Source organism: Jatropha curcas, chromosome 10 (genome assembly GCF_041381405.1).
Source record: "Jatropha curcas cultivar XTBG-Jc1 chromosome 10, XTBG_Jcur_1.0, whole genome shotgun sequence".
Lineage (NCBI taxonomy): Eukaryota > Viridiplantae > Streptophyta > Magnoliopsida > Malpighiales > Euphorbiaceae > Jatropha > Jatropha curcas.
This window is the reverse complement of record NC_143160.1, coordinates 25,086,306-25,158,394: the sequence shown is the minus strand read 5'-3', so window position 1 is coordinate 25,158,394 and position 72,089 is coordinate 25,086,306. Positions and strand designations below refer to the sequence as shown.

General features: G+C 34.2%; 2 protein-coding genes across 6 annotated transcripts; both read right to left on the bottom strand.

The window, feature by feature from the left end:
* Positions 1-6,478: 6,478 nt before the first annotated feature.
* CYCB3;1 (cyclin b3;1) lies at positions 6,479-24,876 on the bottom strand. Of its 3 annotated transcripts, none has more exons than XM_037640662.2 (24): positions 24,673-24,876; positions 24,345-24,434; positions 24,199-24,235; positions 24,026-24,086; positions 23,803-23,857; positions 23,630-23,726; positions 23,432-23,534; positions 22,770-22,833; positions 22,186-22,237; positions 22,019-22,103; positions 21,826-21,855; positions 21,679-21,724; positions 21,382-21,430; positions 21,180-21,273; positions 20,625-20,688; positions 12,937-13,230; positions 12,726-12,848; positions 10,027-10,116; positions 9,738-9,899; positions 9,572-9,631; positions 9,148-9,246; positions 8,704-8,882; positions 6,896-7,054; positions 6,479-6,805 (listed from the first exon to the last, which is right to left on the bottom strand). In XM_037640662.2, exons 2-23 carry the CDS (start codon positions 24,408-24,410, stop codon positions 6,919-6,921), a joined length of 2,046 nt encoding a protein of 681 aa, XP_037496590.1. In that variant the 5' UTR covers positions 24,411-24,434; positions 24,673-24,876; the 3' UTR covers positions 6,479-6,805; positions 6,896-6,918. The 3 variants fall into 3 exon arrangements, with proteins under 3 accessions (XP_037496590.1, XP_037496589.1, XP_012084322.1); XM_037640661.2 differs by having other exon boundaries at positions 21,679-21,733; positions 24,673-24,874; XM_012228932.4 differs by having other exon boundaries at positions 21,679-21,733; positions 23,630-23,678; positions 24,673-24,872.
* Positions 24,877-52,947: 28,071 nt separating this feature from the next.
* LOC149493333 (uncharacterized) lies at positions 52,948-63,296 on the bottom strand. Of its 3 annotated transcripts, none has more exons than XM_089726550.1 (6): positions 62,671-63,296; positions 62,471-62,540; positions 60,899-61,008; positions 58,889-60,216; positions 54,655-54,724; positions 52,948-53,146 (listed from the first exon to the last, which is right to left on the bottom strand). In XM_089726550.1, the coding sequence occupies exons 4-5, from the start codon at positions 60,204-60,206 to the stop codon at positions 54,678-54,680; spliced, it is 1,365 nt and encodes a 454-aa protein (XP_089582676.1). In that variant the 5' UTR covers positions 60,207-60,216; positions 60,899-61,008; positions 62,471-62,540; positions 62,671-63,296; the 3' UTR covers positions 52,948-53,146; positions 54,655-54,677. The 3 variants fall into 3 exon arrangements, 2 of the variants coding, with proteins under 2 accessions (XP_089582676.1, XP_089582675.1); XM_089726549.1 differs by having other exon boundaries at positions 60,899-60,962; positions 62,671-63,294; XR_016322802.1 differs by lacking the exons at positions 52,948-53,146; positions 54,655-54,724; positions 58,889-60,216 and having other exon boundaries at positions 60,764-60,962; positions 62,671-63,257.
* Between the last annotated feature and the right edge of the window lie 8,793 nt (positions 63,297-72,089).

Sequence of the window (72,089 nt, the reverse complement as noted above, 5' to 3'; positions counted from 1 at the left end):
AGAGATAGCACACCTTCACTCCAAAAAGCTTAAGCTCTTCTTTTTAGCTTCCTTTTTCTTCTACCTTTGAGCTCACCTCTCCTATACATAAGAACTCTTATGAATACTCTAAAAATATCACCAAATGATTCAAGTATGAAATTCAAGAAGGTTTACTTACTTGGATAGAAGAGGAGTTGAATATAAGGCTTGAATCCCATGAAAATTGATGGAGAAAGGAAGGTGAACTAAGGTAAAGGAAGTAGATGAAGGAGATGAAGAAGATAAAGATGAAAAAATGGGAAAGTGAAATGGAAGTCTCGGGTAGACTCCACAAATATCATGATTTTGTGTGAAAATTACCAAATGGTACCTCAAGTGTCAAAATGGTACAACTCAATACCTCAACTTTATACTTTAGTGCAAGCAAGTCCTAATCCTTATAATTTGATCTTTTTGTTTCCTTCAAGTAAGTCCACTTCTTCTCCTTATTTCAGTTACATGCCATTCTAGCCCACTCTAGACTCTAATGGCTCGAACCGGGTTTTGGATCAGCCTGACTCGACTCTAAGCAACGACTCGATTCAATAGAAAAATGGGACGTTACAAGATAGCTGCAAAAGCCGTCAACAACCATCATGACACGACTCATCCACCCTTCAAACATCGTAATGGTACCGTAAGTTCCCCGAGGCAGTTTTCAAAGTCCTCCTGGGCACCGTCCGAAGGACAACCTCTCGAAGTGGAGCATTCTCAAATCAAAGCTGCCAACTGGCGCAAGATAGCCGCAGAAGTCACCGACAATCACCATGGCGTAATCCGACCGCCTGTCAAATGCCGTAATTGTAATTCACATCAACAAAGCCGCCAAAATGATGCACTTCATCCATCAAAGTGGGGACAAACTGTAGACGCTTAAATTTTGCCCCTAAAAGGTCTAGTGATGATACACCTTTTTTTCACATAAATTCGAATTGGGATGCCCGATCTCCTTGGTTCTCGGGCCAATGGTCTGAGGCTGAAATTATCTATGTGTTTAACCATTTTTACTTTTTCGGATCACTCGACGTTCCGTGATGAAATTTGGCTCGGGAAGCACGTCAGGCCCACTCGGCACACTTTTCGGTGCATCACCTCATTTTGCGTGCCACCGATTAAAATTTGTAAGAGTGGGCCTTATCCCATTGTGGGGCCCAACAATGGCATTTTTGCATCCTAAATAGAGCCACCCACCCTCAAATGTCTATAAATAGACATTGGGGGTGAGCTCTAAGGAGGATTTTTTGGATTGGAGAGGAAACTATTGCTCTTTCAAAACTCAAGGAAAAGATTAAAGGCAACAAGTGTTACCCTTTGATTCTAAGTTGAGATTTTTATTTATTCAATCATTAAAACCCCAAAGATCCAGTAAAGAATCCAAAAAAACACATTTTTAATCTTCAATCTTGGATTATTGGATCAAAGATCAAAGACTCGGGTTTCTTCGTCCATTTCCGTCTAATCTTCAAAGGAATCTCTAGAATGTAGTTTCTGAGAACCTTAAACCTATTTCTCCAACTTTTTCTTTTATTTTTCGGTGTTTTAAATACCTATTCTGGGTCTGGTTGTGAGGAAAACCTATGATCGACGATTAAGAGGATTATGTGCCTCTATGGTGCACAGCCCAGGCTAGTGGAGCGAGGCACTACGCGTGGTGTGCACCATAAGCATGAAGCGCATGCCATAGTGCATTGTGGCACAAGGCCTTTCAATTTAGAGGCTTTGAATATATAAAAACCCAATAAATTCTCGATCCGGAGATCTAGTGACCAAGCTCTGACTTTAAACGGTTCATGATGCGTATTAAGTCACATATGGATTGAATAAACAACAAAAATAAGATTAAGAACAATGATTGATGTATTTGTTCACCTTTCAAAGATGAACATCAAGGTCATGAGTTTAAATCTCATATAATCATTTAAATTCTTGCACTTTAATTACTGTTGTTTAATTTACAAGCACTTTATTATTCTACTCTTTAATTTTATGTCTTTCAATGCCTAATGCTCATTATTATGCTAACTCTTTTATTCATTTATTTTTGTTATGAACATGCATCATATTTCCATTATGTGAATGAATGATTGATTGTTAGTTGGGTTGTATGATTCTATGATTCTGAGAAATAATATCCATTTTGTGTTTGTGTTGATTATGGATCTTTTACTCTTATTATGCTTTAATGTTGTATTATTGCAAAATGTAAAGGGTCCATAAGGATTCCTATTACTGCTTGTTTGTAACATTAAATTGGGTTTGGAAAATTTGGAGGAATGAGGGTAGATTGTATAATTAGGATGGTTTTATAACTCTTTTCTCCTCCCTCCTTCTTTATGTATGCTTTTATGTTTTATGTTTATTATGCTTACAATAATTTGTGTGAATGACATAGTTTTCTAAAGATTGCATCAAAATTGTTTTACATCTCAATTAAAAGTTAATCTCATTATTAATTGCTATAAATTAATGGACAACGAGGAGGTCAGTTTAACCAAACGAAATGGGTGCCTAACACCTTCCCATTTTGTATCTAACTCACGAACCCGTCTCTGGTTTAAAATCGAGTTAGTCGATTCCAAAGAATCGACTAATTCGAGAATTTTTCTTAAAAAAAGAGTGCTGACTCTAAAATAAAACTCTTACCAAAATAAGACAATCTTTTTTCGAGGATTAAACGGGTTTAATAAAAGAAAACTATTTTGATGAATAAAATCAATCAAGCTCGTTCAACTCGATTCTTTTCAAATAATTTTTGGGAAAAACCACTCGTTCTCACATCTCTTAAGAAAACCATTAAATTTGTCTAAGTTACAATAAATTATTGAATAAATTGACTATATTACCCTTAATTTAATACTAATTCTTTAAGAAAATCATTAAATTAAAGCAATAATTATTGATTTTATATAAAGGATAAATATGGAAAAAAAATATTTATTACTCCTTGAAACTATAAATGTGACAAGTATTTTGGAATAAACTATTTTCTCAAATGTGACAAGTATAATGGAATGGAAGTAGTATATAATTTTAAGGATATCAACATTTACTCCCTTTCTTTCACCAACCCCAACACTTGCATTAAATACTTGACCACATCTAACATTATTAGTATCACAAAGATACCCATCATTTACCAAGCCCTTATTTAATATTGGCAAATCAATATCATGCTCAATATAGAGTTGAAGAGTGTTACCACTGTTTATAAAACTACATTCATATAGCAAGTCTGCATCAATTTTATCCTACTAAAAAAACTTTTGTTTCATCTGTAATAACCACCTTTTGCATTTCTTACTATATTATCAATAATGAAATCATGATTCGTTCTTAAAAGACCAAATGTCTTTCCATGTCAAATGATGTAAAAAAACCCTAACTCATTACACAAATAATAAAAAAAAACATAGACATTGCCATTACATTTTGTAAATTTTGTAAACAGGACAAACATAACATTTTTGGAATCCAAATCACAAAAAGAACCTTACTAGCATACAAAAGTTTTCATATTTTTAGTAATAGATTTTGGGAAAAACTTCTCTTATTTTTATTTAATAGTGGAGTGTCTCTCAAGTGTCACCACTATTTCTTTCTTTAGTATTAAAAGGTCACATCATCTCTATTCTTTCTTTATAAATTGTGATTTCATCTTTTATAAAAACCCTCTATCTCTAATTATTCAAGTGAGATTTCGTTAATATTTTAGAGTAAAGCTAATATATTTTCAATGTATATGCATATGGAGGGAAAAATACCAATAAACCAATGCGTTCCATTAACACAATGAACATTCCACTAGTCAATTGTCTTTGACACGTCAACAAGATTGAATATCATGTACTTTTCTCAAAGTGCAAAGGTGCATTTAATTGCAAAACATCAAAGTTAAGGTGTGTTAATATTAAATATTTTAATATCTTAAAATCCCTAGTAAATCTCCATATTCCTAGAATCTCTCAAGACATCAAATTATTAACAGTTACCAGATGTGAAATGGTAGAGAGATTTTCTCCACTATCTCGCATAATCTTTTAATTCTAAGCAGTTATATTAATCTACTGTATATATACATATACCAGCCTACTTTGGATCCATCCTTTCTTTTAGACTATAACACAGAATACTATTAAGTCAAAATAAGAAAGTTGAAGGATGAAACTATGTATTTGGCTAGTAATATTTTAAAAGCACTTTATGGGTTGGCTTGATGTAAGGAAACACCTCGAGTACCTAGTATAGTAGACAAGTCTTATCCTCTTATGAGTATCATTTCTATTTATTTTTTATTTTTATTTTTATTTATTATAATTTTTACTTTGAAACAAAGACAAATTTTTTTTTACAAGTGAATGAAAAAATAAAATATATTTTAATAATAAATTTGAAATTCCACATCCAAAATAACAGCAGATAATAAGCAGAAGTAACTTGCAGTCTTACTTGGAAAATAAAGTTTTCCAATACTCAAAACATGCTAACCACATAGCATGTAAAAATGCCGAAAGAATCAATTACTACAATTTAGTCTTCAAATTAATATTTAAATAAGAAAACCCCTATTTTTATAATTTATAATTTAAGGAAAAGCTACTATTTCATCTTTGTATTTTGTCAAAATACATGATTTTGCCGTTATATTTTTAGAAATACATAGTGTTATCTCTGTCTTTTGCCTTTGTTGCACTGTTATACCATTCTGTTAATTTTTTGTACTTTTTCCGTTAAATACAAAGGACATATTACTTAAGTTTAGCAAAATACAAAGATAAAATAGTTAATGAATACATATTAGTTAATTTTGAGAAATTATTGGGACAATTAATAAATTTTTGACAAAAAAGTATAAAAAATTAACAAAATGATGTAACAGCATAACGGAGACGGAAAAAAATATGGATAAAACTATGTATTTTAAAAATGTAAGGGTAACATTGTTTATTAAGCAAAATATAGTGATAAAATCATAGTTATAACTAAATTTAATGAACAAATTTTTTTATTTACAAATAATAAATACATTTCAATTTGCCTTCCAAATTATTTTTTGGATTTGAGAAAAACATTTTGCTTTATCAATATCGTAAGAAAATGAGAAATTATATTTATTAACAATTAATCTTGAATGACTAAAAGGCCAAACCATTGAAAAAATCCACAACTTTATGGGTTGTTTTAATTTTACCCTAATTTTAAATTTTATCCTAATTTTAAGTTTCTTCTCCAGGTACCCTAAATTTGAACATTAATTATAATAATACTCAAATTCAAATTTTATTCGATTTAATGAAGAAAAAATTATTTTCACGAGACCAACAAATTTTTCTCGTGGTCAAGTTAATCCAAGGAATAGTTTAACCCAAAACACATTGTTTCAAACTTCTCTCAACCCCCATCGCATCGCTCCATCTCTTGCGTTATCAATCACATTTTCAATTATTGTCTGACAAAAATAAAGCAAAGATCATATTCTCATTCTCTCAAACCATAACCCTACATCAATTTTGCCATTTAACCAACTTTCCTCTAGGAAATGAAGAGAAGAAAATTCTTTATAAAATTTTACTTTTTCTTTCGAGCCAAAAAAACAGCGAGATAAGAACCGATTTCCTCTCGTTCCTCTCTAGCGTCGGTAAATCTTTAAATCATCCAAAAATGGTTTTCCTCTTGACTACTATAGAGGCAGCCAAGTATTTTGGTAAAGTCAAACCTTTTTTACAAAGACATTCGAGAGGTAAGTTTTAAAACGTTCCTTTCTTTTTCTAGAGCTTGTCTCCACTCATTTCGAGGTTTAATGGGTTGTTGATGAGATTGCATAAATTGAGGTTTTTAAAAATTGGAGATTTGTTAAAGTGCATTTTAGCTAAACAATTGTATTATAAAGTCAATTGATACTGGATTAGCATTAGTGTTAATTAGTATTAATAGATTGGTCTATTTTTATATCAAAATATTTGATCCTCTGCTACTTTCTGCTTATGAAGTTGTTTCTTTATCTTGCAAATTTCCAAGTGTTTATTGCTAATTTTAAATATAAATCAATGTTTGACTTTCATATAATTTGATTTAACAATTGAATTTATCTATTTTGCAATTGTCAATATTATACTCTCTAAACCAGTACTCATTTATTAATTTGTGTTTGAAATGATGTATTTTAAATTGATCCATTCCTGACTATGAAAGAAAGAATGCAAGTTCACAAAAAATGATTTTTAATATATAAAATAGATAAAATATAAATTTAAAGTGCTATTATAACTAAAATTCAAATTCAAAGTATTTAAAGAAGAAAGTTAAATTCAGCGTAGAATTTCGAATTTTTTTTTTTTTAATATTTTGGCCCATATTTTACAAAAAAAAAAATGAAAAAGACATGCAAATGTTGAGAATTTTTAGATCATTTATATCTTAATTATAATTAAATTCTGAGTAAAAGATTAAATAGTTACACTTGTGATTAATAAGCTTCTTATCCAAATTAGTAAAAACAAAGAGAAATATTTGTGTATAACCTCTCACACTAGTGATTAATAAGCTTTCCCACACTCTATCGAAACTTCAATTGAACTCGATATTCACAAGCACACACACCGAATAACGTGTCAATATCTATAAAGGATGGGTTCAGTACCCGCTGAGTTCCATCTTCTCAACAGAGTTAAGAAAATGAAAAGTTAACACCACTCCTCAGCTTCCATTAACAATCACTATACATATAACAACCATTAAGAAAAATCAAGGATTAGGATCACACAAGCCAAAGCTAGTATATTAGTTCCTGCAAAACATCAAGTAACAAAGAAAAACTAAGGACGTTCCTTTCGATGCGCCAAAATTATCAGAGAAATTTGTAAGAAAAATTATTTACCTCTTTCATTTTTTTGACAAATATCAAAATGGCAGCTTATCCAAGGGCTGTAATGCAGCAACACTGCTGAATTCAGGTTTCATGTACTTTCCATATGTTACTTTCAAATGTGATATCGAAGCAGCTTTGTGAAATCTTAATATCATTTCAGCGCAATCCCTAAAACAGTGAAGTCAAACGACAATATTCATCATCAAAAGAAGTAGAGATAATATATAATTCGCATAAAAGGTGGTTGAGTAAGATATTTTCTTCCAGCTTACTAGGAAAATTATTATTCTCCTAGTCTACGCCTGATTATGATAACCCTCTTTATGGAGGAAGGTGAACATTGACTGACAAACCAATCAACAGAAACCACCATTCAAACCGTTATGGCTTAAGTATGGCCTTGATACTAAATGTCCATGCTAGAGAACATAATGATGGTGTCTTCCAATTCTTTTTTAGCAATGAAGTCGACCCCTTAAAAGTTCTTAGAGGTACTCGGTCATAAAGTTCGCACTACTCCCAAGAAACATAATATGGATGACATGGTAACTTTTCTCCCTTATTATATTTGCGAGATTCATTTCAAGGATACTAGTTAAATTTCTTATTTTAAACCATTCCTTGTAACTTTGGAATGTATGTTTCAATAAATTTATTGCATCTAACTAGGGATTTCTTGCATTTCAAACAGGCATTTTATGTACTTACTGAAAGAAACAATTTCAGTAAAGTTTAGTTCTTTATTCTCTAGTGCAACTCCATACCTATTTTCATTGTGGACTAAGGATTTTTGGGACACGGACAAGCTTTTCTATTGCACTTTCATTCTGTGTCAGGCTCAATGCTACCATCATTGAGGAGTTTTGAATCATTGAGGTTCAAAATAAAGCCAACGATTTAGAGCCAGTTTAGTGTTCTTTGATGGAAGAGAGACAAGTTTTTGAGAGAAGAATCTCAAAGTCTCTTTGGGATAGATGATGCAAATGAGAAACAGTACCATGTTGTGAAATGGTAAGAGTAGGGGTGGGCATTCAGTTGGTTCAGTTCAAATTGAACTGGTATAAACCAAACAAACTGAATTTTTATACAGGAAATTCAAACAAAATCAAACCGATTCAATTCAATTTGGTTTGGTTTAAATTGTCAGTTTCACTTAATTTTAGGATTTTTTGGCTTTGGTCTTCTATGATAAAAATCAAGATGAACTGAAAAATTCAGTATTTTCTATTAAAAGAAAAAAGAAACAAACCAAATAGTTTCAAGAAAAAGACTAATCAGTTGGTTCGACGTGGTTTTCCAGTTTGACACGAATTATGTCCACTCCTAGGTAAGAGCATAAAGCTTACAAACGCAGAACAGACAACAAATGCAGGTTTTGTAATTCAAACTCATAGGAAGTAGTTTCATTGATCACACCTACTATATACTTGATATTTTACACAGAATAGGAGTAAAAAAAGGATGACCTTGAGACATAATCATATCTCAGCCATAACTTCTGCAGGCGTAAAAAAAGTAAGATGAAGATTACATATTGAGGCAAACATGAGGATGGGTTCCTTTCTAATCAAGGGATTGAAAATGACGTAGTGGTCCCATCTTGTTCATTATATGCATAATAAAATGGAGATTCAAGTGTGTTGAATTTGTTTCTTGCTTGAAGGTTTTGCAACATTCAAACTTCCTATCTCTGATAGAAGAAATCTAGATGTACATGTTATTGTTCAATTTTTGAAAGATGCATGCACAAGCTCTTTGGTCAAAAATAAATATATAAAAGGCTGTTACTGGAAATGAACCTTAATTAAATAAAATACCTGATTTGGGAGACTTCATAGCGTGCATGTTTGGCAAGCAGAGAAGTCCAAGCTGGAGCCTTTTGCAAGGTAGATCTAGCAACATAAATAGCTGCCGCACACAGCATAGAAGGCTTGAACTTCAAAGCTTCATATTCCACCAAGCACAGCTCAATCAGGTAGAATGCCAGATGTTTAAGCTGTCAGTGAAGAATTCAGAGAGTATTAGCAAACTTAGAATTGCCATTGGATGTGGTCCAGTAAAGATAGATGGTTTTATCTTTTGAGATTATTAATTATCTAATTTCGAAGTTCAACCTGAATCTGATTTTACCATCATTTTACTGGGATACAGAAATTCAGTTTGAATTCAGATATCTGAACTAGTATCGTTTGAGGGGCATTTATGAGCGTTATTCTTCTAAATAACCAAATTTAGAGTTTCTTTTGAAAGACACTGCATACCTCCACATCTGATTGAGCAGCCTTGAGAAATCTTAACATGAAGACATACGGAGTGGGCGTATTAAGACGGAACTTTAATTTCTTAAGAATATGCTTCTCCTGGAAAAACACAGCCAAAATCTTTTAAGGCCAACAGAGGCCAACTGTAACATGTGGTTGAAATTTAGGAATAGCACGGAAGTTTATTCAATAAATGGCTTTCACATAGGTCACTATGTAAAGATATTACTATGAACAGAACCTTTACAGGAAAAGATTTCCTCTAATCACCTACCAGGTTACCACCCATCCACCCAATAGATAAAATATACACGGAAAAACACAATCCTCAACCCCAGTTCTATGATGTCTCATAAATAAAATGCTATTAGTAAAATTTCAACTCTTGTTAAGAGAAAGCATTTAGCATTTAGTTAATAGATACCATGACAAGCATTTGCTTTCTCGTGTATGATTCAGCCGAGATGCTCAGTAAATCTTTGATCTGCATTGCAAATGTAAAAAGAATAGGTAAGAATTCACTTCAACAAAAATCAAATTTGACCAAAAAAAAAAAAATGAGAACTTGACAATTTGGCATTAATTTTTACCATAGGATGCCAGTAGTCCTCATATTTTGATGCCAACAGTAATGCTGTAAGACCAACCAACTGCATGTCATTCTTCTTAATTTGGACTTGAGATAGGTATTGATCTAACACTTTGACTAATAGATAAAGTGTTTCTTGCATTAGTTCAAATTTCAAATGTACCTGTAAACAGATTGCAAACAACTTGTCACAAAAGATGAGAACTGCAATATCTTGGTATATGTGATACGAAACATTGAGAAATGAAAGATATGGCGTTTGAATTAAATTCAAAAAGATGTTTTCATACTTCTATTAGCCAGTTAACCAATACACCCCGCATTTGAGGAGTAATTTCTGTCTGAATTGACTTATAATTTGCCAGAGAAAAGTCCTGTGTCTGCAATTACAAGGCATATTTACATAACAAAAAAAATCATCAAAAGCCAACTGTATTAATCGATTAATAAACGTAGAAATGAGAAAATATAACAAAACTGAACTTTCTTAAATTATTACTACGATCATGGGCATCATGCAGCAAAATTCTACAAAGATACTAATTGAACGGTTCTATACTTAGCATGCCTACAGCCATCAAAACCTAAACTGAGAGAAAATGGAGAAACTGTTCGAAAGAAAATCAAAGACAACACATACTATCTTCTTGAACAAAGGGTATACATCGACAAAATGAGTTTATTTGTATAATATCTATCATAGTTTATCATCTGGTCATCATACTGAAGGTTAAGATTCAAATGTCCAATTAAGATCAAACCACTGCCTATATAATATATGCAAGTACTACATACTACATGTTTTCAGAACATAGAAATAATGCAATAAATTAATTATTAATGCATGAAATTGTATGTGATACGCACTTGATAAAATATTTTCTAAAAGATAAATAGAAGAAATATTCAAGAGAGGGAGGGGGTGTTGAGGGGAAATATGGAATGAAATATAGGAAGGTTTTTATTCACTAACATATAATATTTCAAGCAATTTATTTGTGGATTCTATAGTTACTAAGCAAATGTTCTGTAAAATTAATACTAAACTCAACTAAGCCTTTATCTCAAACTAATAGGGATCAACTTTGTGGATCATTTTCTTCATGTAAATTTTCTTTTAAAAAAAAAATTATAACATAAACATCCAACTAAACTAGACATCCAAAAACCTAATAGTGTCTGTTGAAAAGAATAAACGATATTTAGTGATCCATAGCTCAATATCAGATGCTAACATTCAGTTCGAGCACAAGATGCATTAATCAATTCCTCTCTTTTAAAAGAAAAAAAAAATTAAAGCTATAGGAAACCTAACATGAGAATGACAAGGTTCTGAGTGACTGGATGGATAGTTGATCAACACAGTTCAACCTAGTTTGACCAATTTAGCTGGACAAGTTCTAGTGTAATAACCACAGAACCAACCCAAAAGTGATAGTCAATGTTGGTTTTGGGCCCAACCATTAAAAGTGGTTTTGGAATTGCTTTTGCAGTCATTAACCCTAACAAATATATCAAGATTGGTATACAACTAACATGGGATGCAAGTCATGGCACAATCAGACAGCTAATTCCAGAGTTACATCATCCAACATACTTTCCAGGAGATCTCCAAGAATCATTCACTACATATCAGACTACAATCTTGGATGGTACGAATAGGCCTGTTGTCCTATTTCTGCATATATAAACAATTACTGATACAGCCTGTCATAGTCATCTAGTACTGGTCATTATTCATATGAAAATGCTTGAAACAGGACCTTTTTTTTTTTTTTCTAAAAGAAAAACTATGCTAGAAGCAGCCATGAGCCCATGACCATTGATGTTCTGTTTTGATGCAACGGACAATACAAAACATTGCGCTGCTTGCATGAGCATGATCTCTAGTCAAATGACATTAGATTGCAGTCAAAGACAATTTGTCTACTAGCTGCAAACATAATTCACTTCCAGGAGACTTGCTATAGCATACATATTAACCCCGTTCAATAAATTTGCCAACTAACATTGACTAGGAAAGGATGAAATATATGATGCCATGGTAATCAATCAAATCTCTTATCAATCCAACTAATAGAATTAATGAGTCCAATCCCAAAGCAAATTCACATTGAAGAAAGAAATTGCATGTCCCTACAATTTTACTTACTAATGGCAATATTTCTCACATGTAATGTGTGTGCAGCATGCTTACTCGTGTTGAAGATTAAATTCACACTTCATCCACCTTACAACAAAAACTCTGAACAATCCATTCAAGTGAGTTTCTGAGATCCAAGGCATTAGATAGGATCCAAATCACTAATAAGTGGTTTAACTAATCCTCAAGAAGATGCATGGTAGAAATATACTGCATGTGGACATCAATGCCAGAGCTGGGCATTTACCTCTCAAGGGAGGGACCAAATGAAAAGTAAAAATCTATACAATCTGTAAATTTTTTCACATGTCGTATTACTATATAAATTCTTTATACCATTGCTTGACTATGAAAAATTAATGGTTTTTATAGAATCCAAATACATTAACCCTTTTTATTTCATTCCCCTTATTTCCTTTGTCATTTCTATCTGTCTTAGTTGTAAGGAAGAAGAAATTATATACAATAAAACTCTGATTTACTATATTCACTTATTTCAGAAAAATATAAAAAGCTCAAATACCACCAATTCCCCTGTATGAACAAAGGTAAAATTAAACTAGTTCTCCTCTTCATTTCTAACCATAATAAAGACCATAATCAAAATCTTATCATGCAGAATTCAAATGATAGGATCAAACTTCTTAGAATTATTTGCAAAAATATCAACAGAACCTATGAGCCTTAAAATTTAGGAATGTGTTGGGAGGGAGGCAATACCCTTCCAAAAGTTTGGAATCAGCAAATTGTTCTGTTCTGAGAGATTCTTAATACTAATCTAGCCAATATAGTAAACATGATCAGAAAGAAGTAGAGAGCAATTAGCGGTAGTAAATAAATAATCACCTCTGAAACCCAATAAAACTGATAGATCTCATCAACATATTCAGCAACTTCCAGTTGATTACAACTGTCATCTATACATGGCAGTCTCTCCTCCTTAATAACTTCACTTTGCTCTGCTAACAACTGCAAAATAATGCAGTAATCAAGTAATATACAATAATTAAGTTAGATACTAACATTACTGCATTGAAGTATGCCCTGATGGCCAAACCTTTGATCCTGCCATTAATGAAAATGTATAAGACTTCCTACGATCAGATTTTCTCCAGACAACACAATCTGATTTGTTTGTAGTTGACTTGTTGTTGCTGTCAGAGGGAGGTTCTTGAGTGGCTTCATGGGAAACAATTGTAGGAATCTGGCTTGACTGAGAAGATGTCACAGATTTCTCTTTTTTTCTAGATGAGACCCCAGCTATGGATATGGATTTGTTCACAGCTGATGTGCACTTGGATTTTGAAGTCCTATGAGCATTGGAAACACTGATTGCAGTCTTTAGTGTAGGCTGGATCATGGATTATAGTGAATGAGTAAATAGTTAACAATGAAAAGAACATAATGTCATCTAGTAGTAAGGTAATGATGTAATGTGGAAAAGATGGCAACAAAAAAATTAAGAAAGTAACATTTCTTTTTTCTTTTTTTTTTTTTATCTGCCATTCCTACGAACCAAGTATTTTAGCTAAGTGTAGATACTTCAAAATATCATGAGGATAAATGTTTATCATTATTATTAGTGATAGGTGTTATTTTTACAGTATTTTTAATATAGTTTTTATTTGAAATTTTAGTAATTTTAATCACTTTTGTTAAGGATTAGTTGTAAATAGAACTCTATTAGGAGTTAGATTCTAAATAGGTTTATAGTATCTTGTATGTGTATATATATGTGTCCCTATTGATGAATCAAATATAAGAAATACAACTACAATATTTTTCTATCAACATGGTATCAGAGCCTTTCATTCACAAAATGGTATTCTCCATCAAACGTCTTGTGTTGATACTCCTTCTCAAAATGGGGTTGCAGAAAGAAAGAATCGACATCTTCTTGAGGTTGCTAGGGCACTTTTATTCCAAATGAAGGTCCCTAAACATTTTTGGGCTGATGCTGTCTCTACTGCATGTTTTTTGATTAATCGCATGCCTTCTTCTGTGCTTAATGGTGCAATTCCTTATAATGTCTTGTTTCCTTCTAAACTTTTATTCCCCATTGAACCTCGTATTTTTGGTTGTACTTGTTTTGTTCGTGATGTTCGTCCACAGGTTTCCAAATTAGATCCAAAGTCCCTTCGTTGTGTTTTCCTTGGGTATTCTCGGCATCAAAAAGGGTATCGTTGTTTCTCTCCCGATCTTGACCGTTATCTTATTTCTGCAGATGTCACATTTTTTGAGAATACTCCATTTTTTCCTTCTTCTATACATAAGAGTGAGGGGGAGGATGATGACCTTTTAGTCTATGCTATCCAGCAAGTTCATAAATCTCCTGCTCCTGCTCGTATTCCTGACCTTGCTCCTGCTCCTACTCCAGTGTCTGCTGCTCCTATGCCCACTCCTGCACCAGCATCTACACGCCCTCGTTTTGAACAGGTTTATTCCAGGAGACTAGGGACTCTTGACTCACTTCCTCCACCTGCCGTTTCAACAGAAGATCCGGTTCTCTCCACTCAACCTGAGCCTGTGCCATCCACTCCCCAGTCAGACCTTGACCTTCCCATTGCTCTTCGAAAAGGTAAACGCCAGTGTACCTACCCTATTTCCTCTTTTGTTAGTTATGATCATCTTTCTTCTTCATCTCGTTGTTTTGTAAGTAACTTAGACTCTGTCTCTATTCCTAAAACTGTTGTCCAAGCTTTGTCTCATCCTGGTTGGTGTGCAGCAATGAAAGAGGAGATGGCTGCCTTAGATACTAATGGTACTTGGGATCTTGTGCCTCTCCCGGCAGGTAAGAAAGCTATTGGTTGTAAGTGGGTTTTCACCGTTAAAGTGAATCCTGATGGGACTGTTGCTCGTCTCAAGGCTCGATTAGTTGCAAAGGGCTATTCTCAGATCTATGGCCTTGATTATTCTGATACTTTTTCTCCTGTTGCCAAATTGTCTTCTGTTCGTTTATTTATTTCATTAGCAGCTACTTTTGACTGGCCTTTACATCAGCTGGACGTTAAAAATGCCTTTCTTCATGGGGATCTTCAGGAGGAAGTTTACATGGAGCAACCACCAGGCTTTGTTGCTCAGGGGGAGTCGGGTAAAGTGTGTAAACTTCGAAAATCTCTTTATGGCCTAAAACAGAGTCCTCGAGCTTGGTTTGGTAGATTTTGCAATGTGGTACATCAATTTGGCATGCAGAAGAGTACTTCTGATCATTCTGTATTTTTCAGAAGTACTAAGACTGGTTTGATTCTACTTGTGGTTTATGTTGATGACATTGTTATTACAGGGAGTGATTCAGCCGGCATTACATCACTCAAATCATTTCTCCAGACCCAGTTCCAGACAAAAGACTTAGGACTGTTGAAGTATTTTTTGGGTATTGAAGTATCTAGGTGTAAGAGAGGCATCTTCTTATCTCAAAGGAAGTATGTCCTTGACTTACTGAAGGAAACTGGAAAGTTGGGTGCCAAGCCATGCAGTGCTCCAATGACTCCAAATATGCAACTTTCAATTGGTGGTGAGCTATTTGATGATCCTGAGATGTATAGAAGGTTAGTGGGCAAATTGAATTATCTTACCGTAACACGTCCAGATATTGCTTACTCTGTGAGCGTCTTGAGCCAGTTTATGTCTTCTCCTACTGTTATCCATTGGGAAGCTTTAGGACAGATTTTGTGCTATTTGAAAGGTAATCCAGGTCGTGGCCTGCTTTACAGTAATCATAGGCATTTGAACATTGAATGTTTTTCAGATGCGGATTGGGCAGGTTCGAAGGTTGATAGAAGATCAACTTCAGGATATTGTGTCTTTGTAGGTGGAAACTTGATATCATGGAGGAGCAAGAAACAAAATGTAGTCTCACGATCGAGTGCTGAATCAGAATATCGAGCTATGGCACAATCTGCTTGTGAATTAATTTGGATTCGTCAGTTGTTAGAGGAAATTGGCTTCAAGTCATCCTTGCCTGCAAAGTTATGGTGTGATAATCAAGCTGCTCTTCACATTGCATCAAATCCAGTATTCCATGAACGAACAAAACATATCGAGATTGATTGTCATTTCATTCGTGAAAAGATACAACAAGGTGTTATCTCTACAGGACATGTTAAAACAAGTGAACAGTTAGGGGATATCTTTACAAAAGCTTTAAACGGACCCCGGGTTGACTATCTTTGTAACAAGTTAGGCATGATTAATATCTATGCTCCAACTTGAGGGGGAGTGTTAAGGATTAGTTGTAAATAGAACTCTATTAGGAGTTGTAAATAGAACTCTATTAGGAGTTAGATTCTAAATAGGTTTATAGTATCTTGTATGTGTATATATATGTGTCCCTATTGATGAATCAAATATAAGAAATACAACTACAATATTTTTCTATCAACAACTTTAACTAATTTTCACTTCGTTTTATTTATATTTTTGTTCAAAACTTCCTCGAATCATAATCCACTTTATCTTAAAGAAATTTGCAGGGTTTTGGCACAGAAAAGAGCATTATAAAGCTAAACACTCAGGTTCTGGCACGCCTAGCCCGTGCACATTAGCACGCCCGTGCTAAACTTAAGGAAAATCAAGTGGAGACTCAGACTCTAGCACAGCCAGCCCGTGCTATCTAGCACGCTCGTGCCTGAAAGGACATTAGGGCGTGCTTGCTTAAGCACGCCCGTGATGCATTTTATTCTGGAAAGTCAGAGCCTAGCATGCCCCAGCCGTGCTATCTAGCATGCCCGTGCCACAAATACTTCTCTCGACGTGTTGCAGAGCACGGCCCGTGCTGAATCACTCGTAGACTCAGACTCTGGCACGCCCAAGCCGTGTTATGGAGCACTCCCGTGCTACGAATTTAATGCTGTCTTGAATTAAAAACGCCAGCCAAGTCTCTATAACTTACATGGACCCACCTCAGATATTTTCCTGATGTGCAAATCAAAATCTAAACCTATTTAGGAATATGGAAGAGTCTTGATTGAGAAGAAATCTAAGCCTAAACAGTTTGTGATCTCCAAAAAGATTTCGTACTTAATAAGGATTCTATTTCCTAAACGGAGTCGCATTTTCTTCCAAGAGGCCTATATAAAGAGAGGAGCCATTCAGTGTAGAATCATCTCTTGTTCTATTTTTTTCTACATAGTTCTCTCTCTCTCATAGATTTCAACCATTCAAGATTCATGTCAAGATTCGCGCCAAGATTCAAGAAAGCCATCCACGTATCTGTTGTCTAATTTTTAATTCTAAACTCTTAATCTTATTTTACTTTTCATTATTCATATTGATTATGAAGTTTTATTCAAGTATTATTGAGTTTTATTTAATTACTATGTCGAACTAAATCCTCATACTAGGGATTTGATGTAGCTTGAATTCTTTTCCAATTTATAATATTAGATTTGTTTTTTTTTGTTCAAAGTATAATTTATTATTGCACTTAATGCTTCCAAGCAGAGTTTCTCCCCTGGATTGATTTATTTCATTAATCATTATCGGGAGAAGGATTTTTGATATGAATAGGGTAATAAATTACATGAGAATAATAACTTGATGCGGAAGCTATATGGTTTGACTCATGGGGGGTTTTCATAAGTTAATGACCTTAGGTTATGAATTCACAAAACAAACCACAAAACTTAATGATTTAATTCATATTTGATTGCACTATTGGAAGATAGGTAATTAGATCGGGTTAGAATAGCTAACAATATATCGAGAGAGCTTGTTAGTGATTTTAGGGTTGTTTCCCCTACTTGAACAATTAAAATTGATTAACAAACTAATAAAATAAATTGGATAGAGTTAAGTGAAATCAAAATCCCTAATAGTTTTAAAATCCTTGATTTCTTTTCATCTGAATATTGTTGCTTGATTTATTTCTGTTTTCTTTCTTAGAATTTACTTTTCTTACAATAAATCTCTCTTATTGCCGTTTAAATAATAATAGGTTAACAAAATTTTGGTACTTGATATACAATTCCTGAAGAGACAATACTCTACTTACTTTATATTACTTGCTACGATTTCGTATACTTGCAAAAAATCACTATCAATTAGTATTGTTATGTTTTCATTATTATTAACTTCATGTTGCTTGCTAATGTAATTTAACAAGGATCAATTGCAAGCTAGAGGCAATGACAAAGGTTATAACTAATTATTGGTTTCAGCGTGACACTCAAGAGATATTTGGCTTGGTGGCTTAAAATATGACCTGTTAAGGGAGAGGAAATCTATCCAAATCCTTAACCTGGCTAATAGACCAATGAAATCCAACCCAACATAAAAATGCCAAAATGAGCCCAAAACCCTTCCTCATAACAAGGCTGACTCATTCAACCCCTCAAGCTTGATGATTCCCATGCCACTAGGCTTCCATATAAGTACCTCAACAATTTCCCTTTAGTAAGGTGCTACGACCTCAAGAGAACCATACCTAAAAAGCCAGCCGTTGAGGTTGGAGAACCCAAGCTCATATAAACCCCACATTGAAATCTAGTGCTTCCAATGTGGGATCCAAGACAAGTCTCATACCTTGTCTTGCAACTGTAGCCCTGACATCCCACCATGCTCCGCAGTCTCAGCGCCCACATCAGGTTTGGTTTGTTCTAGCACCCACATCAGGTTGGCTTTATTCTAGGGTGGATGTGTGCTAGGTTTTTTCCTAGCCCCAAGCAAACACCGGCATCATCACCAAGCCCTGAGCGAACACTACAATTCCAACGCCTCCACCCACACCCCTTGATTGCAATTAGGAGAAGCAGTGGTTGGTTCTAATAACAATTGTCATGATCTTGAGAGAATCATACCTCAAAAGCTAGCCATTGAGATTGGAGAGCCCAAATTCATATAAACCCCACATTGAAATCCCATGCTTCCAATGTGGGATCCAAGAGAAGTCCCACACCTTTTCTTGCAACTAGGATCCTAACATAAGGATGGAACCTAGAACTTCACAACACCTCTGTCTCTCTAATTCTCATTCCTTCTCTCTCTAACATTCAAGAGACGTCACATCATCACGTTTCTTCCATTCACACTATTCACCCCCACCTATCCCATTAATCACCCTTTATTACATAAGTTGCTCGCATACACTCGCACATCATTCACCTACACTTTACAAGACGGCATTGATCCTTAGATTGCCTTGAGGTCCAACGTCGTCAACCTGCCAGCATGCACACGAATCCACTTGCCTTGTGTATTCTTCCTCCGATGCACAATCTCTCCACCGTGTCCCTTTCTTACTTACATAGGTTATTACTTGAGTTGACACTTACCCTCCTTATATTGATCGCTCTAACATTCCCAAACCCCCAAAGCACACTAAGCTAAATGTTGAAGCACACAAGATACAACAAAGAAAGGTAAGATTTATGAATATAGTACGTAAGTATCAATACAATATGCATTTACAGCTAAGAACATTATTTATAGTTAAGCTTTTGCTAAAGACTTAACTAGGAATTACCTGTGTATAGCTTTAACTACACTACTTTGGATGTAAAACTAATGGTCCTCTACACCACCCAATACCAAGAATCAAAGTCAATATTATACAATATAGTATAATTTGAAAGACATTACAAAAACACTCATCAAACCATGAAAAGGGGCTATCTCAAGATATTGCAAATAAATTGAAACAAATGAATTAAGGTTTGGTTACATATTACTTAGCTTAAAAATTAGTCTCAAAGTGGCCCCAAGTTCATAAACCAATTCTACCCAATACCAATGGTTATGTTATGCCTCACGCCCATCAAGTATCAACCATAGATTATCAACAATTGTATGTGTTGGAGTATGTGGGTAACCCCACATCGGATAAACACAACTAACTAAAAGAGCATATAATGCGAAAGGTGAACCAACCAAAATGGTTTAGGCCATTTTGTGTTAAAGGTAAACCAAGCTCATTATAAGCCCAATATTAAATACATAATTGAATTTGATTTGATTAATTTGCTCTTAGGGCCCCAATTCTCAACATGGTATCAGAGCCTGATTCCCGAACCTGCATGAGGGAAGTTCCATGTTGGGTCATACCCTGATGGACTTGTGTTGGGCCATCGTACGCTTGTCAATTGGGTAGTCCCACTTGAGGGCGAAGTGTTGGAGTATGTGGGTAATTCCACATTGGATAAATACAACTAACTAAAAGGGCATATAATGCAAAGGGTGAACCAACCAAAATGGCTTAAGCCATTTTGTGTTAAAGGTAAACCCAACTCATTATAAGCCTAATATTAAATACATGATTGAATTTAATTTGATTAATTTACTCCTAGGGCCAAGATTCTCAACAGTATGTATTGATAAATACCAAAGATTTCCTCCAATATTAGCACCAAGAAGTCTAATATGCTTTGCTAAACATTCCTAATCTCAAGGCGCTTGGTAACAAGAATTCATTGTTTGAGTACTCGTTACTGCATTATCATAGAATTGGACAACAGAGAAACCAATGTTACTTTTTTTATTTGAATTGTTCCATAACAATTTAAGATTTCCACTACAATTAATCCTGAGAATGTTCCTTCTACAATATGATGATTGAGTGAAATACATTCCAATTCACACTATGTATTGAAAAGTTTAAAGACATCAAGGGACCAGCAATAAATTGCTTTCAATGAAACCAATGACGAATAACAACAAACAACGTTGCTATTATGCTAATGTAGCAAACATGAATTAGAACTGGTTGAAAAGAAACAAGAGCAGAGAAGGGAAATAAGAAATGCCACATACCTTGATAAATTTTCTGGACCAACCATTAGTTTTCACGTCTGTTTGATCACTAGGAGCCCCAGTCCTAAATATGCAAGCTAATTATTCTCATTATTGTACAATCACAACTTGTAAAAACCGAGAAATCATCTTAATTTCGGATTCAACAAAGTAGAACTAATAAATTGCTTACAGTTTAAAGATAAAGTATGGCCAATGGTAATTTTTACATAATTGTCTTTATGATGTTATGCTATGGCTTGTTATCTTAAGATGTCATACAATGACATATGATGTACAAAAGGCAAAGAAAATTTTAATGACATATAAACTGTTCACAGAGGATAAAGCATGAGTCTTTGTATAAGTAACTGTGTTTGTGATACTATGCTTTGATTTTTAAGTAGGCTATTAGGTTTAATCTATAGAAACACAACAAACATTAAAATAAACTAAATGTCAAGAAATATTGCTGCAATTTTGTGCGTGTGAATACAAGCCATGGAACAAGTTGCAATATCTGCAACTGCAAGATAATAAATTACATCTAACATTTCACAAATCACTGTTCCTCACCTTGTCAAGAAGCCATCACTCACTCTGTTCCTCCGTAGATAACTTCTACGAATGCTTACTTGTGGCACTACGTCCTTACTCACTTTAACCTTACCTGAAGCCAAAAAAAGATAGAAAACAAATGTAAAAGGAAAAATACACACATCTCCTTCAGTTAACTGCCAGGTAATGCACTATAGAAAGATAGATCACTGCATCATACCGGAGAGCCCACTATTTCTCTTAGATTTCTCTGAACCTTCATCATTGTTCTACATGCAAAATAAAGATAGAAAAATAAAAGATGCTAATAATCAGAAAAACCCAAAATGAGAAATCAAGAAGTTATACACAATATTTGCAATCCATTATATAGTAGTTATGCAAAAAAATAAAAAATAAAAAACAAAAACCAAAAAAAAAAAAAAGAAAAAAAAAAGAGGAAGAAAGAAATAAAAGAAAAGAAAATACTTTTTTCTAGAGAATAAAAAAATGATGTAGATAATGAGATAATAACAACCTTTATATTACTTGTATCTCCTCGATTCGCTGCCACTAACATTGATCTAGACTTCCTTCAAGTAGAAATGGATAACAAAAACTCGCATCAAGCAGCAATGTTTCAGCATTGTAGTGCAAAATTAAAATCAAGTACAGATTCACAAACCTTGTCGACACAAGTGAATTCCTTGAACTCCTGACAGGTAAAAGAATATCAGTTAGAAACTTTTCACAAAGAAGTTCAGTAAACATCTTGCTGCACAAGATAGTTGCAACAAGTGTCATCAGTACAAGAAGATTTCAGCCCTATTCCAGAGTGCAAATATTTCAATATCAATAACAAACAAAACTACAAATACCTTTGGTTATCAACAGCAGCTGCATGGCCAGGATTCTTCATGTTGGTCATCTTATGATCTGAGGGGCCACTTAAATTTTTAACACCTATTGTCCAGAAGCAGTTAGAACTGAAGGCAATGCATAAGCGTAATTAAAAACTTCCTACAGAACATCTATGGCAAGTCACCTTTCCTTGTAGCACGAATGTCACTGAATCTTTGACTTGTATTCTTTCTTCCCTAAGTTGAAAACAGGAAGGAAAAAAAATAACTATCAGCACTTCTTAAATATGTAACCATGAGATTTACTAGCCATTACAGCAATTTTTCACTATTCAGCTCACATGATGCAGATAATCAACAATCAGAGTAAAAAAGAACCATTTTTATGCGAACTCATAAGTATAAACACCGTAATTGCATCATAGTCAACTTTTTTAAAATTGGAAGAAAGAAAATGAGAACAAGAAGGCGAAATAAGTTCTTAGTTGAAGCTTAAGGAAAGCATTATTGGGTATAGAAGTTCGATGTAAATCATGTTGCTAATTTGACTATATACTTTTTCACAATAGGCAGCTTCAAAGAAAAGGATTAACCAACAGGACTTTTCAGCATTGCTACTTTACCAACTGATAACGACAGACAATGACAGTATAATCAATGAAATGGAACATCCAAAAGAAGAATAAAATACAGTTAAAAATAAATTAAAATAAGTTAAAAATAAATTAAAATAAATAAACCATTTATACGACTCATTGGTTTTCCATACCATTGAAATTGTACATTTTCTCGAGGAAAATTTCACAGCCCTAGATTCTGAACCCACTGGAATCCTAGAAGGATAGATGATAAACAAAGAGGACTGTCAACATTAACCAGCATTATACATAAGAGAAAAATTGAAAGAAAATGAAATATGAAAAAATTCTCAACCTTAGCCATCTATACATAATTTATATGCCATCTTAACTTGGAAAAGGAAAATGTTGCTCAAACACATAATGCATAGATGAAATTATTTTTTCCAAAGTAAAGACAAGAAAAAGAGAAGGAACAGATATGGCTCCATCCACTTCATATGTAGCTTACCAGTTTTGATAATACACTGTAAAATATAACAAAACATCTCTTAATTATTTTCCTCAAAACTCAAAAGCAAGAGAACAAGAAAGGGGTTTTTGCTAGCAAACATGCATATCCAAATGCGCTTAGTTTGTATTTCATAAATTAATCTTGTTCAAAAAGTTTAACAATAATCGTCAAATATTCTAAAGCTGATAATGCTTTTCAATCTCAAAAACCTAAATAATAGCAATCTTGGAAACTGTGACCCGTGCAAGAGCATAAACATCCTATCATCTCGTGAACAATACACATCCAAAACAGCGTGTATAAGTACTCATCTCATATACTTCATATAGAGACACTCACATTGGTTTGGAGCCATCAAACATAACATTACTTGAGAAGCTGCTGCTTTGGGCATTAGTTACATCAGCCAGTGCTTTTCTTCTAACATTGAGATCTTGATTTGCTGAAAAGGACAAATATAAGCGAACAACTATGGTCTGAAAGAATTACAACTCAATTGTCTACACCAAAAATTTGAAGCTTAAACTAAAAGCATACAAGATCTAACAGACTTGTCTTTGCTCTTCTCTGCAAACTTTGAAAGCCCCTTCACATTAAAATTCAGATAACTATAAGATCGAGTTCTTAAAAAGAGCTGCAAGTTTAAAGAACTTATTTACATTCTTGCCAAATACTACAAAGCGTCAACAAAAGAATGAAAGCATAATTACCTTAGAATCACTTGCAGTAGCCACATGAGCACCTTTGTTAAGTGGCCCCAATAACCTTTTATAAAATATCATCCAATAATAACATTAGAAAAAATCAAAACTATCAGGCTCTCTCTAATAGATCTACCGCAAAAAAAAAAAAAAAAAAAAAAAAAAAAAAAAAAAAAGATAAGTTACTAATCCACAGCTCATAATAAAAGAAAACAACACAAGTTACACTTACATGCTAGTGGCATCAAGCTTAACCTTTTCATTATCTGAATAAACTTTAAAATTCCTACCAACTGCATCAAAAGTAAATTTTAAAAGAAAAGGCGAAGCGAGCATTCAAGAATCTAAAATTATAAGTTCAAATAAAAGGAATAAAACCCTAGTCAGTGTTGAGACAGTTGGCACCTTCAGAAACCCGATTGGTGCCCATTTGAGCTTTTCTCTAAAAATTTACAAGAAACCACGAGTTCAGCAAAAAATAGAATGAAGAAAGAAAGGAAAAAAAATGAATCAATAAATGCAGAAATAATCATAGTTTGTGCAAAAATAACCTTGACAGTGGCAGCTACCATTTTGCTTCCTTGCTGGTCGGTCTTGTATTTTGCAGCTGATCTCATTATAGTGATTTATTATTGTTTTACCTAAAATTAAAGAAAAATTCAGCATTTCATAATCGTTTTCTTCTTTCTCTACAGACGAGTGGATTGAATTTCTAAAAGAAGAGCAATTTCTTTTGAATTGATAGAAGAATCGAAGAAGCTTAATTCTTCATTCTTCAAACCTAAAATACTTTCGTTGGGGTTTTGAATTCAATAGTAAAAGTTCGACGAAGCCACACGCATACATTACAGCAATTGAAATGAAATCGATGTTAAATACCTCTAGGCGAATTCGCGTCTTCCCTTTCAGATGATCTTTAGAGAGAGAAACTGTCTCAAGTTTTCACTTTTCAGACACAGGGATCAGGATGTGAGACAGTGAGAGGAAGAGAGGGAGCCCGCCTCTTTTTTCTTTTGGCATTCTGGTTTCAAAATTGTCGTGTCTTTACGTTTATGCCCTCAGTCGATCACTCTAGTCCTGGGAAAGTATTCCATGGATTGGCTGTTAATTTAGGAATATCACGAGTTTAAACTTAAAAGTGGATTTTGCGCTGGAGCGGATAAAAAGTGTAGAGCAATTTCGAGGAAATGTTGTTATGGGTTATTTACAAAAATGGTATTTAGGAAAAAAACTAATTACGGAAATAGTGTTTTCCAAATACTATTTACGGATATGGTGTTTTGTTGACATCTCGAAAGCAAGTGTTACACTATCCCTTGTTGCACTATGAACAAAAGTAATAAATTTTATTTTTATGTTGGCCAACAGCTTCACCGGACAAATATTCTTTATGTTCTGTCTTTATTTTAAGTTATACTTATAGTGTAAAAATGTCAGACACAGATGTGACAAGTTAGAGAACACATTAAAAACATTATTGCACACAAGTTAGGGAACATATTGAAGGACACATTATTGCACTATAAGTGTAATAATTTAAAAAGTCAAAGTTAAAAGGCATGAAGAACCGTTTAGAGAAATCTCTTAATAAATAAAAATTTAACCCTTACCAAATGTCACAAATATTTCAACTTATTGAGCAATATGAACTAGTTTATGATGGATAGCTTTTCTTTACTGAGGATAGTTAAATTATAAAGGAAGAAAGAGAAATGAAGGAGAAGTAAAGACTATAAGTAAGAAATATATAAGCATTTTCACTTTCAAACATTCACGGGATAAATATAGCAAAGATTCTTCCCACAATCACATTAGACATCTTTCTTCTCTTTAATAATACCACCTCTTACACAATAATATTTTTCTTCCCAATAATAATACCATATCTTACATAATTTAATACATCAAATCGCTCATTTCTCCTTTTTTGTTCACATGCATAGTTTAAATTATGTAATAAAACCTATACGATGATACAATTTGTGTTTTATCTTTATAGCTTGTTACACTAGCAATAGTTTATAGGTTTTTACACTTATAGTGTAACAATTGCACCTAGTGTTATAAGTTAACTGTAGTGTATTTCAAAAGATCCCATATCACTTATGTAGGAGCCTTTAAAGTAGTTTATTAATAAGTGTTTGTCATTGTGCTAGTAAAAGGTGTAGTAAGGGTTGGGCTCACGCGCACAAGATTGAACCAAAGATTCCAATTCTAGTGCTAGCCAGTGGATTTCCCCCTCCCCCCTCCAAGCATGGATCGTGAGGCCCAATTCAAGATATTTTTCATTACTTAATATTTTCTCAAAATATCGTCTTATCTTTGATTTTAGCCTTCATATCATATTCACTTGATTTTCGCTTGATTTGTGCAACATTGGCTTGACTTTATGTTTTGATATGAACGTTGGTGAGTTTTGATGGAACAGTTTTTTCATTTTTGAAAATATTTTCCAATATCCTTTACAGGGTAGTATTATCTTGGGAAGAACCTGTTTATCTAAAAAATTAATTCAAAAGAACCTATTCCTGTTTACCTGAAAAATTAATTCAGAAGAACCTGTTAAATCCTGGGAAGGGTTTCGTATTGTTTTATCTCTTTGATTGCGAGATAATCCTTTTAGGACAGTGCTCTTATACGTCTCAAGTTACGATTTATTTTACACCTAGCACATATGAATTTGCACATAGGAATCTCATTCTTCACATAAGGATCTCAAAAAAGCAAGAGGCATAAAATATATTCTAACATTGTTATATTTATAGTGTAACATTTAACAAGAAGTGAGGGAGAAAGAATATTTGTGTGATAAAGCTGTTGGACAACATTAAAGAAAACGAACTTGTTGCTTTTGTTATTGTCATAATATAATAATGCACTTGTTACATTCAAACTGTAATAATGCATTTGTTACCTTTAAAGTGTAACAAATGCTTTTGAAATGTCAATAAAATACTGTATTCGTAAATACTTTTGGGGTCACTATTTTCTGCAATTTTTTTTTTCAAACACCATATTTGTAAAAAGCTTCATTTTTATGCTCATTTATTACAAGTGCTATTTAGGTTACTGTTTCATCTAATACCTTTTTTTTTTTTACCTGAATCCATATCAAACTGGGGTGTCATGGTTGGATCGGATAAACTCGGTTCAAACATTTTTTCGACTTTTAAACATGATGTTTTCTTTTATTTTGTAATTATTTATTTATAATTAAGCAAAATTTATCAAATATTAAAATAATATATCAGCTCACAATTCTATACTATAATTTCACTTTAACAATAAAAAAATGAATATTTTTTATTAATAAATTATTTTTAAAATTAAAAAGTATATTGATGTATAATTTTATAACAAAATAATAATAATAATTTAATTATAATTATAAAATCACTTTTCAAATCATTCTTTTATATATATATATATATATATATATATATATATATATATATCAAATATAATATTAAATTTACATAATCCGCAGGTAGCAGCTGCTCTAGCTCAGGCTTACTCGTAGTTCACCACTGTGCTAAAACGCCTCTTGAAAAAACCTCAACCTAGCTGCGAGCTAATACCATCCATCAGGTCGGTAAACCTTCCCTACCAAGAACTTAGCCCCCCCTCCCTTCCAACTTCACTTAAATACCGAAGTCATTCAGTACTTGATCAATACCATGAGGTGGAATCGGAGGTGGACACTAGTGCGACTAGCCCCAGCAGCTAAGAGCTAAGTCACACCCAGTCAATTTTGGACGGTGCTAATCTTTGGAATATTATTAAGGAACTGGTTCGGGAGTGTAGAGAGATAGGAGAAATAGGGGGTTATGGTCTCCGACAAGACTCGCCATTATCAGCTAATATTTTGGTTGTAGCTTTTCCACCAAAATTCAAGCTTCCTACTTTCTAATCATATGACAGATCTATCGATCCTCGAAGCCACCTAGCGATTCGAACTGTGATGTATCTTCAAAACAATTCAGAGGATCTGATGTGTAAGGTCTTCCCAACTACCGTGAAAGGAGCAGCTCAAAACTGGTATCAAATGCTCAAAATAGGATCCGTTCATTCCTTCTCCCAATTGGCCATAATATTTTGAGCTCGTTTCATCACATGTGTACCATCCAGAAAAATACTCTGACCTGATAGATTTAAAAAGAGAGGAAGGAGAGACCCTAAGGCAATATGTACTCAAATTTCAAAGAATGGCGATGCAAGTGGAGAACTTGAATGATGAGCTGGCCATTAGTGCTATGTCAAAGAATTACAAGTAGAGCAAACTGTTTGAGAGTTTAAGCATAGACCCTCCCCTAACCTTAGCTGAACTCATGGCACGAGCTCACAAGTACACAAAATTGGATGAAGCCTATGAGGCCCAGCAACGTAGACCGCTTAAGGAAGAGAAGTATAGGCACAGAAGACATCCCTTCCCAATAAGGAGATGATCGCCCGAAGGAGATCGCCCATCCGACTCCCATGAACCAGTTACTCCGTTAGAACGCCATACTCAAGAGATGACGGATCGCAACAAGACCGGGAATTTACCCTTTGAACAGACCGTTCTCGAAAATATTGTCTTGGGTGAGAGGACAGAGCGACCAAATCCAGTTCTATTACCCTAAAAAGATGAAGGAAGATACCTCAGGTCATTAAGATAAGGGCAAGTATTGTGAGTTCCATAGGGATGTGGGCCACGAGACTGAGGTTTATTGGCAATTAAAGAAAGAGATCAAACACCTTGTGCAAAGAGGCGAACTGAAGCAATTTATTGGGAGAGCTCGGAAGGAAAGCAAACAGAAGGACAAGTAGGTGAAAGAGTGCCACACTCTAGGCACGATCCACAGTATATTTGGTGGTTCATCAGGGGGAACAACAACTCAGCTAGAAAAAAAGAGAGCCAGGGAAATCTATTCCATTCTACCCCAGTAGAAACTGAACACTAGATTGCCCATATCATTTTCTGAAGCCGATGGTGAGCTTGTACATGCCCCACACAATGATGCCCTAGTGATTAAGGGGATTTTGGAAAACTTTCTAGTGAAAAGAATCTTGGTGAATGAAGGTAGTGCAGTGAACTTGTTGACTATAGAAGTATTCAGGGCTTTGAAATTAGACTAGACAAAGCTTAAACATGTCTGAACCCCTTTAGTCGGCTTAGCAAGAAAACCTGTATAAGTGTCTGGATCCATAGACGTAACCCTAGAGCTTGAAATCGAAGTCTCATCAAGGAAACTAAAGTTGGAGTTTATGGTAGCAGACATTCATTTTCCATACAATGCCATATTGGGCACGCCAGCCCTATATGAACTGGAAGCGACCACATGCATCAGGTATCTCACCATGAAGTTTTACTTTGATAAGGGCGAAGTCATCACTATTAGGGGAGACAAGAAAGTAGCTCGGAAAGCATACATGATAGCACTGAAAGGGTTGCCTCTTGACCTGCCAATCATGTGGATGCCAGAGGAAGAACCACCCACAGAATCAACTACACGGTAACCCTTTGACATTCCCAGACATAATGTAGATTTCGGCCCAACACCTGTGGGCGAGCTTACCATATGGGAGGTGAAACTGGGGAAGAACTTAAAGTTGGGAGCTGATCTATCGAGAGAGGTATAGAACAATATTAAGACGGTTTTGGAGGATAATGTTAATAGCTTCGCCTGGACTGCAGAAGACATAGTTGGTATCAATCTTGATACCATATCCCACAAGCTCAGTATGGACCCAAGCTTTAAACCGATTAAGCAAAAAAATATGGAATCATGGCCTAGAGAGACAACAAGTTATAGCATCCAATGTGGATAAACTTTTGAAGGCAGGGTTTATAAGAGAGGTGCAATATCCAAAATGGCTAGCAAACGTAAGTTTGGTACCGAAGTCCAATGGGAAATGGAGATTATGTGTTGACTTTACTGATCCGAACAAGGCATGCCCCAAAGACCCTTACCCTTTGCCCAATATAGATTAGTTGGTAGACTCAATAGCCGGCTATGAAATATATAGTTTTATGGATGTAGCAGCTGGATACCATCAGATAAGGATGAATGAACTGGATGAGGAGAAGACGAGCTTCATCACTGACAGGGGAATTTATTATTATCAAGTCATACCGTTTGGATTAAAGAACGCGGAAGCCACATACCAGATGTTTAACATGTTTCAAGATCAGATAGGGCGAACTGTAGAGGTGTATGTAAATGATATTATCATAAAAAGCACTCGGGCTGCGACCATCCTAGAGACCTACAGAAAGCATTTGAAGTCTCGAATAGGTTGACTATGAAGCTTAATACAGACAAACGTACATTCAGGGTTAAGGTAGGGAAGTTCTTGGGTTTCATGATATCATAAAGGGGCATTAAGGCGAATCCCGAGAAGATCAAAGCAATTCTGGAGATACAAGCACCCTCTAGCATTCATGAAGTTCAATAGTTGAATGGGTAATCACAGCCTTAGGACGATTCATCTCCTGCTCGGCCAAGAGGTGCATGCTTTTCTACCGAACCCTAAAACAACTGAAAGGTTTTTGGAGGGATTAAAAGTGCCAGCTCGCCTTTGAAAGGATAAAAGACTTTTCGTCTTCCTCTCCCCTCCTGAGCAGACCCAAAGAAGATGAGTCCCTGTACTTATACTTAGCTACTACTGAAAACTCCGTTGCATCAGTATTGGTTAGAGAAGAGGAAGGTGACCAATACCCTATTTATTGCATTAGCAATGTCCTCAGGGGTTTCGAGATATGGTATCCAAATATTGAAAAATTAGCATTCGACATCCTTAGTTCGGCGAATCGGTTGTGCCACTACTTCCAATCTCACGCTATAATTGTCCGAACCAACCAACCCTTGGAAAAGATCCTCTACCAAGCTGAAACTTCTAGGAGATTGGTTGAGTGTTTTATCAGATTAAGAGAATTTGATATCAGGTATGCTCCCCCCATAATGAAGGCACAAGTACTCGCAAATTTTATGGTCGAGTTTTCTGGCGAAGAGGAAAAGAGCGAGCCTAAAGCCGAACCACCGAACCCTGACCGCAACGCTTGGCAGTTACATACTGATGGGGGTTTAGGGAGTTTGGGGGCTGCAGTAGGGGCAATTTTTCAAGGGCCACGGAAGATAAAAATTCATTATACCGTACCTGTAGACTTTGCAACAACTAATAATGGCGTTGAGTATGAGGATTTAATAATAGGGCTTAAATTGGCCCTCGAGGTATGAACTCCAGTGCTCCATATCTTCTTAGACTCATAACTTCTGGTCAATCAGATTTCAGGCACATTCACCACTAAAGAGCCGAATCTAGTCAAGTACCATTCTCTAACCTAATCTCTCTTACACAAATTAGAAGAATAAGGCAGCGTTTAAAAGATGACCCAAATAGAATAGGTGAACAATGAGAAGGTAGACTCTATAGCCAAAGCTGTAGCACGGGAAGAAGACTTACCAAGGGAATTAATGGTTGAATACCAAAATTGACCGAGCCATGAGTTGAGTGAAGTCCTTGTATCCCAACCGGGCAGCAACTAATGGGTTGGATCATTGACTTATTATAGAATGACGTGTGGCCTAGCAATAGGTAAGAGGCGATCAAGCTTCGTAGGAGGAAAATGGAGAACTCTACAGGAGATCAAAGTCACATCCTTGGGCAAAGTGTCTAACTGAAGAAGAAGGTAATTACATCATAAGGGAGACCCATGAAGGTATTTGTGGGGCACATGAGGGCTCAAAGGCGTTGCTTAGAAAGATATTGCTCCTAGGATACTACTGGCCAACAATGAGGGGTTCGCCAGCATGTTCGCCATTGTAGTACTTGTCAAAAACATGATCGCTTACCCAGAAAACCCTCCTCAGAACTACAATCCTTAGGTTCAGCCTGACCTTTTGTTCAATGGGGGATAGATATTCTTGGACATTTTCCCGCAACAACAGGGCAAAGAAAGTTTATGGTGGTTACAATTGATCACTTCTCCAAGTGGGTAGAAGCCGAGACCCTCAGCACCATTACCCCGGCTCAGGTTATTAGCTTCTTTAGGACCAATATGATATTTAGGTATGGCGTACCCTATAAGATTGTTATTGACAATGGTAAGCAGTTCGACTAAGGAGCCTTCAGATCTTTTTATGAAGTTGGCATATTGGACTCCATTTGACCTTGGTAGCCCACCTACAAACTAATGGCCTTACCAAAGTCACCAACAGAACCATCCTGTAAGACTTAAAGAAGAGGTTGGATGGAGAAAAGAATAATTGCGTAGATGAGCAAAACAGTGTACTCTGGGCTTACAGAACCACAACTCGGTAAGCAACAAGGCAAACCCCTTTCTCCTTAGTATTGGAACTGAAGTAGTGACACTAGTAGAGATAGTCATACCTAGTAAAAGAATAAGAGCGTATGAGGAGCTCAACAACAACGAGAGTCTAAAGATCAGCCTAGACTTGGCAGAGGAGCTTAGAGAGGATGCAATGGTTCAAGCTGAAGCATACAAACAAAGGGTGAGAAGATACTTTAATAGGCAAGTTCAAAGCAGGCAGTTCAGAGAAGGAGACAGAGTATGGCGAAAGGTAAAGATAACTAGAGGCTCGATAGATGTGGGTAAATTAGGGCAGGATTAAGAAGGTCCCTATGAAGTTTCAAAACAGTTAGGCTCGAGCACATATAAGCTGAGAAAGGTTGAAGGAGCTGAGTTACCTCGGACATGGAATGCAAATAATCTAAAAATGACATATTGTATCTCCAGTCAATAATATATAAAGTAACTTTATATTTGAATAATAATAAGACCTCAGGTTTTTTCACTTAATGTATCATGCCTTTCAAAAATGAAAAAGGCATGATGCATTAAGTTTTTCCTGAAGGATCTTACTTAGAAATTTTCTCTTTTCAACCTTCACATAGTTCGACAGCTCGAATCTAAGTGGTCCCTTATTTAAGTCCATTAGCTTGGACATACATAGTTTGCCAGTTTGGACCTAAGCGGTACTTTAATTAATTCCATTAGCTCAGACATACATAGTTTGCTAGTTCGGACCTAAGCAGTACCTTAATTAAGTCCATTAGCTCAGACATACATAGTTCACCAGCTCGGACCTAAGCGGTCCCTTAATTAAGTAGATTAGCTCGAACATACACGATTCGCCACTTGACCTAAGCGGTCCCTTAACTAAGCCCATTAGCCCGGACATACACAGTTCAACACTCAACCAAAGCGGTCTTTTTACCTAAGTCCATAAATTCAAAAACACACAGCTCGCCAAATAAGAATTAAACAAGTCCTCAGGCTCGGCTATAGACAGTTTGGATTTTAACTTTGTATGAAAAGACCAAACTTACCAAGCTTAAAAAGAACAATGAAAAACCATCCAAAGTACTTAAACAAAGTTGAAGAACTTAACACATCAACAGTAATAATAATTTTTCATCCATTAAACAAAAAGTGATTATGTAAATGATTCACAAGGCCTCCTTACTCAAAAGGATAAGTTACAAAATTTTTCTAACTTACATAATCCTAAGTACAAGATCTTTCCCCCTAATCTAATTCCATATTTTGCTTGGAGGATCCATCCTCAGCTGTACCTTGCCTCTCTGAAGAAATGGGGTGAATATCAGCAGATACTTGAGTATCTACCCTCGGAAGAGAAGAATCATCAACAAGGCGATCTACATACCCTTCTTCTTCCTCATCTTTGTCACCCCCATCTGGGTATACATCATTTATCCAACCCTAGTCTACTTCAGGTTGTTTCCCCTTCAGTTCGGCTAGAATGTTCGTCCTTAGGCTTAAGCACGCCTTAGCCAGGTCATTTGCCTCAGACCCTTTCTTATCTCGAAGGTTCTGCAGTTCATTTTCCATCTCCTTCATCTTACTCCCAAGATCTTTGTTCTTGTTGAGTAGGCCCCAGTTCTCTTCTTTTAGCTTATCTATATCGGCCTCTCGAGCAGTAATCTTTGCCTTATGCTGAGCCTCCTACTCCCTCATAGCAATCTCAGCACTCTTTACCACATCTTCCATCTCATTTTTCTTCACTTCCATCTCCATATAAGCTCCTTGTTAACTTGGTTATCCGAGCAAAGCTCATACTATTGGCATTTATAACCTAAAATAGGCACTGGTTGATCAAATCGCCACATCATTCAAATTATCAAAATAGCGAGTGTAAGTAGGAAGAAGACAATGGCGAGCCATTTCTTGGCTGGGCCTATCCTCCTGAAGGCTGCAGTTTGCCCATACTTGTGCAGAAAATAGCTCCGGATGTCCAACGATCTGGAAGGAACAGGAGGAGGAATAGGAGCAGGCACTTTCCTCTGTCTTTTTCTAGGAGGCTCAAACATCAAGCTTAATGGAGGCAGCTCGGCATGAGTGATCCCTGCGGCAGTGTCAGCCAAGGCATTTAACAATGAAAAACTTAGATTTCTAGTTCTTTAAAGAAAAAATCTTGGATTTCTTAGAGAAAATGTTGTAGTTGTTCTTCACCTGAAGAAAGCAGTGGTCTTCATTCGGGCGAATGGAGAAGTGATAAAGCTCCTGAACTGCCCGACCCGTCAAACTATGCCCGTTTTAGAGAGCCAGTGCTATTATGCCGCACAGGAGCCTTAAAACGTTGGGGTGTAACTGGTTGATGGTAATATTACAGTCATTAAAAATCGATTTCAGAGGTTCAGATAAATGAAACCGAACCCCATATCGAAAGCTTTCTTCATACATCATGATGGAGTCCTCGTCTAACGACTCGGTTATCCTTATGCCCTCCAAAGGTCTAATCAGTTTATACTCTGGTAAAAGGTTATACATATAACACACATCTAATAGCCCACCCTCATCAATATCGGATGGTATGTCAGCGATCCTGACATTCTCCCTCCTACCTTTGGCCTCGCCCACCCCCGTGTCAATGTCGTCAGTATGCTCATCACCTGATTGGTCGTGTAATACTTGAACATCCTCATCCCCAGAGGTACCCGTGGCCCTGACTAATGAAAAAGGGAAAAGAAGAAAGTATAAAAACATACTTGGAACTTAGAGAGAGGAGTTGGAACTTAGAGCGAGGAGTTCTAGAGCGAGATGCTCTGGTGATCAGGAAATGGAGAGTGAGGCAAATGAAGGGGGATAGAGGCCTTATATGGGCTAGGCGAGGTACTGAAAAGTCTCCTCATTAAATGAAGTAACTCTTCAGGTGCCCCCCAGACCAACGCCTCGTTCTCTTCAAAATCAAGCCATCATTACCTGACAGTTTTTTCAAGCAACACAATAAAAATCTGCAAAAAATAATAATAATAAACAAAAAATAACAAGCAATAAACATACATAAACACTACATTTGGATATAAAATGACCAAATAACTAAAAAGGGGGACAATGTTAACATACAATAATAAAGTATATTAAAATAATAAAAATAGACTCTGAATAAAATCCCACTACCAACTAATGTAGGATCCGTAATCCTTATCATAGGACAATTATCCTAAAATCCCGTATATATACTGCAGACTTACCCCAAGGAGGAGTTAATACACAATTTACAATACCTCAAATTCTGAGAGCATAACAATAACTAAAGTATTATTATAAATTATAGTCCATTTACTATTTTAATAAATTAGTTAATATGTTAAATTTCTATTATACTATATCTAATGTTACTTGGTAAAACTGAAAATTTATTTTTATTAATTATTTTTTTATTTTTGCAGTGCTATTATTTATTGACAATCACATTTTAAAATTTTAAAACATGTGACGTATTAAGATAGTAAAACGTGGTAGTTGTATTTCATATTCCTTCAATGCTTATATAAGTAATAGTCGTAAAATTGCGGTTTGCGCACGAGTATGTAGACATTGTTTAAATAATATTATTAAATAAATATGTATTTTTCTTTTAGAATTTAACCATATAAAATGTCTTTCTCCTTTTTAATTAATAGACTTTATAAAAGGAAAAAAAGAAATGACATTTTGAAAAAAGAAAAAACAAAAAGACTTTTTAGCTTCCAGCATGGAGGGCGCTCTTGTTTATAGAGGAAGTCTCTTCATTCTTAGATGTTTTTATTCAGGTGATTAGCCTTCTTTTCTTAATAATATTTCGATGTTCATTCTCAAAAAAAAAAAAAAAAAAAGAAAGTCATTGAAAGAATAATAAAAAAAAAAAGACTATTATTACTCATGAGTAACTACCTTCGTTTAGTCTTAATTGGGTAGAGATTTTTTTCCGCTAAAAAAAGATAAATTTTAAAATAACATGAAATAATATTTATATATAATTTTAAAATTACGTCATTAATAAAAAAGATAATTTTTTTGTTAATTAATTGTTGAAAATAGCTAAAAATTTTAATTGACTATGCTGGAAAATGTTCGGATTATTTTCACTCGAATTTTTTCACTAATTCGAAAAAGTAATTTGAAGATGTTATGATATTAATCCAGATGTGATTTCAAATTCCATCTAGTCTCTTTTCATTATCATTTGACAAATGAAGACTTGTTTTGAGCAAATGCAATACCATATAATTTCGAAATTAACATATTAAATTCAAAAATTCAAATTAAGTCCCAATTATTTACATATTTATATATTTATTTATTTAAAACCATATTATGTAATATCCTGACTAATTAAATTATTTTGTCTTATTTTTATTAGAGTGTCATTTCATGTATTTATTTTAAAAACACATTATTCAATTAGTTATTCATTTCACATTATATTCACTGTACATCCGTATAATCCGTGTTAATGCATAATTAAGCTAGCATCATAAATTAGATAAACAAATGAAATAGTATATATTAAATAGAAAAATATAAAAAGGCCAAAAAAAAAAAAGAAAAATTCCATTATTAAGTTCATTTGAAATCGATTGAAATGATACCGCTAAAAATAAAAGTTTTATTTATAATATTCCTAACACCAGTGTTAAAAACTATAGTTTTGCATTCAACTCTTTAGTAGATACACACTATTTCTTAAGTATCTGAAAAAGAGAATGACACCGCAGTACCTATAGGAACCAGAAAGCCAAATTCGTGTATTAAAGAAATGACCATGTGATTAAGAGTGTGGAGAGAACTTTTTTCAAACAGCTTTGGATGGAGAAGAAATAAAGAAAAAAAAAAAAAAAAATCAAAGTACCGAGGCAGCGTGAATTGCTACGAAAGATATAAAAATTATAGTGTTATATTAAAAACTGTAATTTGGTAATTTATATTTTGATTTAAACTTTAATTAATGGTGGCTAAATTTTAGGTTGTGTATAATTTAAAGAATTCAAGTACCATGTTTTATGATAGATAGAGTTAAATATAGATATAGTTTAATAATTGAAATAATTTAATATGGATAATCTATAAATAAAATATTAATTAAAATATTTAAATTGTCGGATTTTAAAAAAAGAAAAATGGAATGCTGAATAAAAAGATATTAATAGATATTAATGTGTATATATACAGGGCATGTTTAGTAGCCCGCATGAAATAGTGAATGGAATTTCTAGTCCCTATTCCTTCCTTAGAAGCAAATATAATTGTGTAACAGGGAATAAGTTTTGAATGTTACTTTTTTTTTTTTAATTTGATTAGAAATAAAAATTATAGATTGAAAAATAATTTTCTTATTATTTACAAATATTAAAGCTAGTCATGCGATTATCTTAAATAATTGGATAAATTAATTTATTGGAAATAAATTGGTACGGGCTTTTTGATCTTTTTACTCATTTTTCGTTCTATTCTTTTCATTGTCCCTATCGACCAAACACATGAACGTTATCTGAATTCCTATTCTAACGTGGACATTAAACATAGATGATAATACATAATAATAATATATATATATAAATGTATTTAAATATCAAGAAATATTAGATTCTTAAATAACCTTTAACTAACAGATGATGTAAGATTCTTAATATCATTATCTGAATACAATTATCGTTCTCCCAATATATATATCCCCAATTAATTCTAGCAAATGACTAATCGAAAAAATTCTAAGCAATTAACAATTGGTGCAATGAGCGTGAACACACCTTCGACCCCTATTATTTCCAATCTTTGTCACCTTAAACACCATGGCTAATGAATCCATCTAAGGCCCTAACACGGAGGGTCAGGACAATAATCATAGTGAGGCGGTTGAGTACACCATAATACCTTCTCCACAAACAACCGACCCTCAAGTGGCGGTAGCCCTAGCATAAGCATACGCGCAGTTCGACAATGTGCTGAAACGCCTCAAGGCTCCCCATCCAGGCTGCGAACTGACATCCCCAGGCAGGCCAACAAAACCAATGTCATAAGGAACACAATGCGCCTTTGATACAATACGGTTTCCTATTTCAGAGAATGACGATGCAGGTTGAAAACCTAAATGATGAAGTGGCAATTAGTGCCATGGCGAAGAAATGTAAGTATAACACGCTTTTTGAGAGTTTAAGTATATACCCTCCTATAACTTTCACAGAACTCATGGCTCAAGCTCACAAATACACAAAGTTGGATGAAGCCTACGAAGATCAACATTGAAGATCGCTTGAGGGAGAAAAGCCCAAACATAAAAGATACCCTTCCCCAATTAGGAGGCATTCGCCTACGAAGAGATCACCTCTCCAGCACTCACGAGCTAGCTATGCTGTTAGGGCACCTTACTCAAGAGAAGATAGATCACAATAAGATCGAGAGTTCACCCCCTTGAAGAAACCACGCTCGAAAATACTACCTTGGGTTAGGGATCACGGAAACAAAGTTCAACTCAATTATCCCAAAAAGATGAAAGAGGATACCGTGGGCTATTGAGACAAGAACATATATTGTAGTTTCATAGGGACATCGACCATGAAACCGAAGCTTGTTGGCAATTGAAAAAGGAGATTGAACGCCTCATATAGAGAATCGAACTAAAAGAATTTGTTAGGCAAGTTCGAAAAGAAACTGAGAGGAAAGAGAACCAGGTAAGGCTATGCAATACTCTAGGCACAAGTTACATAATATTTGGTGGCTCCAGAGGTTGTGATAGCAACTTAACAAGAAAAAGAAGGGCTACAAAAATTTATTTTGTCCTATCCCAACCAAAATCAATCACGAGACCACCAATTTTATTTTCTGAGGCAAATGGTGAACATGTACATAACGATGCTTTGGTAATAAAAAGGATCTTAGAAAATTTCTTGGTAAAAAGGATCCTAGTAAATGATGGCAGTGTGGTTAACCTGTTGACTATGAAGTTTTTGAAGCGTTAAAATTAGATCAGGTGAAGCTGAGACCTGTCCGAACCCCTCTGGTCGGACTTGCTAGGAAACTAGTCCTTGTAGCTGGATCCATAAATGTGACTTTAGAACTTAGAGCAAAGGGTGTCTTAAGAAGGTTTCAAATCAGAGTTCATAGTGGCAGACCTCCACTTTCCATACAATGCCATACTAGGCAGACCTGCCTTATATGAGTTAGAGGCGGTACCGTGCATCAGGTATGTAACTCTGAAATTTTACTCTGTTAATGATGAGGTTGTTGCTTGAGGGGAGATCAGAAGATGGATCGGGAAGCATACATGGTTGCACTCAAAGGGGTGCCCCTCGCCTTACCTATAATGTGGATGCCAGATGAGAAAAAATACAATTCAAGATGAAAACCTACCTTTCGACGTACCCAGAGAAGGCTCGAAGCTAAGCCCAACACCTGTGGGTGAACTCACCAAATGGGAGGTGGAGCCAAGGAGACATCTGACATTGGGTGCCGAACTCCCCATGGAGGTACAAAACAACATAAAAGGGGTTCTGAAAATAATCTAAACAATTTTGCCTGAACTGTGGAGACATAGTTGGGATTGATCCGGACACCATATCCCATAAACTCAGCATTGATCCAGATTGCAAGCCTGTCAAGCAAAAGAAGTGAAGTCATGGACCTAAAAGGCAACAAGCCATAACGACCAAAATGGACAAGCTATTACAAGCATGATTTATAAGAGAAGTTCATTACCTGGAATGGTTGGCGAATGTTGTTCTGGTACCAAAATCCAATAGAAAGTGGAGATTACGCGTGGACTTCACTGATATGAACAACGCGTGCCCCAAGGACTCCTACCCTTTGCCTAACATTGACCAGCTAGTAGATTCAACATCCGTTTATCAAGTATACAGCTTCGTAGATGCGACTGCTAGATAACATCAAATAAGGATGAACGAACTAGACGAAGAAAAGATGAGCTTCACTATAGACAGGGGAATTTACTACTACCAGGTAATGCCCTTCGGTTTAAAAAATGCAGGAGCTACATACCAAAGATTAGACAATAGCATGTTCCAGCACCAGAAAGGGAAGAAGGTAGAAGTGTATGTAGATGACATGATTATCAAAAGTACTCAGGTCTCGAATCATCCCAATGATTTGGAAGAAGCATTTGAGATCCTAAATAAATTTAACATGAAGTTGAACCCAGACAAATGCACATTTAGGGTAAAAGCAGGCAAGTTTTTAGGTTTTATAATATCACAGCAGTGAATCGAGGTGAACCCTGATAAGATTAAGGCGATCTTGGAGATATAAGCGCTACCAGCATTCACGAAATACAATAGTTGAATTGCCGAATCACAACATTGCGACGTTTCATTTCATGCTCAGCCAAAAGATGCATGCCTTTCTACCAAGCCCTAAAACAGTTGAAGAGTTTTCAATGGGATGACCAGTGCCAGCACACCTTTGACAAGATAAAGGAGTTCCTCTCTTCAACTCCTCTCATGAGCAGGCCCAAGAAGGATGAACCTTTATATTTATACTAGCCGCTATCGAAAGTACAGTCACATCCGTCTTAGTCAGGGAAGAAGATCGGAGCAATACCCCATCTATTATACTAGTAGAGTCCTTCGAGGTGCTGAGCTAAGATACGCAAGCATTGAAAAATTGGTATTTAGTGTCCTCACATCCACAAACAGGTTACGTCACTATTTTCAATCTCACATTATATTTGTCAAAACTAACCATCCATTAAAAAAGGTTTTGTACCGATCATAAACCTCAGGGAGGTTAGTAGAATGGTCCATCAGATTGGGAGAATTTGACATCAGGTACACACCTCGTACCGCAATGAAAGCACATGTGCTAGCAGACTTTGTAGCTGAATTCGAGCATATAGAGGGTGAACCGAAGGCCAAAGTTGCAAATTTGAGCAACAAAACTTGGCAATTATGGACCAATGGGACCCTAAGAAGCTCAGGAGCTGCCGCAGGTATCATATTGCAAGGATCTGGGAAGTTAAGATACAATATGATGTCCGCCTTGGCTTTAACACAAAAAATAATGATGTTGAATATGAAGGTTTAATCACAGGACTGAAACTAACACATGAAGTAAGAACTCCTATACTCCACATTTTCTTAGATTCGCAACTAGTAGTGAACCAAGTAATAGGTACATTCACCACTAAAGAGTCAAACTTAACCAAATACCACTCTCTAGCTCTATCACTCCTATGCAAACTAGAAGAAGAAGGTAGCACATGGCAAATCGCCCGGATTAATCGAACAGACAATAAAGAAACAGATATTATTACCAAGACTGCATCACAAAAAGAAGAATTACCCAAAGAAGTAATGTTAGAATAGCAAAGCCAGTCGAGCTATGAACATGGCGAAATTCTCATGTCTCAGCCTAGCAATAATTGGATGACTCCGATCATTGATTTCATACAAAATGATGTCCAGTCTGACAATAGACAATAAGTGATTAAACTCTACAGGAATGCTGTGAATTATGCGCTCAAAAATGGAGAACTATACAGGAGGTCAAAAACACACCCTTGAGAGAAGTGCCTAACTGAAGAAGAAGGCAACTATATCATAAGGGAGGCTCATGAAGGCCTTTGTGGAGCCCATGAAGGCCTAGACATGATGATAAGAAAGATATTGCTTATAAGTTATTACTACCCAATAATAAAAAAGGATGTTCGCCAATAGGTCCGCCATTGCCTTACTTGCCAAAAATATGAATGTGTACCCAGAAAACCCTCCTCTGAATTACAATTGTTAGGTTTAGCTTGGCCTTTTGCTTAATGGGGGGAAGATATCCTTGGACTTTTTTTTATAATAAGCGGGCAAAGAAAATTTTTATTGGTAGCCATTGATCACTTCTCTAAGTGGGATGAAGCCAAAGCTTGCAGCACCATAAATCCAGCTCGGATCATCATTTTTTTTAGAAACAACGTGATATTCAGGTAAGATAACTAGGTATAGGACCATACTATAGGGGTTAAAAAAGAGATTAGATGGAGAGAAAGCTAACTAGGTATAGGAGCTAAACAGTTTAATGTGGGCATACAGAATAACACCTAAACAAGCAACAGGCCAAACCCAATTCTCCCTTATATATGGAACCGAAGCTATAGTTCTAATGGAGATAGGCATCCCGAGTAAAAGAATGGATGACCATGAAGAGCTCAGCAGCAATGAAAGCTTAAAAATCAACGTAGATTTGGCGAAAAAACTTAGAGAGGAGGCAGCAGTCCGAGTTGAGGCATACAAGCAAAGGATGTGAAGGTATTTCAACTAACAAGTCCAAAGTAGGCAATTCAAAGAAGGAGACAAGGTGTGGAGAAAAGCTGAAATAACTAAAGGCTCAGTAGTGTAGGCAAGCTTGGGCAGAATTGAGAAGGCCCATACGAGATCACAAAATAGTTAAGACCAAGCACATACAAACTCAGAAAAATTCATGGAGCCGAACTACCCTGAACATGGAATGCAGACAATCTAAAGAAAGTATATTGTATTTCCATAAAATAAAATGTAAAAGTAGTTTTAGGATGATGTAATAAAAAGAGATCTCAGATTTAAGAAGGCATGGTGTATTAAGTTTTTCCTGAAGAATCTTAGAAAATTTATTAGCATTCTTTCACTTATTCTCTTGACATACACAGGAGTTTGGACTTAAGCGGTCCATGAGTTTAGACTTAAGCATTACACTTAAAAAATCCACTAACGTCATGCTAAATGATTCACACAACTCAGACTTATGCAATCAAATTTGAACTTAAGCAGTCCATTACCACAATATTAACTCCTCAATTTGCATTATAAGTACTGAAAAAGAATAGTACTCTCATTCTTTTTACAAAAAAACATCTCTTTGGTTCGGGTTAAGGCATTCCATCAAGCTTGGCACAAGCATTTGAAGTAAAATTATACAAACACTTAGAGCCATGAAAAATGAAAGAATATAGTGAAGAAATAAATATGATCTTCCATTAGATAAACCAAAAGAGGTATTATATAAACAATCCTACACTATTATAAAAATCACCCAAAAAGAATTACCTAGTCTCCTGCCCTAAGATAGACTCAATGTGTGAATCCTATATTTATTTCAAGAATGAATTTTGGCTCAATGGTTAAAGTGCGTTATCTATTGTTGTTAGGTCCTATATTCAAATCTTATTTTAGATAAGAAGTGAAATTTAAATTGGAGTTCCAATAAATTTAAGACCTAGGCTCCATTTGTTTCCGAAAAATAATTTATCTTTGGAAAATATTTTCCTTAAAAAATATTTTTCAAACGACTTATTTTTCATTGTTTGGTTGCAATATTGAAAATTAGTTTTTAACTCATAAGACCATAATAATAATAATAATAATAATATAAATTTCATATTTTAAAATTTTTATTATTAAAAATGAGAATAGTGCAAAAAATAATAAATTATGAAAGTAGTCGGTGACCCGTGGTAGTGGCCAATAGTGGTGGCTGGTGGTGAATGGTGAGTGGTGGTAGTGGCTACCGATAATTAATAAATTAAAAAATATGGATTTATAAGGTTGTAATAAGTTTATCAAAGTCCAAAAATTTTACGCTTTTGAAAATGGTTAGTCATTTTCCTTAAAAATGACTTAATTTTCCTCTGACCAGGAAAAATATTTTTCGTTGACTTATTTTCTTGAATGCTCCAAACAACAGAAAATTGTGAAAAATATTTTTCTACAAGTTATTTTACGGAAATAAATGGAGCCTTAGATCTAAAATTTTACAACAGTCATTTCACGTGCATTTGACAAACTAGATATCTTAAAATTTTATATCAACACTAATGTTTAGTCCAAAATAATGCCTGATATATAAATGAAATTAAAGCTATATACGTAGAATTTTTACTTCATATACTTGATCGATAGCAAATATTAGTTTTTAAAATAATAATCAAATATTATTTTTGAACTAAGAAAGTGGAATCCTATTCCTTTTTATTTGATCTCAAATGTTTACTAATTGATTCAGTTTAATATAAGTTATTATTTTACCTTTCAAAAAATTATTCTTTTACGTCCACCTTTTTACGTGGTGGAAGTGCTTGTTTTTCTAAGATTGTTTTATCCATTTGGTATTTTAGCTATTAATGTTATCATAAATTCAAGCAAAAAGGCAAGGGTTCTAGTTGAAAATATTAGCTATTACTCCCTAGCCAGGGAACGTCTTGCTTTTTAATAGCAAGTTTTTGGTCATGTCTACCATGACTTCCAGTTTCATTCCACCGAGAGACCTTGCCAGTGGTTCTACACAATTGAACATCAGGAAAGAAGAGGAGGTTGGAAGGTTGGTTATGGATATGGAGGATATGTCTGTTACTAAACAATATGTCGTATTAACCCTTATTGGGAAGTTTCTTAGTAACAAAAGTGTAAATTTTAATGCTATGAAACAAATAATGGTTATTATAAGGGGACCTGCAAAGGGAGTCAGTATTAAAGAAGTTGATCGCAATTTATTCGCTTTGCAATTTTTCCATGAAGTTGATCTCAATGGAATCACCAAGATGAGCCTTTGGTCTTTTCATCAACACTTGCTCCTATTTCATCTGTTACAAGGGATGAGTAACCTCAATTTATACTTCTACTTTGTATTTATCTATGGCTTCAAGTTCATAGTTTGCCTCATGCTTGAAGGAAAGGAAGTAGGCCCCATTCATCTAGCTAAAGGATTATGACAGGGGTGTCCCATGTCCCCTATCTGTTCATTTTATGTGCAGAGGATCCTTACTCTTTGATTCGAATTAGAGAAAGACGCAACCTTACTCATGGATATAGCATTGAGGTGCTCCTAAAGTTTGTCACCTTTTTTTGCTGAAAATAGTTTTTTTTTTTTTTTCAATGTTGTGGGTGAAGGAGTGTTGGTTAAAGAATGTCTTAACCTTTATGAAAAAGCATTTAACCAGGTAATCAATTATCAAAAATCCTCATTGATTTTTAGCTCCAATACCAGTCCTGCAATGCGACAATCCATCTTAGAACTTTTTTTCTTTCAATTGAAACTTATGATCTCAGTATTTTTTTTGGGATCCCTTTTTCGATCGTTCTAACAAAAGAGCCATCTTTTCCTATGTTAAGGACAAGACTTGGTGTCGTATAACAAGTTATTCCCATATTGGTATAGGGATTTTCCAGTTGCCAGTTACTTTGTGTACTAAAATCCAACGTATAATGAATAAATTCTTTTGAAGGCATAGTTCTAATGATGGTGGTAGTATTGTTTGGAAAAGGTGATAGGCTATATATGGTTCTAAGCTTTCAAAAGGACTAAATCTTCGTTGTCTTTTTTAATTCAACATGGTGCTATGGAGCAAGCAAATATGGAGGCTGTTGACATTGTTAAATTCATTGGTCTCCATATTATTTAAGGCCATGTACTTTCCCTACCCTTTTGTGCTGATTCGATTGTGGGGTCAAATCCTAGTTGTGTTTAGAGTAGCATCCATGCTGCAATTCCACTTATAAAAGATAGATTATTAAAAAGGTGGACAATAGAGAAATAATTTATATTTAGAATGATGATTGGCTCCTGGATGAGAATAATCCAAAAGTAATCGCTCATATGTCAAAGGATCATCGTATTCACTTTGTTTACTCTCTTATGTCTATAAATCGATCCTTTTAGAGAAGAGATATTATTTCTGAAATGTTGGATCCCCATGATGCTCTCAAATTTTGGTTGTTCCCTTTAGTTCTTCATGTTGTGAGGATGGTTGGCTTTGGATTAAAAATAAAAGTGGTGATTATACAGTTTGCGATGCTTATAGATATCTCACTAGTGGAGCGCAAGTTTTCTAGCATATTTTATGGGGTTTACATTTACCTCTCCCACCCCAAAGTTAAAAATTTGATGTGATATGTAGTTAATGGTTGCCTCCCTATATGCTCTAGGCTAGTAGCTCGTAGAATGGTGGTAGATGATTTTTTTCCTTGTTTTTGATTCACCTGATGAATCCCTTCTGCATTGTTTTGTTGCTTGTGTTTTTATAAGAGAATGTTGCTCACGATCTATTGCAGGAGTTATAGATATATTTGATTTGTACCAGTAGATTACTTTGAATGAGTGGCTTTTAATGCAGTCAGAGTATTGTCAACATTTGATTTGCCAATTTTGTGTGTCAGTATGTGGCTTATAGGGCAAGATTGGAACCAGATTTTATGGAAAGGTGAGCGAGTCCTTATTCAAGTGCAGATAAGTTCTGCCCAAACTTGGCTAAGTTCTTGGCAGTTGGCATAGCTACGACACTCTTCTCAACCTATAAATCCATCCTTTAGGTCCCTTCATTGAACTCTTCCATTTGACGACTTCATTAAATGTAATTTTGATGCATCTCTGCGTTCCAATTCTTCTCAGACTGCTGCTGGTTGGGTTCTAATGATTGTAACATGCTATATGCTTCATGCGTGTCAAGTCCTTCCTGGTACTCTTGATCCTTAGTTAGCTGCGGCTTTATCTTTTCAGGAAGCATTAAGTTGGGTAAAAAGTAGAGATTTTGCTAATGTTGCTTTGAATCTGATTGTCAGCTATTGGTGCAAGCCATAAAGAGGAATTCTCTTGATAATTCTCATTTTAGTTCTATTATTTTAGAATGTCGGTCTTTATTTAAAGAACTTCTCAATAATTATATGCTTTGTGAAACGGTCAGCTAATAGAAACCTAGGCCTATTATGTGTCTTATCTGAAGGAGTGGTGTCATGTCCCTCCTTTGTATGTTGATTTACAGTAATGAAATCATTTACCTTTCAAAAAAAATAAAAAGTCATTTACAATAATGAATTTAAAAGTTAGTTACAATTGATAACGAATAACATTGATAACATATAAAATGATATTATCATATTAAATTATTAGAATTAATAAATAGGTGATTGACAACAATAAGCCGAGCGATGAGTGTTCGACGTATTGTTGATAGCAAAACCCTTAATAGTGAAAGTAAATACAATTTTTATATATATATAAAATTTTAAAAATTAATACTATAAACTTCTTAATTAAGGATTATATTAAATTTTCAACTTTGTTAAATTTATAAGTATTTTGTAAACTATTAAAGATTTTTTATTTCTTAATAGTTTTTTATTTTATGGAAAAGTTACTATTACATCCATGTATAATGGTCAAATACACTAGTCAAGACATGTTTTTTCTAAAATATATTATTACGTCTCTATGTTATGATTTCGAAAGACACTTTAGTCATTTTGTTCACTTTTTGTATGTTTAGCAGTTAGTCAAGGCCCAAAAAGGCAATTTGAAGTATGAGAAACTTTTAAATGTCTAAAATAACCTTATACACACGTTTAAAGCCTTGTACAGACCTACCCATTACATTAACAACTCCAAATTGCACAATCACTTTCTTTTCATCTCTTCTTTTCCTTTCTCCTGCAATTTAATAGTGAGGAGCTAAATATGTAAGAGGGCTGTGGAGCTTGCTCAAATGGTTATATTACCCGATTCAGATGTTGATATGAGATGATTGGTGAAGAAAACACAAAGGTGAGTTCGTAGTGAAAGATGAGACACAGGACAATTTGACAGCAAAGCTCATTATTGGGGATACACTCACTCAGATTCAACGTGCACCAAAGGAGAAGGAAGCCTCTTCCCTTACAAAACCCGATCAAATGAAAGATAAAGGAAAAGGTACTGCTTGTGAAAAGAGTAGTTTATTGAACCAATTTTCTCATGATAAATTCGAATAAAGGGACTCATTTAATGGAAAGGCATATGGTTAATGACAAATTACAAGATGCAGAATTTCTTCCTCCAATTATCTCCCTCGATGAGTTCATGGAGTCCCTTAATCCAGAGCCACCATTTGAAAATTTGCTAGCGGACACTAAAAAAACGACACCAATTTCTGACAAGGATAATTCACAAATCAGTGCAAAAAATCCAAGTTTCCTGATACAACTCCAAAGTATTTGTGGGTTCAATGCGAAAATTGTTATTTCAATAGGATAAAAATATTTTATTTTATTTTAAAAGAAGAGATTTGAACACTATTATCGGAGAAGTTACAAAATAAAAAAGACACGCAACGAGAATATATGATTCGAAGTGGGGAAAATCCAACTTTTATCCATTGTTTGTTAAAAATAACAAGAAAATTTTTGTTGAGCGCAGCCCTTTGACTGCCGAATAATATTTAGTGTACTTTTTTTTAACATGCATTTAACGGCTAAGCACACAAAAAATAACTGAAAAGATTAAAATATCTAACAGAATCATAACATAGGGAAGTAATATTATATTTAAAAAAAAGCAGATTCTGATCAGTTTATTTAACCATTATATAAAGACAAAGACGTAATAATAATTTTTTTTTTATTTTTTAGCCAACACAATTTAGATAATATAACTACTCATATTAAATTAACTTTTTTTTTTTGGCCAACAAAAAATCTTTAAAAATATTTATAAATTTGATTATTTTCAATATTCCCCTCTCCATTTCTACTACGATGCATGTGATCAATATTTAATATATATATATTAAAACAAACACAGTAATTCCTAAAACCATCCAATGGAAGGATATAACACTTCCAGATGAATGGATTTTAGAAGGAGTTGTACCTCCTCCAGTTATTGATAAAGTAAAACCAAACATCAATTTGCAAAAAATTGAACAATTTGAAGATGGTAAAGTAACTTTAAAATTTAATAGAAGTCAAAGTATGAGGTATGCAGGGTCATCTTCCTCTGTAACTACAGATGAAAATGATAAACCTACTTCATCCATACCTTCTGTTATTTATGCTAAGTATAAAGAGACTGAGCCTAAACCAATAATTCAAACATTAGTAAAACCAAGATTTTCTACTTCTGATATTCCAAATTTAAAAATGAAAGGTGTTGATTACAGTAATTCTATACCACAGGCAGTTTATAATCCTGTAGATAACTATGTTAATCAACAATCAAATTTAGTAAATACACCTCCAGTATCACCAACAGCTTCAGCCATAACTGAAAATGTTAGTGAACTCAACAGGGAATTAAATGTACTTAATAAAGACGATATAGAAAAAAGTTTAATAAAAGAAGTATCTAAAATTAAAAATTTACTTAAAATGAAACAGATATTAAAACAATATACTTTTGAAGAATTAAAATATGAATATTTAGATTATAAATTAAATACTCAAACTGACATTAAATTCTTTGATTGGTATAAATTTATTAAAGAACATTCTTCTAATAAAAGTTTAAATCCAATTACTGTAAGAGATAAAAGACCAGAATGGATAGTAAATGATCAAACAATTAAAAGTGATTTTCCACCTAAAACAATTAGTAAATTAAAACATCAAGATCATGAAATTGTCTGTGCTCCATTTAAAAATATAAGGGAAAATGATACAAATAATAAATTAATTGAACAAAATAATTTTAGTAATGCCAGTTTAATTTGTTTAAATACACAATTAAAACGTATAGAAAATTTATTAGAAGATAAACCAATTGTAAATGAGACTGTAAAAGGTAAAGAAAAGGTACAAACTCATATGTTTAAACCTTATCAAATTTCTCAATCTAGTAAAAATGAATTTGTAAATACACTAAAAGATCAATTAAGTAAAATCCAAGTTCGTTCTAACACTACCCAACATGTAACCCCAGAAACTCCTCCTTCATCAGGATCAAGAAATATAAACATGATAGAAGAAAACACCAACTCTGATGTTAGTGAACCTGACTCAGAAAATATTAAACAATTTGAAATCAATCCTATAAATCATCATAGAGAACTAGTAAATCGGGCACCAGACCTAGGTATAATTGATAAACCTAATACTATATCTCAATTTAAATATAATGCTTCAACTATTTATGAATGGAACATAGATGGTTTAAGTGAATATAATATATTAAGTATTTTGCAACAAATGACAATGGCTGCAAATGCTTATAAAACTCAATCTATTATTTCAGATAGAGCTATAGCAGAAATCATTATAGCTGGCTTTACAGGCCAATTAAAAGGTTGGTGGGATTATCATCTCACTGATCAACAACATTTAGAAATCTTAAATTCAGTTCAAGTAAATGATGACGGTGAACCTATTTATGATGAAAATGGTGAGGTAATTCAGGATGCAGTTGCAACCTTAATTCTTACTATTTCATTACATTTTATAGGAGATCCATCTCACATAAAAGATAAAAATGCCGAATTATTAAGTAATCTTAAATGTAGAAATTTAGGTGATTTTCAACATTATAAAACTACTTTTCTCACTAGATTAATGTTAAGAGAAGATTCCAATCAAAGCTTTTGGAAAGAAAAGTTTTTGGCTGGACTACCTTATTTTTTAGGGGAAAAAAGTTAGAAACCATATAAAGCAACAATTTGGACAACCTATTCCTTATAATAAATTAACATATGGACAGTTAATTAGTATAATCCAAAAGGAAGGTTTACAAATTTGTCAAGACTTAAAACTTCAAAGAAAATTAAAATATGAAATGCAAAAAACTAAAAAAGAATTAGGATCGTTTTGTAAGCAATTTGATTATAATTTCATATCAAACCAACGATGTGATGGTCAATGTTCTAAAACAACTAAACCTAAAAAATATTATAGAAATAAATACTCCAAAAAACAATATAGGTCTACACCTAGTCAAGATAAATTCTATAGTAAAAAGAGAACAAAACCTTCTTATAAACACAAAGATAAACGACCTTCTAAATCTACAACTAAAACTTCTTATAAAAATTTGACTTGTTACAATTGTGGAAAAAAAGGGCATACATCTAAATTTTGTAAATTTAATAAAAGATTACATGAATTAAAATTAGAAGATGATGTTTTAAATAAAATTTATGAATTATATATTGATTCTGATTCTTCGGAATCTGAAATTGATGAAAGTGAAAATCAAATTGATGAATTAGGGACTACCACAAGTTTTTCCAGTTCATCCGACAAATCCATAAATATGCTTAGTAAAGATCAAAGTACATTATTACAAGTAGTAAATACAATAGAAGACCAAGAAACTAAAGCAAAACTTCTTAAAAAATTAATTCAAAGCTTTGATAAAGAAAAAGAAGTACCAGATATCACTCCTAAAATTCAACCTAATACTTATGATTTAACCACTATTTTAAATAAAAATAAAGGGAAAAAAGAGAATATTGACATATCTACTAAAGAATTACGCAATGAAATTAAAACTTTAAAAAATGAAGTTCATGAATTAAAACTTCAATTTCAACAGAATTCTAAAAAAATAAAAATATTAGAATCTCAACTTATTTCCAGTTCTTCTTCAGAAGAAGACGAACCAGATAATAATTTAAAAATAAATGAATTAGATGAAGATGTAGATTGTAATTTTCTCAATTTATTACAAGAAATCACTTCACGAAAATATTTAGTAAAAATAAACATTCAAATAAATAATTTTGTGATAGATGCAATTGCACTCTTTGACACAGGTGCAGATTTAAACTGTATAAAATCTGATCTAGTTCCTAAAAGATATTGGTTAAAAACTAGTGAAAAATTAAGTACAGCCAATAAATCTAAACTTGAAATTATAGGAAAGACAGATGCAATAATCATAAATCAAGAATTAGAAATAAACACAGTATTTTTACTATCTCCTCAAATAAATTATATGGTCATTTTAGGTACTCCTTTTATAAACCTAATAACACCATACTCAGTAAAAGAAGATTGTATTAAATTCAAAATAAGAAATAGTCGAGCTAGATTAGAATTTACAGAAAAACCTAAAACAAAACAATTAAATTTGTTAAAAGCTCATTCAGTTAAAATATTAGAAATCAATTCTTTAATAAAATCAAAAGAAGAAAATATAAAAGATTTAAATAACAATATCCATTTAAATAGAATTCAAACTCAATTAGGCAGAGATCTTGTTAAACATAAAATTCAAAATCTCCAAACATTAATGGAAAAAGAACTATGTGCTGAGCATCCAAGTGCATTTTGGGATCGTAAACAACACATGGTAGATTTACCATATGAAAAAGATTTTGATGAAAAAACTATTAAAACTAAAGCTCGACCAATTCAGATGAATCCTGAATTAATTGAGCATTGTAAAATAGAAATTCAAGATTTAATAAATAAAAAATTAATTTGTAAATCTAGAAGTCCTTGGTCATGTGCAGCTTTTTATGTCAATAAAAATGCTGAAATTGAACGAGGTGTTCCAAGACTAGTAATAAATTATAAACCATTAAATACAGCTTTAAAATGGATCAGATATCCAATTCCTAATAAAAAAGACCTATTAAAGAAATTATACAATGCAAATATTTTTAGTAAATTTGATATGAAATCTGGTTATTGGCAGATTCAAATTGATCCTAAAGACAGATATAAAACAGCATTCACAGTTCCATTTGGTCAATATGAATGGAATGTAATGCCTTTTGGATTAAAAAATGCTCCTTCTGAATTTCAGAGGATCATGAATGACATATTTAATGTAACACCCACAGACCAATCTCAGAGAACCAGACGGTGGATGCCACAATCGGTGCCGGAGCACCATCTTATGTCACTATAAAAGCTAGATCACAAATTAGAAGTGGTTAAATTTTCATAAGGAGGCAAGTAATTACCAGTTTTTTTTGTATTATTAATTTTTATTTTTTTTACAAAAATAATGTTTAAGAAAATTCCTACGAAAATTTCACAAGAGTTTCCCCTAAAAATTTACTTGCCACACAAAGAAAATATACACACTTCCAATTTTTTTTTAAACCCCCAAACCTCCAATTCAACAACATACTACAAGCACTTCTAAATATCCATCAATATACGCATAATATTCGAAACACATTCTTTTCAAGGAATCTCTAATCATCATACACCAAAAATATAATAAGGTGTTATTTCTTTAAATAATCATAACTCTTAATACATGACAAACTTATTATATCCAACGTTCACAACACAATATTTATATACATGCCAAAAATCACCATTTACAAAATATCCTACCCAAGATGTGATATCTACTCTGATGCTCGTCCTCTGGTCTTGAAGAACACCCTCCGCTCCTAACCTGCGCGTGATAAAAATCAACGCGCTGAGTGGAAGACTCAGTGGTGCTAAATAACCAACAATTTAATTAACAATAGCCAAGGCAAAACTTAAATTACTCAACTATATAAATACCGAAATCGCATTCATTTAATTCAAATACTTTGAAAGCAATGAGAAGATTATAAATACAAATATGTCTTCATTCTTTTATAGCAACAATAAAATTTCATTTTTCGTTAAGGCTCATACTCATACAGAATGAACATAAGCAGATTTGATCGTGGCCTATGTTAGCGCCACCCCCATCACATACTCGTGGCCTATGAAAGCACCACCGTGGCCTATGAAAGCACCACCCCCATCACACAATCGTGGCCTATGAAAGCACCACCGTGGCCTATGAAAGCACCACCCCATCACACAAATAAGCGCGTCCGCCTATTTATAAGGGTTGATAACCCTAGCATATGATCATAGCTTCACAATAAGAAAATCCATCTCATCATACTACGTCTCAATCATGCATAGTAGAGCCTAAATCAAAAGCATTCTTTCACAAAAGCAATAATTCTTAATCAAAACCTCTTCATTTAGTACTCATCAGTTCAAATATTTTACTCAAAACACTATAAATGTATATATACTTAATATAATATAAAAGTACATAAATCAAGAACTTTTCAGCATTGTTATAAACTTGACCTTTGCTGGGTTTTTAACACATAATTTGAGTTATGGGTCTCCAAATTGAATGAAATTAGATTCATTAGAAAGCTAAGCCAAAATGCTACAAATGTTCAGAAGGGACCACAGCCCAGATCAAAGAGTAAGATAGCAAACAAAAGCTCAGAACATAGACCAACAGATCAGACCTGATTCAGCAGAACCAAGTCCAATGTTTCTTGAATTCCTACTTCACCAAACACTCAAATGAAACCAATCCAGAACGAGAGAATTCTCAAGACACAGGGAAACAACTTTTATGAATAACTCAGAACCTACTAATGTCATTATAGTGGTCAAAATGGGCACTCAATTGAGTAATACCTGGAGCCTGTCACAACAGAGTCAGTTTGGGTGTTTTAGCCATAAGTTGAGCTATGTATCGCCAAATTGGACACAAGAAGATGGGTTGGAAAGACAAGAAGTAAAGCTAAAACTTTTATGAAGAACATAAGACGTTATTTGGCCATTTATGTGGTCAAAATGGACAATGATTTCGGATATACTGGTAAGACACCATAACAGAACCAGTTTTGGTATTTAAATCATAAGTTGAGCTACAAGTACTGGAATTAGACATAAAAATATGTTTTGGAAAGCTAAGAAATAGAGCTGCAACTTTCATGAAGAAGTCAGAAACAGATGGGGAGTATAAAGGGGTCGAAAATGAGTTCTAATCTCACGGCAGAACATATCTAACATGAATTCAGCAAGTTAACCAATACATACAAAATTCCCAAAATTCATTCAAAAGCCTAACCATGTAAAAACAACTTAAACAAGTGAAAGTATAATTGCACTAACCTTCAAACCAAGCTTTAACAAGCTCAAGCTTTGGTCTTGCCCTTATCCTTGGTGGAAGGCTCTCCACCCTCTACATGTAAGACACTCAAAATCAAACAAAGAAAACACAAACAAAAGAAGAAGTGGAGCATGATTTAGCATGTATATGCTAAAGAAAACTCTAAACCCCAACATAAATACCTTATCCTAAAATCACTTACCAAGTAGGAAAAATCACCAAATTCCTTGAAATTAGTCACCAAATATTACTTCTCTAGCTTCAATCTCTAATATGTCTTAATTAACTCAAGTTGTATGGGTGATTTTGATGTGTTTACTAAGGAAAAATTGAAGAAGAAGAAGAAGAAGAAGAAGAAGAAGACGTAGGAAAAGAAGAAGAAGGATAGTGTTGCCCAATTAATGGAGGAGATAATGATTTACTCCATAAAAATTGGATGGCTAGGATTGAATGTAAATCTAATCTAATGGCTACAAATATTCTCCAAATTAAATTCCTTCAAAATATTATGTAACACAACAAAATTCTCAAATTTACTCCATAAAAATAATTCTTTGAAGTTCCTTAATTAATCTAACACCATTTCAAATTTCATCCACACAACTATTGCCTCTAATTTCCTTCATTAATATCACACCTTAAGTCACTACGCACTAATTCTCTAAAATTCTCCAAAAATATTCATTACTTACTTTCTACCCATAAAAACCATGCATGCATGCTCCAAAAATGTGATAGAACCTATTACCTATATATAATAATTTTTCTAGACCAAAATAATACCGACTCCCGGACCGATAGTACTATTCACAGACAGATAAACTACTATTTCAACACAAAAAAAAATAGGGCGTTACAGCTCTTCCCCCCTTAAAGAATTTCGTCCTCGAAATTCACCTGAATTAAATAACTGAGGATGCTGTTGTCTCATAATGTCTTCACTTTCCCATGTAGCTTCCTCGGTCTTATGGTTTCTCCAAAGAACCTTTACCAAAGGAATTCTCTTATTCCTTAGCTCCTTGACTTCCCTAGCAAGTATCCTCACCGGTTCTTCCTCATAAGTTAAATCTTGCTCAATAGTAATAGATTCCACTGCTATCACATGTGATGGGTCGGACCGATACCTTCTCAACATAGATACGTGGAAAACATTATGTATCCTGTCCAGGTCTGGTGGTAAAGCTAGTCTATAGGCTAATGGACCCACACGCTCAATAATCTCATATGGACCAATGAACCTAGGACTAAGCTTACCCTTTCTTCCAAATCCCAATATCTTTTTCCACGGAGATACCTTAAGGAAAACCTTATCTCCCACTGCATACTCTATATCTTTCCTCTTCAAGTCGGCATAGGACTTCTGACGATCTGAAGCTGCTTTCAATCTATCTCTGATAATTCTGACCTTATCCTCTGTGTCCCGAATCAAATCCGGACCTATAATCTTGCCCTCACTCAACTCTGACCAACATAGTGGCGTCCTACATCTCCTACCATATAGTGCTTCAAAAGGGGCCATCTGAATACTCGACTGATAACTGTTATTATAGGCGAATTCGACAAGTCGAATGTACTTCTCCCAACTACCCTCAAACTCAATAACACAAGCTCGTAACATATCCTCCAAAATCTGAATAACCCGCTCTGATTGACCATCTGTCTGAGGATGAAAAGCTGTACTGAAATTCAGTTTAGTACCCAGGGCCTCATGTAGCTTCTTCCAAAATCTAGAAGTAAATCTCGGATCTCTATCTGAAATGATGGATAAAGGAACTCCATGTAATCTCACTATCTCATCTATATAAAGCTCTGCATACTGCTCCATAGTGAAGTCGGTCCTAACAGGAAGAAAATGTGCTGACTTAGTTAGTCTGTCAACTATTACCCATACAGCATCTTTCTTTTTAGGAGTTAAAGGCAATCCAGTCACGAAATCCATTGTAACCTTATCCCATTTCCACTCTGGAATAGCAGTAGGGTGTAACAAACCAGAAGGGAACTGATGCTCTGCTTTCACTTGCTGGCACGTCAAACACTTCGACACATAATCTGTGATATCCCTCTTCATCGCCGGCCACCAATACTGTGATTTCAAATCCTGATACATCTTATTACTGCCAGGATGCATAGCATAAGGACTACTATGAGCTTCCTTTAAGATACTCTTTCTCAGCTCTGTCATTTTAGGCACACAAATTCGATCCCCAAAGTACAAGTAGTCGTCATCTTTAATCATAAATCTCTTTTTCTCACCCTTTCTGACTAGGCCTTTCCACAAAGTAATAGTCTCATCACCCTGCTGTGCATCTCTAATCTGTTGTAGTAGGCTAGGTTTCACCATCAGCTCTGCTACAAGAGTACCATCTCTAGTCACAGATAAGCGTGCATTCATAGCACGAAGAGCAACTAATGCCTTTCTACTGAGTGCATCTGCCACGACATTAGCTCTACCCGGGTGGTAATCAATAGTGAAATCATAGTCCTTAAGTAGCTCTAACCATCTGCGCTGCCTCAAGTTAAGCTCTCTCTGCGTAAGCAGATACTTAAGGCTCTTATGATCCGTATACAAGTGGCATTTCTCACCATACAAGTAATGTCTCCAAAGCTTCAAGGCAAACACAATAGCTGCTAACTCCAAATCATGAGTAGGGTAGTTTTTCTCATGTGGCTTAAGCTGTCGGGAAGCATAAGCAATCACCTTGCTCTCTTGCATAAGCACACAACCCAAACCATTATGCGAAGCATCACTATAAACATCATATGGTCTGCCTGGAGCTGGCTGTGTCAAAACTGGAGCCTCAGTAAGCATCGCCTTAAGCTGCTCAAAACTACTCTGGCATCTATCAGTCCACTCAAAACGGACATCCTTACAGAGAAGTCTAGTCAAAGGGGCTGCAATAAGAGAAAACCCCTTGACAAACCTCCTGTAATATCCAGCCAAACCTAAGAAACTTCGAATTTCTGTAACATTCGTAGGTGGCTTCCAATCAAGCACTGCCTCAATCTTCTTCGGGTCCACCCGAATACCCTTGGCAGAAACAACATGCCCTAAGAAAGCAATCTCAGTCAACCAAAATTCACACTTACTGAGCTTGGCATATAACTGTCGGTCTCTCAAGGTCTGTAGAACTGTTCGTAGGTGGTGATCATGATCCTCTCTAGTCGGAGAGTACACCAAAATATCATCAATAAAAACCACCACAAACTGATCCAAATAAGGATGGAAGATCCGGTTCATCAGGTCCATAAACACTGCTGGAGCATTAGTCAACCCAAATGGCATCACTAAAAACTCATAGTGACCGTAGCGTGTCCTGAAAGCAGTCTTAGGTACATCTGATCCCTTCACCCTTAGCTGATGATAACCTGATCTTAGATCTATCTTCGAGAATACACTAGCCCCTCTCAACTGATCAAACAAATCATCTATCCGAGGCAATGGATATCGATTCTTCACAGTAACTTTGTTAAGTTGTCTGAAATCAATACACAATCTAAGTGAGCCATCCTTCTTCTTTACAAACAATACTGGAGCACCCCATGGAGATACACTAGGACGAATAAAACCCTTATCAAGCAACTCCTGAATCTGTATTTTTAACTCTTTCAATTCAGCAGGTGCCATTCGATACGGAGCAATGGATATCGGTGCAGTACCAGGCATAACCTCAATACCAAACTCAACCTCTCTCTCAGGAGGTAAACCAGGCAACTCCTCTGGAAACACATCCGAAAAATCACATACTGTGGGTATATCATGAACACTAGGAGATTCTGACTCTGGAGCAAGTACACAGGCTAAGTAGGCCTCACAACCATGCTGGATCAGTCTTCTAGCAGAAGAAGCAGAAATAAAATTAGAGAGGTAATCCGACCTCTCACCCGTAACTATAATCTCCTCACCAGATGAAGTCTGGAGTGTAATCCTCTTAAGTCTACAATCAACAATGACCCCATGTCTAGACAGCCAATCCATACCCAATATCACATCATACTCCTGAAAAGGCAACTCTATCAAATCACCTAGAAATACATACTCATGAATGACTAAAGGGCAATCTCTATACACCCGATTAACTACTACACTTTGACCCAAAGGGCTCGTTACCTCAACGCTGTGCTCTAATGTATCAGCATGCATACTACCCAATCTACCCACAGGGATGCATATGTATGAATGCGTGGAGCCCGGATCAATCAAAGCAAGTACAAAAGTGTCAAAGATAGAGAAGGTACCTGCGATGACATCCGGTGCATCCCGCTGCTCCCTGGTCCTGATGGCATAAGCCCTCGCCTGTGCTCTAGCCTCGGGTCTCTCCACAGTCTCAGAAACTGGTCTCTCACTCCTCGTACCAGAGCCCTCACTACGGCCTCTACCTCTGCCTCTCTGACCATAGGGAGCTGGCCTCCCAACCTGGTGAGTTGGACTAGTCACTGTCATAGGACAATCCCTGATCATATGCTCAGTGGATCCACATCGAAAGCAAGGTTTAATGCCCCAACACACTCCCACATGTCTCCTGCCACAGTGAATGCAAATCGGTAGACCTAACCCTGCAGTACCTCCACCACTAGCAACAGATGAAGCCGGAGGAGCTGGTCTCGTATATATACCCCGACCAATTGTCTGACCTGGTCTGACCCCCATCTGCGGTCCGCCTCTAAATCTCTTGCTACTAGACTGGACCCCTAAAGTCTGTCCAGATGTAGCACTCTGAAATCTCTTATACTGACTACTCTGCTGGGCCCTCTGACCTCTAGCCTGTCTCTCATTCCGAATAAGCTCAAGCTCTGTAGCAGCCTTCACTAAACCAGCTAATGTAGTGTGGGGCTGGGATGTCAAGTGCATCCTATACTCATCCAGTAACCCCTTCCGAAACCGCTTACACCGATCTGCCTCAGTAGGGACCAACTTACAAGCATACCTACTCAACCGCAGAAACTCTCGCTCATACTCGGAGATAGTCATCCGTCCCTGTCTAAGCTCAAGGAACTCTGCTATCCTCTGATCCGTGTATAACTCCCCTACATATTTCTCCCGAAAAGCAGAGAGAAAGAAATCCCAAGTAACATCCTCAGCTTTTGCTGTCTTCACCATAGACTCCCACCATAGGTAAGCCTCTTCCTTTAGCAAGGAAACAGCACAAATCAATCTATCTGCAGGAGTACACTGCATCTGGTCCAAAACCCTCTCTGTAGCTTGGAGCCAAAATTCTGCTGCAGAAGGATCATCATCTCTCCGACCCATAAAATCCTCAACACGATACTTCCTCAGTCTCTCTACCGGGGTATGAACTGGAACAGGGGCTGGTGCGACTGGAGTCTGGGGAACAGCTCCCGCAGCTTGCCTCAATGCAGCTACCAACTGTTGTACCAAATCACCCTGATTAGGCCCCGCAGGACCCATAGTAGCCTGCCCTACAACCGAGGCACGCACTGCATCGGAACCCAGAATGCCACCAGCGACACCACCAGCTGGCATATCACCCTCTACCATAGCACCCTCTGGAGGGGCATAACTATCCACCTCCTCATCCGGCAAGTTCTGAGACATCACTAAACACCTACAAAGACCAGCGGAGTCGCATCAGAGAGAAATTCCCACAACAGACTAATATGGCATGTATTTAACTTAAATCACTTATATCATTACTCCAAAGTGGATAAACTCTCATACCAAATCATATCTCCTAGAATTGTCTAAACCTATGCTCTGATACCAAAAATTGTAACACCCACAGACCAATCTCAGAGAACCAGACGGTGGATGCCACAATCGGTGCCGGAGCACCATCTTATGTCACTATAAAAGCTAGATCACAAATTAGAAGTGGTTAAATTTTCATAAGGAGGCAAGTAATTACCAGTTTTTTTTGTATTATTAATTTTTATTTTTTTTACAAAAATAATGTTTAAGAAAATTCCTACGAAAATTTCACAAGAGTTTCCCCTAAAAATTTACTTGCCACACAAAGAAAATATACACACTTCCAATTTTTTTTTAAACCCCCAAACCTCCAATTCAACAACATACTACAAGCACTTCTAAATATCCATCAATATACGCATAATATTCGAAACACATTCTTTTCAAGGAATCTCTAATCATCATACACCAAAAATATAATAAGGTGTTATTTCTTTAAATAATCATAACTCTTAATACATGACAAACTTATTATATCCAACGTTCACAACACAATATTTATATACATGCCAAAAATCACCATTTACAAAATATCCTACCCAAGATGTGATATCTACTCTGATGCTCGTCCTCTGGTCTTGAAGAACACCCTCCGCTCCTAACCTGCGCGTGATAAAAATCAACGCGCTGAGTGGAAGACTCAGTGGTGCTAAATAACCAACAATTTAATTAACAATAGCCAAGGCAAAACTTAAATTACTCAACTATATAAATACCGAAATCGCATTCATTTAATTCAAATACTTTGAAAGCAATGAGAAGATTATAAATACAAATATGTCTTCATTCTTTTATAGCAACAATAAAATTTCATTTTTCGTTAAGGCTCATACTCATACAGAATGAACATAAGCAGATTTGATCGTGGCCTATGTTAGCGCCACCCCCATCACATACTCGTGGCCTATGAAAGCACCACCGTGGCCTATGAAAGCACCACCCCCATCACACAATCGTGGCCTATGAAAGCACCACCGTGGCCTATGAAAGCACCACCCCATCACACAAATAAGCGCGTCCGCCTATTTATAAGGGTTGATAACCCTAGCATATGATCATAGCTTCACAATAAGAAAATCCATCTCATCATACTACGTCTCAATCATGCATAGTAGAGCCTAAATCAAAAGCATTCTTTCACAAAAGCAATAATTCTTAATCAAAACCTCTTCATTTAGTACTCATCAGTTCAAATATTTTACTCAAAACACTATAAATGTATATATACTTAATATAATATAAAAGTACATAAATCAAGAACTTTTCAGCATTGTTATAAACTTGACCTTTGCTGGGTTTTTAACACATAATTTGAGTTATGGGTCTCCAAATTGAATGAAATTAGATTCATTAGAAAGCTAAGCCAAAATGCTACAAATGTTCAGAAGGGACCACAGCCCAGATCAAAGAGTAAGATAGCAAACAAAAGCTCAGAACATAGACCAACAGATCAGACCTGATTCAGCAGAACCAAGTCCAATGTTTCTTGAATTCCTACTTCACCAAACACTCAAATGAAACCAATCCAGAACGAGAGAATTCTCAAGACACAGGGAAACAACTTTTATGAATAACTCAGAACCTACTAATGTCATTATAGTGGTCAAAATGGGCACTCAATTGAGTAATACCTGGAGCCTGTCACAACAGAGTCAGTTTGGGTGTTTTAGCCATAAGTTGAGCTATGTATCGCCAAATTGGACACAAGAAGATGGGTTGGAAAGACAAGAAGTAAAGCTAAAACTTTTATGAAGAACATAAGACGTTATTTGGCCATTTATGTGGTCAAAATGGACAATGATTTCGGATATACTGGTAAGACACCATAACAGAACCAGTTTTGGTATTTAAATCATAAGTTGAGCTACAAGTACTGGAATTAGACATAAAAATATGTTTTGGAAAGCTAAGAAATAGAGCTGCAACTTTCATGAAGAAGTCAGAAACAGATGGGGAGTATAAAGGGGTCGAAAATGAGTTCTAATCTCACGGCAGAACATATCTAACATGAATTCAGCAAGTTAACCAATACATACAAAATTCCCAAAATTCATTCAAAAGCCTAACCATGTAAAAACAACTTAAACAAGTGAAAGTATAATTGCACTAACCTTCAAACCAAGCTTTAACAAGCTCAAGCTTTGGTCTTGCCCTTATCCTTGGTGGAAGGCTCTCCACCCTCTACATGTAAGACACTCAAAATCAAACAAAGAAAACACAAACAAAAGAAGAAGTGGAGCATGATTTAGCATGTATATGCTAAAGAAAACTCTAAACCCCAACATAAATACCTTATCCTAAAATCACTTACCAAGTAGGAAAAATCACCAAATTCCTTGAAATTAGTCACCAAATATTACTTCTCTAGCTTCAATCTCTAATATGTCTTAATTAACTCAAGTTGTATGGGTGATTTTGATGTGTTTACTAAGGAAAAATTGAAGAAGAAGAAGAAGAAGAAGAAGAAGAAGACGTAGGAAAAGAAGAAGAAGGATAGTGTTGCCCAATTAATGGAGGAGATAATGATTTACTCCATAAAAATTGGATGGCTAGGATTGAATGTAAATCTAATCTAATGGCTACAAATATTCTCCAAATTAAATTCCTTCAAAATATTATGTAACACAACAAAATTCTCAAATTTACTCCATAAAAATAATTCTTTGAAGTTCCTTAATTAATCTAACACCATTTCAAATTTCATCCACACAACTATTGCCTCTAATTTCCTTCATTAATATCACACCTTAAGTCACTACGCACTAATTCTCTAAAATTCTCCAAAAATATTCATTACTTACTTTCTACCCATAAAAACCATGCATGCATGCTCCAAAAATGTGATAGAACCTATTACCTATATATAATAATTTTTCTAGACCAAAATAATACCGACTCCCGGACCGATAGTACTATTCACAGACAGATAAACTACTATTTCAACACAGAAAAAAATAGGGCGTTACATTTAATCCCTATAGTAAATTTTGTATAGTATACATTGATGATGTGTTAATATTTAGTCAAACTATTGATGATCATTTTAAACACTTAAAAACTTTTTGTATGGTAATTAGGCAAAATGGTTTAGCACTTAGTAAAACAAAGATGGATCTATTCAAAACTAAAATTAGATTTTTAGGCCATTATATTGAACAAGGTAAGATTCAACCTATAGAAAGAGCACTTGTTTTTGGTGAAAAATTTCCTGATGAAATTACTAATAAACCCCAATTACAACGTTTTCTTGGTTGTTTAAATTATGTAATTGATTTTTATCCCAATTTAAATTGCATGATAAAACCATTACATAATAGACTTTGTAAAAATGCTGGTCCTTGGACAACTCAGCATACTCAATTAATAAAAAAGATAAAATCATTGGTAAAAGAAATTCCTTACTTATATATTCCTGATCCTAATGCTTTTAAAATTGTTGAAACTGATGCTTCTAATATTGGTTATGGAGGCATTTTAAAACAAAAAGTAAATGGTAAAGAAAGGATCATCCAATATACTTCAGGTCATTGGACTCCAACTCAATTAAATTATTCTACTATTAAAAAAGAAATTTTAAGTATTGTTATTTGCATAAATAAATTTCAATCTGATCTTTTAAATCAAAAATTTTTACTTCGTATTGATTGTAAATCTGCAAAAGATGTTCTGCAGAAAGATGTCCAAAACCTTGCCTCTAAACAAATTTTTGCTCGATGGCAAGCACTTTTAAGTATTTTTGAATTTGACATAGAATATATTAAAGGCAATGATAATAATATTCCAGACTTTCTAACTAGAGAATTCTTACAGAACCATGGGAAGAAAGAAGGATAAAGGGAAAGAAATTAAACAAGATTCCGGCTCCCCAACTAAAGCTCTTTCTGAGCACTCTGAAGACCTTAAAACCTTAAACACTAAAACCACTCCTCCTAAAGATCTTAAAAAATGGATTGAAGAACTTTCTCAATCTCCCGAAGTAATTAAAGCCCTGCAGGGTATGGCATCCTCTTCCACAGAGGACCCAGGTATGTCTTCTAAATCTAAAGCGATCGTATCCGCTCATGATACGGCTACTCTGTCTCAAACGGTAGACAGTAAAGAGTTATCAAATCCGTTGATGGCTGTGGATTTGCCAAAAATCCAATATAAATCTACTGGTACTATACATAAATGGTTTGATAAAAATTTATTTGATTTTGAAATCGAAGTTGAGGATGGATATAATCATACCAATCCTTGGCAAATTATAAAAAACTATTATCCTGAGAATTGGTTTTTTATGCCTACAGACTTATCCAAACCTCAGGCTTATTATAATAATATATTATTAGATACTGATTCAGTAAACATCAAACATACTTTTGATAAAAATGGAATAATTTCTTATTCTTCTATAAAAATAAAACGCGTCATCCATCCTAAGGATTGGCCCGTATCTTCTTTAGTAACACCAGTAAAATTTAAAGGATTACATAAATATAATATGAGTTATAATTATTTTGATTATAAAAAAGCGTGGGATACGATATTTTGTATTCAAAATCCCACCACTACTCATTCATGGTTAATATATTTTGATCAAAATATACGCACTGATTTAAAAATCCCAAATTGGTTTAAACGATGGTGGCAATTTAAGGGAATTTCAGAAGAAATCATTCCTCATGATATCCTTTATTTGTATCAGTTCTTTAAAACCCATTATAAACCCAAACCTGAAGAAGTTCATATTCCTTCCTTGATGTATTATTGTATGACCTTCTTCACTCCATGGGTATATCAATGGTATTTTGATTATCAGTATGTTCCAGGAAGCCAAATTCCCATGATAATAAAAAGACATAAAATAAAATGGTGGGGATCATTCAAGAATTCCACCACTGAACATAAAATTAGTCAATGGATCCGCAATAAATTATCCAGCCCATCTAAACCAGCTTTAACCTATGCCCATACATTAGCTATTCAGGATAACCCCCAGTTTGGTATCCAAAAAGCCCAATGTCAGGCTCGGTTAGCTGCAGCTAAAACAGCAGAAGAATATAGATTGATCTGTCAAGAGATGTCTGAACAACTCTCAACCAGTTCAAATCAGCCCATAAAACCATCCACCAGTAAAGCCCACAGTGCATCCTCCAGTAAATCTTCAAACACTACACACCATAAAAGCAAGGGTAAAATCGTTTTACCATCATCCTCATCATCTAGTTCATCTAGTGATGAAAGTGATGATAGCGATATCATAAAAATCCGAAGCAAAGCAAGTCAAAAGCAAAAAGATAAAGACAAGAAAGGCAAAGCTAAAGGAAAAAGAAAAGAAAAAATAAAAAGAAAAGCAAAGAAAAAGGACACGTTAACTTCTTCCTCCTCATCATGTTCCGACACATTGTAAAAGATGCATTTGCAACAGTAAAAGTTAAGTCACCAAGTCATTTTCAAATAGTAAAAGCCAAGGCATCTCCAACAGTAAAGGCCAAGGCATCTCCAACAGTAAAGGCCAAGGCATCTTCCTCAGCCAGTGGCAGACAAGGAACTATTCATTAATAGTAAAGATTCGCCAATTTTCCTATTAAAAAGGGAGCCTCTCCCCTTGTGAAGGCATAAGTTTTAGTCTTTAAGTTATTACCTAGAATCCCTCTCTCCTTCGGTGCTCCTAGTTCGAGTTGTAAGAGTTCAAGTGGAGAAAGTATAAATCTAAAACTATTGTAAGTTTTAAATCTTGTATTTATATTTTGTAAGTAAATAAAGTTTGTATTTTATTTTAAACTGCTACGAATATAAGTCCGTGTTTACGGCACCTTTCTCTTCTCCCTCCACACTCTGACTTAATTCTGGGGATCCCAGGTTAAGGTTGCAGGAACCCTAAACCTTAATTAAAATAAATTAATTCAAATTGGTTGAGTTGATTGACAAAAAATTATTTGGTAAATTGATTTTGTTTGTGATAAGTATGCTCTGTGGATGCAGCTTAGTCTGATCTTCCACATCAGAAAAATTGTTTAAATTGTATGTTGATTTTATGCATTATATAAGTATTCATATAAACCCAATTAATCATAGTATTTTAGTTCACAGTTATGATTTATCTTTAAATATTTGTATCTGTATTTATTTAAACCCTAGTAATAATCTTAGTGCTATACATATATATGATTTTATTTAAAATCAAATCTTAAAGTCTTTATATTTGGTTTTGTTTTCTCTTTTGTTGATAAAAAAAAAAAAAAAATTAAAAGCATATCTCTTTAAAGTCATTTGTCATTATTATTTTCAAAGTCATAAGTCATTGTTTTTATAAGTCTTTAGTCTTTGTTAGGGTCTTTTGTTTTGTTTTGCTTTGTAACGTGTTTTTGTTTTAAATTCAAAGTCTTTAGTCTTGTAAGTCTTAAGTCAATTTTATTAAAGTCTTTTAGTTGTTTAGTTTGTAATTCTTATTGTATTCAATTATAAAAACGATCCATTACTTTTGTTGGTATCAGAGCCATTGGATTTAAATCTACTATCTGGATACTTAAATAAAGACTTCATTTTAGTATATATCCTAAGCAGTTTTGACTTAGCCTACTGAACCCATTCCTATTGAACCCATGAGTAAGACCCATGTGAAAGGCATCAAAAGGGTATAACCAGGAGGGTATAACCAGGTAGTCATTAAAGCTTTTGGTATATAATAAAATGGATCCTTTGTTGTGTAGATCGGCTAGTAGTAATAAATCTGAAGACTCAGATAACTCAGAAATTAAAAGAGTAATAAATAGAAATGAATTAATTTTGCAAGATTTTAGTAAAGCAATTGATGAATGGGAAATTCCTAAAGTTGATAAAGAACAAATTTATAAAGTTTCTAAATTTAATTTATTTAAAACAGATTATGTAATTAAAACAGAAGAAAGAGATTTTCAATTAAGTAAAATCCAAGTTCGTTCTAACACTACCCAACATGTAACCCCAGAAACTCCTCCTTCATCAGGATCAAGAAATATAAACATGATAGAAGAAAACACCAACTCTGATGTTAGTGAACCTGACTCAGAAAATATTAAACAATTTGAAATCAATCCTATAAATCATCATAGAGAACTAGTAAATCGGGCACCAGACCTAGGTATAATTGATAAACCTAATACTATATCTCAATTTAAATATAATGCTTCAACTGTTTATGAATGGAACATAGATGGTTTAAGTGAATATAATATATTAAGTATTTTGCAACAAATGACAATGGCTGCAAATGCTTATAAAACTCAATCTATTATTTCAGATAGAGCTATAGCAGAAATCATTATAGCTGGCTTTACAGGCCAATTAAAAGGTTGGTGGGATTATCATCTCACTGATCAACAACATTTAGAAATCTTAAATTCAGTTCAAGTAAATGATGACGGTGAACCTATTTATGATGAAAATGGTGAGGTAATTCAGGATGCAGTTGCAACCTTAATTCTTACTATTTCATTACATTTTATAGGAGATCCATCTCACATAAAAGATAAAAATGCCGAATTATTAAGTAATCTTAAATGTAGAAATTTAGGTGATTTTCAACATTATAAAACTACTTTTCTCACTAGATTAATGTTAAGAGAAGATTCCAATCAAAGCTTTTGGAAAGAAAAGTTTTTGGCTGGACTACCTTATTTTTTAGGGGAAAAAGTTAGAAACCATATAAAGCAACAATTTGGACAACCTATTCCTTATAATAAATTAACATATGGACAGTTAATTAGTATAATCCAAAAGGAAGGTTTACAAATTTGTCAAGACTTAAAACTTCAAAGAAAATTAAAATATGAAATGCAAAAAACTAAAAAAGAATTAGGATCGTTTTGTAAGCAATTTGATTATAATTTCATATCAAACCAACGATGTGATGGTCAATGTTCTAAAACAACTAAACCTAAAAAATATTATAGAAATAAATACTCCAAAAAACAATATAGGTCTACACCTAGTCAAGATAAATTCTATAGTAAAAAGAGAACAAAACCTTCTTATAAACACAAAGATAAACGACCTTCTAAATCTACAACTAAAACTTCTTATAAAAATTTGACTTGTTACAATTGTGGAAAAAAAGGGCATACATCTAAATTTTGTAAATTTAATAAAAGATTACATGAATTAAAATTAGAAGATGATGTTTTAAATAAAATTTATGAATTATATATTGATTCTGATTCTTCGGAATCTGAAATTGATGAAAGTGAAAATCAAATTGATGAATTAGGGACTACCACAAGTTTTTCCAGTTCATCCGACAAATCCATAAATATGCTTAGTAAAGATCAAAGTACATTATTACAAGTAGTAAATACAATAGAAGACCAAGAAACTAAAGCAAAACTTCTTAAAAAATTAATTCAAAGCTTTGATAAAGAAAAAGAAGTACCAGATATCACTCCTAAAATTCAACCTAATACTTATGATTTAACCACTATTTTAAATAAAAATAAAGGGAAAAAAGAGAATATTGACATATCTACTAAAGAATTACGCAATGAAATTAAAACTTTAAAAAATGAAGTTCATGAATTAAAACTTCAATTTCAACAGAATTCTAAAAAAATAAAAATATTAGAATCTCAACTTATTTCCAGTTCTTCTTCAGAAGAAGACGAACCAGATAATAATTTAAAAATAAATGAATTAGATGAAGATGTAGATTGTAATTTTCTCAATTTATTACAAGAAATCACTTCACGAAAATATTTAGTAAAAATAAACATTCAAATAAATAATTTTGTGATAGATGCAATTGCACTCTTTGACACAGGTGCAGATTTAAACTGTATAAAATCTGATCTAGTTCCTAAAAGATATTGGTTAAAAACTAGTGAAAAATTAAGTACAGCCAATAAATCTAAACTTGAAATTATAGGAAAGACAGATGCAATAATCATAAATCAAGAATTAGAAATAAACACAGTATTTTTACTATCTCCTCAAATAAATTATATGGTCATTTTAGGTACTCCTTTTATAAACCTAATAACACCATACTCAGTAAAAGAAGATTGTATTAAATTCAAAATAAGAAATAGTCGAGCTAGATTAGAATTTACAGAAAAACCTAAAACAAAACAATTAAATTTGTTAAAAGCTCATTCAGTTAAAATATTAGAAATCAATTCTTTAATAAAATCAAAAGAAGAAAATATAAAAGATTTAAATAACAATATCCATTTAAATAGAATTCAAACTCAATTAGGCAGAGATCTTGTTAAACATAAAATTCAAAGTCTCCAAACATTAATGGAAAAAGAACTATGTGCTGAGCATCCAAGTGCATTTTGGGATCGTAAACAACACATGGTAGATTTACCATATGAAAAAGATTTTGATGAAAAAACTATTAAAACTAAAGCTCGACCAATTCAGATGAATCCTGAATTAATTGAGCATTGTAAAATAGAAATTCAAGATTTAATAAATAAAAAATTAATTTGTAAATCTAGAAGTCCTTGGTCATGTGCAGCTTTTTATGTCAATAAAAATGCTGAAATTGAACGAGGTGTTCCAAGACTAGTAATAAATTATAAACCATTAAATACAGCTTTAAAATGGATCAGATATCCAATTCCTAATAAAAAAGACCTATTAAAGAAATTATACAATGCAAATATTTTTAGTAAATTTGATATGAAATCTGGTTATTGGCAGATTCAAATTGATCCTAAAGACAGATATAAAACAGCATTCACAGTTCCATTTGGTCAATATGAATGGAATGTAATGCCTTTTGGATTAAAAAATGCTCCTTCTGAATTTCAGAGGATCATGAATGACATATTTAATCCCTATAGTAAATTTTGTATAGTATACATTGATGATGTGTTAATATTTAGTCAAACTATTGATGATCATTTTAAACACTTAAAAACTTTTTGTATGGTAATTAGGCAAAATGGTTTAGCACTTAGTAAAACAAAGATGGATCTATTCAAAACTAAAATTAGATTTTTAGGCCATTATATTGAACAAGGTAAGATTCAACCTATAGAAAGAGCACTTGTTTTTGGTGAAAAATTTCCTGATGAAATTACTAATAAACCCCAATTACAACGTTTTCTTGGTTGTTTAAATTATGTAATTGATTTTTATCCCAATTTAAATTGCATGATAAAACCATTACATAATAGACTTTGTAAAAATGCTGGTCCTTGGACAACTCAGCATACTCAATTAATAAAAAAGATAAAATCATTGGTAAAAGAAATTCCTTACTTATATATTCCTGATCCTAATGCTTTTAAAATTGTTGAAACTGATGCTTCTAATATTGGTTATGGAGGCATTTTAAAACAAAAAGTAAATGGTAAAGAAAGGATCATCCAATATACTTCAGGTCATTGGACTCCAACTCAATTAAATTATTCTACTATTAAAAAAGAAATTTTAAGTATTGTTATTTGCATAAATAAATTTCAATCTGATCTTTTAAATCAAAAATTTTTACTTCGTATTGATTGTAAATCTGCAAAAGATGTTCTGCAGAAAGATGTCCAAAACCTTGCCTCTAAACAAATTTTTGCTCGATGGCAAGCACTTTTAAGTATTTTTGAATTTGACATAGAATATATTAAAGGCAATGATAATAATATTCCAGACTTTCTAACTAGAGAATTCTTACAGAACCATGGGAAGAAAGAAGGATAAAGGGAAAGAAATTAAACAAGATTCCGGCTCCCCAACTAAAGCTCTTTCTGAGCACTCTGAAGACCTTAAAACCTTAAACACTAAAACCACTCCTCCTAAAGATCTTAAAAAATGGATTGAAGAACTTTCTCAATCTCCCGAAGTAATTAAAGCCCTGCAGGGTATGGCATCCTCTTCCACAGAGGACCCAGGTATGTCTTCTAAATCTAAAGCGATCGTATCCGCTCATGATACGGCTACTCTGTCTCAAACGGTAGACAGTAAAGAGTTATCAAATCCGTTGATGGCTGTGGATTTGCCAAAAATCCAATATAAATCTACTGGTACTATACATAAATGGTTTGATAAAAATTTATTTGATTTTGAAATCGAAGTTGAGGATGGATATAATCATACCAATCCTTGGCAAATTATAAAAAACTATTATCCTGAGAATTGGTTTTTTATGCCTACAGACTTATCCAAACCTCAGGCTTATTATAATAATATATTATTAGATACTGATTCAGTAAACATCAAACATACTTTTGATAAAAATGGAATAATTTCTTATTCTTCTATAAAAATAAAACGCGTCATCCATCCTAAGGATTGGCCCGTATCTTCTTTAGTAACACCAGTAAAATTTAAAGGATTACATAAATATAATATGAGTTATAATTATTTTGATTATAAAAAAGCGTGGGATACGATATTTTGTATTCAAAATCCCACCACTACTCATTCATGGTTAATATATTTTGATCAAAATATACGCACTGATTTAAAAATCCCAAATTGGTTTAAACGATGGTGGCAATTTAAGGGAATTTCAGAAGAAATCATTCCTCATGATATCCTTTATTTGTATCAGTTCTTTAAAACCCATTATAAACCCAAACCTGAAGAAGTTCATATTCCTTCCTTGATGTATTATTGTATGACCTTCTTCACTCCATGGGTATATCAATGGTATTTTGATTATCAGTATGTTCCAGGAAGCCAAATTCCCATGATAATAAAAAGACATAAAATAAAATGGTGGGGATCATTCAAGAATTCCACCACTGAACATAAAATTAGTCAATGGAT

Coding starts and splice junctions, on each gene's coding strand:
- LOC149493333 (XM_089726550.1), bottom strand. CDS start 60,206: ATGTCTCAGAACTTGCCGGATGAGGAGGTGGATAGTTATGCCCCTCCA. Junction 54,725..58,888: donor TGCACCGGATGTCATCGCAG/GTACCTTCTCTA, acceptor TCTTACATGTAG/AGGGTGGAGAGCCTTCCACC.